Source organism: Brachypodium distachyon, chromosome 4 (genome assembly GCF_000005505.3).
Source record: "Brachypodium distachyon strain Bd21 chromosome 4, Brachypodium_distachyon_v3.0, whole genome shotgun sequence".
NCBI classification, from domain to species: Eukaryota; Viridiplantae; Streptophyta; class Magnoliopsida; order Poales; family Poaceae; genus Brachypodium; species Brachypodium distachyon.
The window spans coordinates 25,084,730-25,152,833 of record NC_016134.3 but is presented as its reverse complement, the minus strand read 5'-3'; the positions used below and the strand labels follow the sequence as shown (position 1 = coordinate 25,152,833).

The 68,104-nt window shown below is 47.5% G+C and overlaps 3 protein-coding genes across 10 annotated transcripts; 2 read left to right on the top strand and 1 right to left on the bottom strand.

Moving 5' to 3' along the window:
- Positions 1-8,951: 8,951 nt before the first annotated feature.
- On the top strand, positions 8,952-19,808 carry LOC112268724. 4 transcript variants are annotated; one of them, XM_024454751.1, is made up of 11 exons: positions 8,952-9,148; positions 9,678-9,817; positions 10,528-10,693; positions 10,785-10,859; positions 11,165-11,662; positions 12,078-12,443; positions 16,073-16,164; positions 16,257-16,300; positions 16,382-16,443; positions 18,618-18,945; positions 19,582-19,808. In XM_024454751.1, exons 3-10 carry the CDS (start codon positions 10,541-10,543, stop codon positions 18,936-18,938), a joined length of 1,611 nt encoding a protein of 536 aa, XP_024310519.1. In that variant the 5' UTR covers positions 8,952-9,148; positions 9,678-9,817; positions 10,528-10,540; the 3' UTR covers positions 18,939-18,945; positions 19,582-19,808. The 4 variants fall into 4 exon arrangements, with proteins under 4 accessions (XP_024310519.1, XP_024310517.1, XP_024310516.1 ...); XM_024454749.1 differs by having other exon boundaries at positions 8,953-9,148; positions 9,683-9,817; positions 10,528-10,699; XM_024454748.1 differs by having other exon boundaries at positions 8,953-9,148; positions 10,528-10,699.
- A 5,613-nt stretch (positions 19,809-25,421) lies between these two features.
- LOC100827929 lies at positions 25,422-32,343 on the top strand. Of its 5 annotated transcripts, none has more exons than XM_024454745.1 (7): positions 25,422-25,723; positions 25,800-28,704; positions 28,805-28,894; positions 28,970-29,029; positions 30,186-31,151; positions 31,409-31,849; positions 31,942-32,343. In XM_024454745.1, exons 2-7 carry the CDS (start codon positions 28,581-28,583, stop codon positions 31,950-31,952), a joined length of 1,692 nt encoding a protein of 563 aa, XP_024310513.1. In that variant the 5' UTR covers positions 25,422-25,723; positions 25,800-28,580; the 3' UTR covers positions 31,953-32,343. The 5 variants fall into 5 exon arrangements, with proteins under 5 accessions (XP_024310513.1, XP_024310511.1, XP_024310512.1 ...); XM_024454743.1 differs by having other exon boundaries at positions 25,423-25,723; positions 31,938-32,343; XM_024454744.1 differs by having other exon boundaries at positions 25,424-25,723; positions 28,808-28,894; positions 31,938-32,343.
- A 20,938-nt stretch (positions 32,344-53,281) lies between these two features.
- On the bottom strand, positions 53,282-54,791 carry LOC100837908 (probable carboxylesterase 18). Its single transcript, XM_003576089.4, has one exon. It carries the CDS (start codon positions 54,654-54,656, stop codon positions 53,610-53,612), a length of 1,047 nt encoding a protein of 348 aa, XP_003576137.1. The 5' UTR covers positions 54,657-54,791; the 3' UTR covers positions 53,282-53,609.
- Positions 54,792-68,104: the final 13,313 nt, after the last annotated feature.

The following is a 68,104-nucleotide window of genomic DNA, read 5'->3' as shown; positions in this document are numbered from 1 at the left end:
AAAAGGAAAACCCACTAATCGGGTCCAGAAGTCCATAACTCGGCAGGTTCATATGGTCGTGAGGTCACCTCCTTCTTTAACGGAGTATCTCGACTGGTCTGAAGTGGAGGTCACATTCTCTAGAGAAGATCACCCACCCTGCATCCCGCAACCTAGGAACGCAGCACTGGTGCTCGACGCACAGATTGGGGGATTCATGTTGAACAAAGTATTCATGGATGGTGGAAGTGGGCTAAATATTATCTACGCCGACACCCTACGGAAGATGAATCGTTCAACAACAAAGCTAGCCCCCACGAAGACAACCTTCCACGAGATCATCCCAGGAAAAGCAGCCACTCCACTTGGCAAAGTTAACCTAGACGTGGTGTTCGGCACTCCCGATAACTTAAGACATGAAAGATTTGACTTCGAAGTGGTCGACTGGCCCTCCCAGTACCACGTGGTCCTGAGTCATGCCGCACTAGCGCGCTTCATGGCAGTCCCGCATTACGCTTACCTTAAGCTTAAAATGTCTGGACCCAACGGCGTGATAACTATACCTGGAAGTTTCCTGCGGTCTGATCACTGCGACCGTGAATTCCATACAATTTCCGAGTCACTCGCCACGCAGGACTAGGCTAGCCTAGCCTACCTCTTAATAGACGACAACCAAAATTCCGTCCTTAAGAAAAGAGCCATTGAGGCCACAGGCGGCACAGACTCGAAGGCAAAGGAAGCGCAGGCCCCTTCATCAAAGGAGACCAACGCTAACTCGGCCAATAGCCTTACCAAGTAAGGAAAACTGGCTCGTTGGGCTCCCCCACTTGCAACATCGGGAGCCCCTCTAGCAGGCGCACTAAAACAACGAGAACGCTAAGCCGGCTTCACAGCCCATGCAGTGTAACTCAAAAAGTCGCCTGACGAAGAGCGAGTTAGTTCAAAAGCACATACCAGCAAGCTCATCCACGCCTTGACATGGCTATTCAGCCAACTCGACTGCGGGATATGAGAACCAAGGATCTCCCCCTCAGACTCCAATTCAGAGCAGGGGACACAAGAAGCAAGATGCGGAACGCCACGCAATCGCGTCGCCAACGCGCCAGGCTTTTGCTTGTATTTTTTATTTTCTCGTTGGTTTCCTTTTTTGTCCGCATTTTGTACCATCGGTAATCAATAAAAGTTATTTATGTTCCTCTACTCAGAGTCCCTTTCTCTTACTTACCCTGATACGGTCGCATCAAGCTCAAAGCTGAGAGATCGACCCTAAAACTAGTTATTGGACGCACCCGACACTCGGGAGCCGCGTCCAATCGACCCTAAACTTGTCATTGGACGCCCCCGACACTCGGGGGCCGCGTCCTCGACCCTAAACTTGTCATTGGACGCCCCCAACACTCGGGGGCCGCGTCCAATCGACCCTAAACTTGTCAATGAACGCACCCGACACTCGGGGGCGTGTCCAATCGACCCTAAACTTGTCATTGGACGCATCCAACACTCAGGGGCCGTGTCCAATCGACCATAAACTTGTCACTGGACGCACCCGACACTCGGGGGCTGCGTCCAATCGACCTGAACTTGTCATTGGACGCACCCGACACTCGGGGGCTGCGTCCAATCGACCTGAACTTGTCATTGGACGCACCCGACACTCGGGGGCTGCCTCCAATCGATCCTAAACTTGTCATTGGACGCACCCGACACCCAAGGGCTGCGTCCAATCGACTCTGAACTTGTCATTGAACGTACCCCACACTCAGGGGCTGCGTCCAGTCGACCCTAAACTTGTCATTGGACGCACCTGACACTCACTGGTTATCTCGCGAAGTGCATCAGCAAAATATTGTTCAACGGTCAGCGATTTCCAAATATATTGGGATCACGCTGTTTCTCAGTTATTTAGATCAAAGAAGTTGCAGAACAGAGGTGCGACCTCCTTCAAGGATGCTAGAAGCTACCAGTTACAAAGGATTTCAAAGTATTTGGGTCTACACATGACTGCAAACCAGTCATGCACAGACCCGGGGGCTACTCCCACCGGGAGCGCTGGTCGCACACCCGGTAAAAATACTACTGAGGCAACTACGCCTATATCTTTAATGGATACAAAAGACTACTCTACTCCAAAGCCATAAGAGTGACCAACTGCGCGCTGTGTGCTCCATCATGTCATAAATCGGTCCAAGCTGAGCATCGTCTAGAACACTGGAGGGAGTCAAATGCAGGGAGTCCAGATTTAATGAGGGGTAGCAGAGTCGAACAAACGAGAGGGCCAGAACAACCCCCTCCACCAATTGTTCATGCGTAGCCCCCCTCACCACTGCTCCTTTGCAAAATCTCTCGATCAATCCCTTCAGGTCCACGAGAACAGGAAGCTCAGGGAACAAGTTGTGGTGCACTTCAGTCAAGCAGTGGCTACAGGACTTCAGGCAGACCACAGCTCTTGCAACTCGATCTTGCAGCAATGCAAGGGTATAAACCTTATCGTGATCTAACCAGAAGGCTAGAGTCATTGAACCAGATCGAGCTATAGCATCAAGACGACTTTTTACGCGTTCAGCTTCAACATATGGTTCGGGCATCATGTCTGCAAAAGAAGGCGCATCTAAGTCAACCAAGATTCAGTTGATCTAACGTTGTTAAACAGAGGGACTAGTCGTTACCTCGCAAGTGAGAACTCAGCTTCACGATTTCTCCAAGAAGGAAATCTTCTCGGCCCGACGCGGCCCGATTCTCGGACTTAAGCAAGGAGATCTCCTCTCGTGCTTTCGCAAGTTGGTATTCAACATGTCCCAAACGGATATGCATAACCTCGAGTGCATCGGAGGAATCCATCTCTTCCCACGGGACTCAAGTGTTAATCAGCAGGACAAATCCTTTGCACTGGTTAGTACGCTAGAGTCCGCACTCGGCTATTTATACTCAATTGCGGGACACTCCCACCGGGAATACTCGAACTCCGACTTAAATTCGACTTCGGCAAGTCAGTATTCGACTCGGGGTCGACAAGCAAGTTATTCCATTTCCAAAAAAAAGTTCGCCAAGAAGTACAAAGATATTAAATTACAACCTTGAGTCCGGTCACCACTACACACAGTCTCAACCGAACTCGAGGGCTACTCCCACCGGGAGCGCTGATCGCGCACCCGGTAGAATATTCTTTACAAAAAGAAGTACATGGCTATCTACGACGAGGTAGGGGTCCTCCTCGGCTGCTTCCCACTGCCGGATCATGTGTAGCGCTGCCGCCTCGCCTGCCTCCAGGAACGACCCTATACTCTGGTTGAGAGCAGCCGGCAAGGTAGCGACTCGCCAAAAATCCAACTCTGGGCAGTTGACTCGCACAAATGCGAGGGCAATCTTGGCACCCTTTATCACGTGGAGGCGCACCAGTTCCTTCATTTTTTTTCCTTGCCATGTAACTTCACCATCAGGTTGCCTAATTCGGGAGCCACCTTCTCCTATGGCCATAATGCCCGATGAGTCGAAGCCAACATGTCATGGCTTGAACGTCGTTGGGAGAGGCTGCCTTTGCAGTTGGAACCAGATGACTTGGTTGTCCTTTTTGCCTCTGCGCGAAAAAGACTCAAGTTACCTCCATTTACCCAAAACCTCCTTCAGGAGTTAGATTTGTTTCCAAAAAACGCTCAGCTAGAGCAGTTCTTTACAAAGCAAAAGAACGGAAGAAGAAGATTCACAAGGGAGAAAGAGAATCGAATATATCTAGTGAAAGTTCGCCCACCTCCGGGCCACCAGATGCAGCTAAGTTTATCTCCTCGACTAATCTGCGAGGCTGCCGCGTCGAGATCGCAGCCAGTTCTTTGCCCTTTCCGATAAAGGGTCCTAGGCTGATCTTGTCGCCTGCCCTCGATCGAGTCGACTGAGAGGCCACTCGGCGCAGCGTGTCTTCTTCGACATCATGCGCAAAGGCAAGCATGAAGAATAACTCAGCATCGGTTGTCGACTGAACTTGGCAGTACCTCTCTACTGGATCTTGACTCGCAGTAAAGAAGTCGATGAGCCCGTTCAGCGACTCCAGCACTGGCCCATCAGGAAACATTTCCCTGATCACATTGGACAGTATCTTTGTCACCTGCCGGAGCTTGCCTTTGGCTTTGGCATTGATAATCTCGACAGTCTCTAAAGCCTCTGTAAAGCTCTGGCTTTTCATCTTAAACTGAACCTTGGCAGAGGCATCAAGAGCTCCTGCAAAAGGACAAAGCAACAGCCAAACTTTGCAAGAAGGTAAAGCTCCCTGAGTGACAGACACAAATGCTCACCAGCGACGGATCGAGTAGCACTTTCGAGTCGCTCAGTCCAAGCTTTTTCTTGCTCTTTCTCTGCGGAAATACGAGAGTCCATACGTTGCTGGAGACGGCACTTCTCGACAGTTGCTTCCTTCAGCTCTTGACGACACTGATCTAGCTCTGCTCGAAGTCGATTGCGCTCTGCTTTCGTCTCCTCAAACTTCATCGATAAGAGTTGTCATGGAGCGGATGATTGGCTAAAACAATCGCAATCTCAAGTTATTTCTTGAGCATCACTCCCACCGAGAGGCAAAAACAACAACAAGAGACAAATTTACTTACATGCTGACTCGGAGCAGGAGCCGTCGCCTGAGGAATAGTCGACTCATTTGGTCGACTCCCTCTGCCCGCTTCTGGAGGGTTAGCTACCGAGGCTCCTTCGGGCTGAGCCGCCCTCTCCTTAGTCGGCTGGTCCGACCCTTTCGAGTCCTGACCAGTCGATTCATTCTCGGGAGCCTCTTTGCTCTCGACTAAGCCACCAGTATGGCTGAACAAGAATTTTCGGAGGTTCAATTCAATCTCTAGAATGGTGAAACAGAATCACCAAATTGCTTACCTGCCACGGTCAAATCGAGCAAGAAGGCCAAAATGACGAGCCACAACGGGCCCGTCGGACTTGGTTCTTTTGAACGCAGGTACAGACACCGACGGCTCGTCATTCGGGTCCCTCGTGCCCGTTGGTCGGATCTGTACCGGCGGGTTATTTTCTTCTCTGCCGCACTTCTTTGCCGGTGGAGAAACACTGCTCGGCTCATTGTCGGGTCCCTGGAGTCAAAAGCATAATCAGAAACAGTTCAGGTCAAGACCGAAAGGTTTGTTAAAGTCTCGATGACTACCTTTTCTCGGGGCCTGTCAGGTCCATAGGGAGCCACTGGAGAGTCAATCTCGCATGGCTCTAACTCATCCAAGTCAGTGAGCCGTCGAACCCGTCGACACACTTCAGTCGAACGAAACTCTATGGTGCTAATCTGGGTCGGGTCACGAATCCCTTGATATGCCCACATGGGATGAGCACGAGCTTGCAAAGGTTGGATTCTCCTCCGGATAAAAGCAGCAATGAGGTGGATTCCTGTCACCTTCAACTGAGGAGTCTCCATGAGAGACAAGACTTGAGCCATTGGAGTTTCAGCCTCTTCGCCCTCTGTTCCACTCAACTTATGACTCCAGGCTGTCGTCTTCTTCACTGAAGATGTCGCGGAGAATTCAAGAAGACTGAAGCCGCGCCCCTCGGCTGGCACGTCCATGACGTAAAACCACCTCAATTTCCATCGAGAAAGAGATTCCCTCGCTCGGAGGTTGAAGAATTTGGCATTTGCATGAATTTGGATGTCCACGCAGCCAATCGCATCCTTGCCTTGGCGCTTGATTATGAACATTTTAGCATGAATTCACACAGCGTCACGGCAAGGCAAGATTATGATTTGCATGAATTCACACAGCGTCACGAAGCACGCAATGTGGAGATAGGAATTTGGGGAAAGATTATGAAGTTGGAGCCCGTAAGCCAAAAGCAAGCTACGAAGGAAATGATGTACTGGGAAAGCTAAGCCGCGGGTGATAAAATCATAAAGCACTACCCGCTCTCCATGCATGGGGCGAGGGATTACCTCCTCGCTGGGAAAACGCACATGTCCAGGCCGCGGGGACAGCAACCATTCTTCTTGCATACCGGCAACCCTCTCACGATCTACGGTGGACAGCAGCCAAGCTTCCGCACTCTTCTTACTCCCCATTTTACTGGGTCAAAAGATGTTCTTGTCAGAGAACACGAAGGTTTTTAGCTATGGAAGCTAAAACCTTGGGCGTCTGAGCTCTGGTCGCAGGGAGAAAGAAGGGTTAAACTAATTTACCCTACCTTCGTTTTTATGCTTACCTTGGCAAAAAATCTGGGACGCACGATCTCGTTCGTGGCCACGTGTTCCACATCCACCGGAATATGAAACGGCAAGGATGGAAATAACTGCTTACTTCGTGGGCACGAGAATCAATGAAATCATCATTGTGTCTTGTTTACTGCGCGAAGTGTGATCGTTTCTCTACTGACGCACGCCAACAGTGCGCCTAGCTGTCAGGCTAGGCTGTGCACAGTCACATCGGCTGACCAAACGGCTCTTCACCTCCAACAGGTACATCATCAATGACGAAATCTGACTCGAATATCATGACTCGAAACTATCTTTCATACAGGATTGTGAATACAAGGACTCTCATTCGAGTCGCCATTTAACCAACTGATGGTTTGTATTGGTTAAAGACTTCATACAGTCAGCTTTGTTTACTTTTTACTTACATTAGTAAAACTAGAACAACAATCCTGATGTAAAACAGTCGATTTCATACAGACGGCACAATTAAGTCGCACCAGCTGCGTCACCTCAGTTGTTTGCGCCACTCACATAACAATAAGTCTCATGGATCACTCCGTCGAGCCTGGAGCCGCACCAGCTGTGTCACTCTAGTTAACCCATGTTCGTTGCATGAAGATAAGCCTCATGGATCATTCCATTGAGCCTGAAATAGCACCAGCTGCGTCATTTCAGCAAATCCATACTCATTGCACGAAGATAAGACCCGAAAGTTCTCTATCGGGCCTGGAACCGTACCAGCTACGTTATTCCAGTCGAATCCATACTCATTGTACAAAGGTAAGCCCTAAAAATTAGGCCTGGATATGCATCAACTGCATCCCTCCAGTAATAATTTTCGTTTAAGGGTCGCTCCCTACAACCATGTTCATTACATGAAGATAAGACCCGTAGGCTTCCTATAGGGCCTGGAAACGTACCAGCTACGTATTTCCAGTATGCACAATCTTGACGAACGAGTCGAGTACTAAAAAAACTGGAATTCGACTCTATAAGACCCCGGCAGGCTAAGTCGAAATTCGCCGATTGCCAGGTTCGAGCCCCGGGACTCGAATACTGAAGAAAGCTAGTGTTGTATTCGCCCTAGAGCGATTAACTGGACTCGACTTCTCGAGTATCTGGGCACATTAAGCATATATCCCTATGATCCCTACTCATTGCATTTGATTTGATCCGCTATCAAAATCATATTATGAAACTATTACTTAACAGTCAAGCCCTGAAGCATCGGCTCAGACATTCTCTAAGTCGAAATACTTCTCATTCAAAGTACAAAGCGATGAAACTCCAAGTCTGCAGCACTATGCAACTGGTTCAATAGCAAAATGAGTTCATTCTTTACGGGAAAAGCCCCTAGTCAAGTCTTCGACTCAACTAGGCACTTGGGGGCTACTGACGTGGTTATGACTAACCACGTACTCGACTCGAGTATACCCGTTACAACCTAGCTGGGGGCCCACAAGGAAGCCTACTACGACTCCAGGAGTATGCATGCCAAATCTTGCGACTCAAGATAAGGAAGATTAATTAGAGTATATTTCTTCAGTGTAACCGACTTGGACTCTACCTTAGACCTGGGTTCCTGCATATATAAAGGACCAGGAGGGGGAGCCAAGAGGACACCCAACTTAGATAGAAGTCGCCTAGACGCACTCATCGACTCTGCGCATCTAGCCTCTGCGGCACCCCATTGTAATCGACTCTGCAATACAGATCAGACAAGCAGGACGTAGGGGTATTACCTCATCGAGGGCCCTGAACCTACGTAAATCGTGTTCCCTGTGTCCTTGTTAGCCGACGAGTTCGCCAAAACACATTCGAAATCTTTCCTAAATACAAGTCCATCAATATGGACATTGTCGAAGTCACCCCTTCGTCAGGGGTCCTTCTTCCTCCCGTCGTCGTGCGCGCAACAGCCGTCCGCTCCGGGGGAGATCAATGGCGGGAGTGGCTGAGCAGTGGTCGGGGATTTTTGTTGTGAAGTGCTTGGCTGCAGCGGCCAGGAGGAGTATTGGAGAAGACGGCAGGGTACATGAGTAGCAGGAGAGAAAGGAAGTGAAGAACAAGAGGAGGAATGGAGGTTGTGGGGGAAGAAGATGAGGAATAGGTGGGAGCAAGAGAAACTCTCGGTGGGAAAAGTGAAATTGAATGGAAAAATAAATAAACGTGGGACTCGTGTTTAGCATTTCTCTTAGCCTATCCCCACATTGGCCTTGCTCTAACTTTTTCGAAAAGCCGGCCCGTTTGTGCCCGTCCCGGCACAGGTTTAATCGGGCCGAGCCGGCCTGAAGCCCCGCCTGTGCTGCGTGTGGGCCTCAACCCCAGGCCCGTCGGGGCACGGCACCTGTAGCAATTATTTTTTTAAATCCGACTACACCCTTCCCATGTGCTCTGAGTACAAATTGGAGGTGAGGGGACTCGAACATAAGATCTCCCTTCCTATTTTCCTAGGAGACCACTAGGCCACACATGCGCTTGTGATAGGATTCGCGACGACCAATTTTTGACCATTTTCTCTTTGGCATGGACAAAAAAAAAAGACCGATTGGCTACCTGGGCTGGTCGGTGCCTACAGGCTTCTCCGAAGCCCTTGGGGCTTGACGGGCCCGGGTCGGCCCGACCGGGCTATGTGCCGCGCCTGGGTCGAGAGGTGGCCGTTTGGGACCGGCCGGCCCGGCCCAGCCCCTGTAATGTCGGGCTTGGGGGGCCGTGCCCAGGCTAGGCCCGTTTATTTGGGGCCGGGCCGGCCCGATAGCCACGTCTATATAACTGAATGTTACTATGGTACTGACACCCTAGTACATAATACACGTAGCTGGGACGGCCCGTTTCCCCATCCGCAGATCCGCCGATCCAGAACCCTAGCGGTGCGGCCCATCCTCCCATCCTCTTCAGCTCCGCTCCTCTCGGCGGCGGCAGCACCAGCGCAGCAAGGGTGAGGAGAGGGCGAGGCGAGAGCAGCGGCTACGCTTCTTCCTCTCTTCAGCAAGCAAGGTCTGACGAGTTCTTCGATCGATGCGTGCGTTCTTGAACGGGGATCGTTTCTTGTATGGAATTCTTTGGGTTTTGAGGGGTCTGATTCGTTTCGTCCGATTTGGTTTTGCGAGCTCTGATTCGGTTGCATGGATGAATTCAGCGGCATAACTAGAACCTGCGATTAATTTCGTCGGGCTCGTCTGGGTAGGATTTCTTTTTCAAGTTTTTTAGGAGGGGCGTCCTTCGATGTTCCGGTAGGATTTTGCTTGCTTGTTTGATCTCTGATTCGATTCAAAATCAAAGTTTTCTGGCTGTTCCTGATGTCCGATGAGATGTTAAGATTTGGAGTTTGATTGCCGAACGGATTGGCAAATTCCAGAATTTAACCGTGGAGCGTGGAATCAATATTTTGAGCCTTTTCTAAAAAGAAGAAGAATTTGAGCCTTTTCTAGAAAAAAAAAGATTTTGAGCCTGGATTTGATCATTTGGTGAATCTGGAGGGTTCCCAAACGGGCCGAGATAGTAGAAACTGATGAATCCTTTGCAGATCAGAAGAAATATATCATCAGATAAGCAGCTAAATTGGAGCCAGGGGTGGTGGAAGTGAAATGGGATGTTTGAGTGGGGTTGCCCTAATTGGAGCCAGGGGTGGTGGAAATATGAGATTTGTTTTGGCAGATAGCCCAGGTCTCTCCCTAGCCAGTACAAAAAATATGAATCTTGTACTGAAAGCTTAATTTTCTTATACCTTGTTTTGTCGGTGCAGTATTTAATCTCAGTTGCTTCATAGCCATCTATACGTGTATGTACTCTGTGCGTTGTATATAAGACCACTAATTCATGAAGTGCTTCTTATATGAGTATAATATGATACTCAAAATGCGGCCACTGTTTTTTGTTTAGTTCCTTTGAGTTGTTCCTTGCATGTGAAGATGTCTCATTGTTCTTCAAGTGGCATCAGCACAGGCAAGTTAGTTATTCGTGAGTCATTAACCAGTGAATATTCGTTGTACTTGTTGAACTTTAACATCAAATTTAGCTTTTGGTTTATAGATTTCCGTAATGTCTATCCACCAGAGTTTCTAGCACCTGATTGAACTTGTATTTTAGAAACTTGTTTGGCCCTGCATTTCGCATTTAGCATTGTGTACATTTCACAATTTTCAGAGTACATACAACGTTTTCTATTTGCAGCATATGTTTATGTCTCAGTGATCTGTGATCTAAGGGTCTCCTGGATCATGTTTGACCGTTGCAAACCTTGTACTACCTCTGTTCCATAAAGATTGGCACGGGTTTGAATTAGCTCTAGTTCAAATTCATGCCAATCTTTATGGAACGGAGGGAGTAGTAACCTTTTTTGGAACGTAATTCGAGATTAAACTTCCTTGTTTCAGAAAAAAAGAAAGGATGGAATTGAAATTTGAGGCACCGCGGAAAAATGAGTTTCTTGCCCTGGACAAATATAACGTTAATGGTAAAGATGAATCAATTCCAGTAAGAAATGATTATCCGCGTAACCCTCTCCCTTGTTTTAGTACTGAGGATTTTGATTTGAAAAAGGTTGAGGTATGATAACTTTCCATCTATGTGATATTCCTCTCCCCTTATTTTTCTCTTTCCCAGTGCTGACTCTTTACATTCTTTCTTTCAGTTTATGCAAAAAAGGGCTGTTATGATCGCCAAGTCCAGAGCAAATGACATAATCATCAAAGACCCTGACCCTCAGGTTTGTGAGTCATTCCATTATGTTAGTTATTTCGTTTAACTGTGCAACATTATAGGGTACTTAAGTCTACTGAAACAATATGTTACTGTTGTTGTATATAAACCTTGGATAGGAACACGTGGATTCACATGCCTGAACCATGCTAGCTCTAGACCCCCTTACTTTCTCTTCCCTCGTTGGTACCTCATGTTTATTGTTGTTGTCATACAAGCACCTCTATAGACCACAAGAAAGTTTAGTTTGTTGCGCTTTTCGTTGGATAACTGATGCCATTCACCTTTTTCTATTGTGATGGATCTATCTAGTGGGTATCTGCGGCCTTACTTGACACATACGACGAATTGGAGCCCATCCTTTTAAAGGATAGTGTCCGGTGCTTCCTCCGATTATTCGAGAACTCTGCAGGCAAGGGCATGTCATCGAATCTTACCGTCACGTCACAAACCTTAACCTTCATTGTCAGCTTGAATGCCATGCGATGTGCAAAAGTTGTATTGGAGGGCGTGGCACCTGAGCTCCGTGGGATGCATGCCAATCCCAACTGCATAAACAGATATGGATACTTCCCGATTCACGAAGCTGCTGAAAGATTCGCTGTTGACATGATCAAGCTGCTTTTACGCCATGGTGCATCAGCCAATGTGCGCACAGTTGGTGGTAATGTCATTGAGAATCTACTTCCGCTCCATGTCGCAGTTGAGAATACTTGCCTGCATAAGTATCTGGAGGACAATCTTTCTCTCAGCCAGAATCCTCTGGATTATATTTACAAGCTTATCCATCTGCTGTGTCTACCTGAAATGGTCTGTTTCACTTCCCTCCATATGCGATTACTACTTTTGAAGCATGACATTAAGATTAACTGTGGTCATACTATCTACCCCAGACAGCTGTTATAATGAAATTAGTGGTACTAAGTACCGGGCATCCTGTCATCTCAACTTGTCAGAGAAAGTAAAGTTTTTGTTTGTTAGTCCTTTTCGTCCCACTTCATGTGTTAGTGCATGTCCTTATCGTAAAGGATAAAAAGTCATCGGTAAAATGTACAAAACATGTTGCTAGTAATTAATTTTATTTTCATTGTCTTGGAGATTGTCCCCAATCCATATTTACTTTGATAGGAGGAAACACAGCAATATATGGAAAGATTATTTCACAGTACTTGCTTGCATATGAATGCTAAATGCACTTATATTTCTGTTCCTTGTCGTTTTACAGAAGATCTTCTTGGATACGACTAGACTGCTTGCAGAAAAAACAAATAATCTACTTCAAGAGCTCTGGAAGTACATTGAGGATGGAAAAATTATCCAGTCTGCAGTTCTACTGCTGGCTGCTCAAGAACAGATCCGTCGGGGCAGTTCGTCCAAGATAAATGGCAGTAGCAAGACAAATGGGTTTGACATTATCAATAAATGTATAATGAGGCTTTCATTTGCCTTGAAGTGGGAGAAAGATTCACATGGAATGGCACAGGAGCTTCTGGAGGAAAGGAAGAAACTTACTGATTGTGCATGGCTGCTTGTTGATGTATTTTCCCATGCCGGTGAAGATCTTTCTGCATACATTAAAGTGCATTCTGAGGTAAGCATTTTCGGTATATTGCGACTGCGGTGCCTCTGATGCCTTTTACCAATGGAAATTTCTGGCGCTCTGCATCCGATTAAAGCACATGATGTTTTGCCTCCTGTCACTAACGACAGCGGTTAATGCAAGAGTTACTTCTGGATGTGAATGACTTCCTTCTATTTATGTGTTACAGATTTCTCCCTTTTAATTATGCAGCCAGCATATATGCGCCTTTAATGCAGACTTAATTACGTTGCCTAATAGGAACTGACAGGCCTAAGCTGCTTGCTGGCCTAATAAACGTTGACAGGTAGTATTTGACAACTTTGTAACAAGTGTTCATTCTGTTTAACAAATCTATACAGAAATGAACTTGGTAAAATCTATCGCTTCCTACAGATCGTTGGTTGTTTCACAACATGTCGAGTCTGGTTGCATTGAGTGGCTGTAGCATGGCCAACATATATTTGTTAAGTGGAGTTTCAACTTCGCACTAAAAAAATCACACGATTATGATTCACAGATTCAGTATAAAAGAGAGCTTATGAGCCCCGTTGTGTTGAGAAGCTAGAGGCCTTCTTACCTCGTGCTTGGGCCATGGGCTTAGCCCTTAGCATCGGTTTGCTCCAATAACAGTCCTAATTGTTAAGATAGATTAGATATATCTTGTCTGGTTGATCTCAGATAGGGTTGGATTAGTTATGTGAGTAGATATAGATACTATCTATTAGGGGCTAGTTGAGAAGAAAGATTCCGGGGCAAACTCAACCTTGAGAAAGAATCAACAACAACAACAACTAAGCCTTTTGTCCCAAGCAAGTTGGGGTAGGCTAACCTTGATAAAGGATGCCCTAAGGTAATTGATATTGTTTATTTACTGATATGTGTTTTAGTATCTGAATTCCAGAGTTGTTATAGTGTACCTGAAAGCCAAGTTTCAAGGAATAATAAGTTCGCAATACATTTATATTCTGCATATATGAGGTTTTCTTTGGTGTTATTTGGAGGATGGAACTGTTATATATCGTTGAACCTTGCATTTGATTTTACGCCAAATTTGTTTTATCCTGTTTTCTGCAATGTTTTGATAGTTGTCTTGCTTAAACCAATGAACTTTTCTTGCAGCAATTATCTATCTCAAAATTATCACTGAACTACTACCTTTTCGAACCCTTATTCCAGATTTGTACTTATTATGCTAATGTCATGGTTTTTAATGCGTCGACTAGTCAACGCTTAGGCGTCGAAGCGCCCAGCAACGTCAAGGCGTTGATGTCGTCTTAGGTTTCGAACTAAAGCGTCCAGGTCGTCGCCTAGGCGTCCAGGGTCGTCACCTAGGCGCTGAAATCGTCGCTTCGTTCGTTTCGGGACGCTCTCGATAGGAGGTCGAGCGGGAAACAGCATTGTGGCGGGAAAGGAAGAGAAATTGGGCACCAATAGAGGGGAAAACAGAGTCGGGAGAGAGAGGGGAACACACCCGTGGTTCCAATCGAGGGGAAAAGAGAGAGAGGAGCTCTCTCCTCTCAGCCGCCAGGAAGCTTCCCTCCAGATCCCATCCTCCTCCGCCGACCTCTCCCTCTCCGGCCAAGCTCCTCCTCCGCTGGTCCTTCCCCTCTCCGGCCAAGATCTTCCTCTGCTGGCCCTCCCTAGGGCTGAGTGCTCATGGATTTGGTGGTCTGTTGTGTGGCGGCTGCAGTTCGTGGGGAGCACGGGAGAGGGAGAAAGAAGAAAACCCTTCGTTCAGTGCACTTAATGGGCCTTGGGCCAGCATGGGGCAACTGTATTCAACAGTTCTCCTAGCGCTTTGCAAAAATTGACTAAGGCGTTACCTCGCTTCGCGCTTTGAGCGCCTAGGCGTTGAGGCGGCCCCCCAACGCCTTAGAGCGCCTGGACGCTTTAAAAACCATGGCTAATGTTATAAAAAAAGCTGCACATTTTACAACTATGAACCACATGTCATATTGTCATGCACGTGTGGCTCTGCTGACCTCAGAGTGGTTGATCTGTTGGCCTGAAGTTGCGGTTCATGGTAAAAAAAAAGGTGTAGTTTCCTGGTAATATGTGCGGAGAATGCGTAGTTTGTGTATTTTTTTTTCAAGAAGCGCATTTAGTTTTTTCTTGCTTGATGCTATATATCAATTTAACATGTTCTCTAATATTTTGTCACTAAGTTCTGTTCTTGTTTACTCCTCTTATCTCTGAACACTTGGGAAAGGTGGTAGAGATACTGAAACAAGAGCAAGTAATTGATGGGAGTAAATCCGTTGTAATAGTTATTCTAATGAAACGTTCTATGTCAAAATTATTAGTAACAACCAGTCCGTTATCAGTTATCCATATACTCAGCCACATCAAATCCCCTGTCTTGCTACTTCTTTCCTTTTATCTTCATCATTGGACAGACAAACGAACTGTAAAAATACTTTTTGTGCTTCTTCTAAGAAATTGCTTGATATTGTTACATTGCGAAGGAGATTCCTATACAAGTTCCTGATAGATACAATTGTTGATGATTTCTGCATTGAACACACTACAACTAGGAGGAGAATGTTAGTTCCTTTTCCGGTACCATTTGCATTTTTGTCATTGAAATGCGAATCTCACAATGAATACTTAATGCATGCATAAATTGTGAAAACATTGTGATAACAATGAATACTTAATGCATGCATGCATAAATTATCTGACATGAGTACAGTGTGGAATGCCAAATTTGTTTGCCTTGGCTTAACATGTGTCTATTTTCTGGTTCTCACTGCCTTGAATCGTGCTTAGCAGTAAAGTTGCCCATATCAACATCAAATGTTTGGTAAATGCTATTGCATGGTGCATGAATAGAGAACATGTGCTTGTGTCATTTTTCTTTGTTTATTTTCTGGGCGCCTGGCAGATACATTATCAAAATTGAGCATTTCCATATTCTTATGGTGGCAGCTGTTTGGCAGGACTCCAGCTCCAAAAATTCTAGGTTCTAGAGATGGGTATATTAAAGGTGTTGACATGAGCTTCTTTATTCATGTTAGACTGAAAACTTATGCTTAAGGTACTTTGTTTAGCCTACAAATCCCAGGTCCTGCAAGAAACGGGGAGCTCAATACCTTAACTTGTCTGTGGCCCCGAAGGACAGTTCAACTTGGTTCAACAAACACTAGGTGTATGCCATTCATGACTAACCTCTTTAAGTTTGTCTGAACTTAATTTGGATCATATAGCCTTCAGAAATTGACTGACACCTTTCTTTTTGGGACAACAAAACAAAACAAAACAATTAAAGTGAGTCGTACCTTTGAAGCGTCTTCATCATAAATTCTGACCACAGAACTTGTGGAAGCTAAGAGATCATGCTTTATGATAGGCAAGATACATCAATCAGATGAATCCTTTTTTTTTGTGACAATCTAGATGAATCTGATTATGTATATCATGTATTTTATAGAACCCAATACTGAATAGAATGTGATGACTGTTTTTGCATGCTGTTCTATTGCCTTCCAACTCATATTGCAAAATTGCAGTTTTCTCCTCCAAACAACTTTTTCCATCATCTTGCCGCTTATGATTGGTTATATAATTGCTACACTGTATATACAGAAGATCTATGTTAGCAATGTATTGCCTTATACAACAGCTTGCATGTTATGTAGGTGCCCCATATGGAGGTCTTTCAACATGTTTCATCTATCCTCAAGGAGTATGGATTTTGCCCTACCGGAGATACCATGGACACTATAAAACTGTACTATTCTTTGTATTGCTTCGCACAATAATTTTCTATGTGAACAAATGGTTGTTTTACTGATTATTTGTTTTGTTTTCCACTTCTTGAAGCCGGCCTTATGACTGCAGAAAGTCGGATGGAGCGCCGTGCAAAGGTGTGTCGGGCTCAAGTCATTCTTTTTAAACTTAACATACTGAATCCTAATCTCTCCCCTTCTTTTTAAATTGGATAATAGGGCCTGTAGATGCAAACATGGCAGTTATGGGAACGGCCAATCTGGATGCTGCTGGGAAAAAGGTAAAGATAATCAAATCTTGGGTTGGTCTAGTTTTGGATGGACTGATGGTGTTTGGCACGGCAGAACACTACACAAACACAAGTAACCCATCATACATTAATACTGTGTTTGGTGCAGCAGCACCAAGCAGCTTTGCCTACATCTTGTGGCAGCACAAATGGGTCACTGACTGGAGCACAAAGTGATGGTTTTGTGCTGCAAAGCTAGAGAGCACAAGTATATTGTGTTTTAAACTTTGAAAGGACTTTGGCTACTAAACCTGGACGGGTTCCAGCTGCTTCTAGTGCTCTCTCAGAGCATCTCCAAGAGATTCTCCAAATCTCATCCCCCAAATCCCTATATGGGGATTCCCTCCCCAAATTTCTACTCTCTTCGGCAGATTCCCGAAATCCCATCCCTTATAATGCATTTGTCTATGTTATATTCATATGTCCAACCGGTTTTCTAAACATACTATTTCAATTGAGTTGATTTGAAATCGTATATTTGAAACCCTTATATTTGAAATCATATTGTTTTGTTTTATTCATAATAAATTATTTAAGTAACCTGTAATATTATATTTGAATTACAGTCTTTCTAAATTACCGACTCTTATATAATGGCTATATTTTCATGGCTTTTTCCAACGGCTATTTTTCCAACGGCTCATTTCCAACGGCTATATTTATGGTGAATCTTTTCCAACGGCTATATTTTCATCGGCTCTTTTCCGGTGGCTATATTTTCGTCAGCTCTTTTCCAGTGGCTATATTTTCGTTAGCTCTTTTCCAGTGGCTATTTTCATCGGCTCTTTTCCAGTGGCTATATTTTCAACAACTCTTTCAAACCGCTATATTTTTTGCATATATATATGAAGTTGTGAAGCCATTGTCCATTCACTCCACCCAATCTATGTGCCTCCTCATCTCACACTTCTCACGCAATGCGTCGCGGCTTATTTTGGCAAAGCGTGAGCTCTTCATCGTTGGAAGAAGACGACGATAACAAGGACAACCACTACTATGATGACGCCAATCGCTACGATGACAATCTAATCGTTGGTATGGCGACCGTAGTTCTTGACCGCAGTTCTTCATTACTATAATGCTCGATGCCATGGCGGTTCCGTGCCAGGCCGTCAGGTAATCCACTGCAATAGGGTAGCCAGGCATGCTAGATTATGTGAAGGCTACTTTGCACAACATGGAACAGCAGGGAGAAGATAGCGATAGGAGAGGGAGACAGGGCGTACCAGGTGGAGAATTAGGCGGGAGCGAGACTTCCGCGTCGGTGGTTGACGGATGGGGAACCTCGAGCTCGATATGCGACATGGCTCGAGATGGGGAAGGAGATAAGGAGTCTTCTGGAGGGCTTTTTTGGGCCATATTCCTGAAATTTAGCTATTGGACGCCTGATTGGGCATCTCTTGGAGATGCTCTTAGTGAGCTACAAAATATCTAATTTCTAGCCTACAATACCTAGTGTGTGATCACATACACATGTATACAAACTAGATTTTTTTTACTAAAACAGCCAAGCAAAAAATAGTGATCAAGACTTGTCTTTACAGATGGAACTCTATTTATCTAGGCAATTGTCACTCGCAGCCACCATGGTTGATTTGCCTTCCTTTAAGAAGAAAGAAATAGCTAGTTTGGCACTGCTTTGAGTTGCCTCCAAAGACATATCACCATGACATAAATATGGCTCATCTCCGCCATCCTAATGTGTTTCACATCAAGCTCTTTACCAAGGAAAGGGGGCTTAATAACATAGCTGAACTGTGTAGATTGCAAATAACATCAATATTGGGACTTCGCTGAGGGGGCTTGCACATTATTGGTTATTCCCAACCAACACCTTACTGTTCTTGAGTGATCTGTTGCAGCTGAAACTTATTTGGTCCCTGTGAGAAAGATTCTGATAGACGAGTGTAATATAATCGTTATAGGCAATAATAGAAGCATGTTTCAGTTGCAATGTTTGTGCCATGCATTGTGCTGGTTCAACAGCTTTTTATGTTGCTTAAGCATGCTACTTAAGTACTACACTGCAGTAACATCTTTCATATCTAATGAAACACCAAGTTGAGTATTTCATCAACATAATGTATCTCAAGTGAGTGGTGCTGGCTGGAATTATGATGTTTCGATTTTTTGTTATGACGTACCTCTATTGAAACATGTGACAGGCTGTGAGAACGAAAGTAGGGGGGGGATGGGACCCCACATATACAAAGAGAAGTTTTTACCCATTTTGGAGATCAGTGTTACAAGCCCGGTTTCCCAAGGTGTATCCAGCCTATGCAAGCGAAGATCCTTGGTCTGGGCGTAAACCTGGACAACTCTGTGTTCCTCTGCAGAAGGCCAATGGATCTGGATCTACTCCAACTCCAAATCATAAATTTGGTCTAGTGCAAAGAGTCTTGCCACGTAGAAGCAATGATCAACCCAGGAGGTGCTTTATCACTGCTGCCACTGGTGCATTCAGGCTCTTGAAGGTTCTGAAGTAGTAGAAAGGTATGCCAGGAGTTCTGTCTCCGTCCCAATTTTTTTGAACATGCCCCACATAAACACGTGGGAAAGATTTTTCGTGATGCACCTATAACTAGTAAGATTATTCGTTGATCGCTCATTAGGGATTGGTGATTTGCTCGGCAGGGTTAGGTATTCAATTACTGTGTCTTTTCCCCACAGCTATTGTAAGTTTAGTCTCCAGGTTCTACTACTTCAAGGGCTACGCCGCGCTTGGTATGGAGTGGATTAGAGTTGAAGTGCCCCTTCAATCTCCTGCACACGTAGACATGCATTTTTCATGTGTTATTTCATCTAACAACCCTCTACTAGCATGTACATCCTCGTCTGGATAGACATTACCTTGGTTGTTTTAGGTGCGGTTAGTTAACATTACATTATATTAGATCGTTGATAATTGGATGTGGAGATGCAATCCTACCTTAAGCTTATGTCCTATGCCAACCTCTTCAGTTTCTACTTCCAGTTGATCGCCAAAGGTGATGTCTGGATTGAGTGAAAAAAGACTGGCCTGAAGTAAATTTCTGGCCTATGATGCGGAACAATGTTCCTGAACCTACCACGTCATTTTCGTTTTCTACCAAAGTGGTTCTGATTTTGTCGGTCTGGTGAACTCTGCAGGGGGGCTCAGCTTGTTGCGAATAATTGGGCTGCATGGCGTCATTCTGTTGTAATCGTCACGGAGCAAGACTGGGTGGAGATGGTTTGTAACTTGGCGGTTTAGCTTTTGAGTCATCAAGTACTTGTATGAATAATTTTTAAACTTAATGTTGTGTCTGGCTCCATGTTAAGCCTCCAGCATGCTGACAGAAACTCGTCGGAAACTAGAAGGAAATCGTTTTCCTCCAGCGCAAAGATTTAATTCTAAAAAAATTACACAAAACCACTACAATTGGTACAACATTCTAAGAAAACCACCTTTTGAAAATAAAATAAAATAAAATCACCACCGTTTTGATAGCCGAGCACTAATACTTCGTTGGATGCGTTTTGACATAAAATATGTAGCGTGGTGCCACGCTGGATGAACCAGACCGCACAAAAATGGTCCGTCCACACTGGCCGGCCTACTCGAGGACGTACTTCTTCCTTCTCTGGCGAGTAGAACCTTGGCCATGTTCTCTACACCTCTTGTGGACCAGGTTCGACCGGAGGAGCAGGTCGCTCTTGCCGGTCAGTAGGTTCTCCTTCTCTCGCGAACACTAGCTTGACCTTTTCTATGATGAGTGTTGTAGAAGCCTAGAAGGCGGAGTATCCTGGAGCCGATGGATTTGGATATGGTGGAGGAGGAGAAACTGACGGCGTCTCAGCGAGCTCGAAGGGCATTGCGAGGACTGCGGAGTCAGCGAGGAGAGCACACTATAGCCGGCGGCGCGCTCGTCTTCCCCAGCTCCGGCTGAATGTCGTGGCTGCCAAAGGCACCGCTGCAGAGCCTCCCCCGCGTCGCCGCGAAGCTCCTCTGCACCGAGATGGCCCTGCACGTCTCCCGCCGTCCTCGCCCTTGTCCACGGCTGCCCGAACCGCTCCCGCATCGGAGCTCCTCCGCCGCTCGAACTCCCCGTCGACGACCTGCTCCCTGTCGCCCCAGTCGGCAGCCCGCTCCGTGCTGCTGCGCCAGCTCCCGGCGGACATCAGCCCGCTCCGGGCGCGCCCTGTCGCCCCTGTCAGCATCCCGTTCCACGCCGCTTCCTATCGTCGAGCACGCGAAGGGCACATGCCCTTCTCGGCCAGGCGCGTCGCTCTGCTATTTAAGCCCGAGATCCACCGTGATGCGCCTCTCCTCCCCATCTTTGTTTCCCCGTGGAACACCGCCGACCTCTGCTTAGTCGTCGTCGTCGCCTGCAAAGGCGGATCTCATGCGGTGCAACGCGGCGGGGCAGGGAGAGGTGAGGAAAGAGCGGCAGGGATTCGTCCGAAAATTAAGCAATTTCGACAATAACAATTTAATGAGCAATTTCAGAATATATATCATGACGACACAATTAACACATGCATCTTAAAAATATTAGAAGTATTTAACAGACCAATAAAAATAATATGAACTCACAGATCATAACTAAACTGTAGATCGGATCACGAATTACGTATTGTTGCGAGAAAGAAGAAGAAACCATGACGACGTTCCTGACGACGAAGAGTTGTATCGTGACGAAAAAAAATAGGATTTTTCTTGGGTTCAACGCTAAGAGTTATATCTAAATTAAGATACCATGTCTCTCTTTTTCTTCATTAAATAGGGTGCCACATCAGATTTTTGCTTAGATGGCATGGTAAGATACGGTGCATTGGGAGTGCCCTAATCAATCGCGCGGTGCATACGCCCATTGGCTGCATGCAGGTCAGGCAGTTAATGCGAGGTAAGTACGCCTTGTTTATAGGAATTTCTAACAAAATTTTGTGCACCTTGTTTAAAGTAGTGATTGAGATATAAACTGTAAAGAGAAAAGTCATTTTTGAACCCTTGAACTAGTAGGATTCGTCGAAATCGAACGCTGAACTCCTAATCCCGGGTTTTGAGAAAAGTCATTTTTGAACCCCTGAACTAGTACGATTCGTCGAAATCGAACGCTGAACTCCTAATCCCGGGTTTTGAGAAAAGTCATTTTTGAACCCCTGAACTAGTACGATTCGTCGAAATCGAACACTGAACTCCTAATCCTGGGTTTTCGGCCCCTGAATTAGTTAATCCCGGTCGATTAACCCCCTAACCCGAGATTAGGTCCCCATTCTCTTCTTGAATCTATTGCAATCACTCTCTGTTCTTGTTCGCTTGCTCTCACTCTGTGTTGTTATGATGGCCGAGGTGATACAGACTGGGGGATGTGGGTTCTTTGAGTGGCATGACAAGCAGACGACACCATTTCTTCGTGGATTGCTCACTGATCTTGGGGATGCTTCCTGGAGGAATCATGCAAGTGAAGGAACAAAAGGTGTGGATGCAGTGAAGATAGAGACACCAAGGGAGAAGAATGCTGAAATTGATGCGCTGATGAAGCTTGTTTTGGAGAAGGATATTGCAATTGATGCATTGTCAAAGAAATTAGAGGAAAAGAGCTTATGTAGCTCACTATTGTATACAATTGCTATATTTGTGGTAGGTTTTGTGTGCGTGTGATGCACTGATGTGAAGTTTTATGCATGGATCAGTGTAGCTGTAATGCACTTCTATCTTTTGGATGCAATATGATTGATAGAAATTGATATCTAAATGTATGCATATGGAGTGATTTGGTTAGTTTGGGCAGAAAATGGGAGGACAAGAGATCCTGGTCATTGACAGAATCTGTTATTTGTTCTGAATTTTGACAGAATTATGGCTGAGTTTTGGCAGAATGTGTGGCACAATTTTGGCAGAGTTCTGTCTAAAATAAGATACAGAATTGGCCAACTTTCAGATAATTTTCACAGAATTATGGCAGAATTGGCCACTTTCACAGAAATTTGAAAAGAGGCATAGATTATGAATATATATAACCATGCAGCACACATGTAACTCAGTTCACAGCACATACAATATATGTTCTTGTATATCTATCCTAACACAAGATCAGTTTCACACAATCCATCTAATTGTTGTGTACATCAAAATATCGTGAGACCGAATGACCAAAATATCATAAGACTACCAGGTCAGTTTCACACACGATCACTTTTTTTTTCCTTCTTCTCCTTCATCACATTTGCACCTTCTTGCTTCTTCCTCTTAGTGCCACTTGCACCAGCAACAGTAGTACTAGCCTGCTTTTCCTTCCCCCTCACCAAGTCCGTCTGGGCCCGGGTTAGCCAAACGGTTAATCTCGGTTTAGGTGGTTAATCGACTGGGGTTAATTAGTTCAGGGAGCGAAAATCCGGAATTAGGGGTTCAGGTTTGATTTTGACGAATCGTACGAGTCTATACCAATATATTAAATTGCAGTTGGTGGTGAGCACCGTGGGCGTTTGCCCGTACGTCCGCCCCTCGCAAATCTTGAACTCTTCGTCTCTTGGTCGCCCCCCTCTGCCTCCTCTTCACGGCCAAACACGAACTCAATTCCGATCTCTCCAATCTCCTCGTCATCCCCCAAAATCCGATCTCTCAATCCCGATCTATCCAATCTCCTCGTCGCCTCCCAAAATCGATCTCTCCAATCTCCTCGTCGCCCCCCTCTGCCTCCTCATCACAGTCCAACGCGAACTCGAGCAATGGCGATCGGGAAGAGATAAGAGCAGGGACAGACCGAGGGAGCACTTGGCCAGAAGAAAGAGGAAGGAAGGCCTCCTCCGTCGAGCTCCACCGCTGCCGGAGCTTGGTGAGGTGAGGTCCCTCGCCGGCGCTGCCGCATCCCCCGGTTCGTCCTTTACCTCTGCATTCCCAATTTCTCCTCTGATCTTCTCACTTGAGACCACCGTGCCACCGCCAGCTCCAGATCGATGGGGAGACGGGAGCCCTTTCTTCTTCGATATGGATCGGGACTCGGGAACTGGATCGATCAGGACGAGAGAAGAGCAAGGGATGGACCGAGGGAGCACTGAGCCAGAAGAAAGAGCAAGGAAAGATGGGCCAAAAAGAGGAAGGAGAGACAGGATGGGCCAGAAGAATACGAGATGGGCTGCTGCTGAGTGGGCTCAAGGTCAAAGGCCCAAGCACGACCCGAGGCTGGTTGTGGGACGGCACGGCCCGTTTATTATCCTACCGGGCTGAGCCCGCAACGGGTCAGGCACGCTGGGCTCACAGGGTTCTTGAGAGAGCCCGCCCCGATGCACTCGCACGACCCGATGCGTCCTGCACTCGCAACGCCTCCTTCCCTGATCCGTCTCCTCCCACACGGCCCGTCCTGCTCGCACACCTCCTCCCCCGATCTCGCACACGGGATGCGTCCTCGCAGCACCTCAAATATACTAACTTACTTTTCATATGGGCTAAAATTTATGAAATTTGAAATGATATCGGAAATAGCGTTTTCGGTAGACTGAATTAACGTTTTTTCGATTAGAAAGTTCGGTAACTGCTATAGTTGCTCTCAATCCGTAGCAACTTACATGCAAAAGACACCACTTTTGAAAAATTAAGCTATCATGTTTTTTATTTATTTTTCTTCCTTAGCAACTCACGAGGCTTGTTGCTAATTTATGGTGCACGCAGGAAAGACTAGGGGGTGGGAACGAGTTGACAGCTGTGTGTTTTGTTCTCGCATAGAAACAATCGATCATCTGTTATTTTCCTGCTCTCTGCCCAGTACATCTGGAGGATTGTACATGTTAGTTTTTGTGTCTTCTCTTTGCCTACTAATATGGAAGATGCTTTGACTAGCTGGGTCTTTCAGTTTAGTAAGCGGGAGCGAGGTGTGGTGCTTGTCGGATTCGCTGCCATCATTTGGGTGCTTTGGAAAACTAGAAACAGGGCCTGTTTTCGTAATGAGTTCCCACATGATCCATCAGCTGTAATGTTTGCCATTTGTTCCTTGCTTGACCGTTGGGCTGGTCTCCATAAGTCTGAGGCCTGGGAGGTGCTTCTGCGATGCTCGCGGCGGCTGTGGCGAGTCACTGCTGAGATCTTTCGCCGCTCGAGAGGATGGGTGCCAATCACAATGCGGCTAAGGGCTGAAGTTTCAGATGACAAATGAAGCTGGTGCTGGTTCTTCAGGAAGTTGTTATGAAAAGCTACAGGACCTTGTCCGTCGTTTTCTTCTGTAGCCCAGTGCAGTGGACAGTCGGTTTTGGGCGTTGGGTGCTGTTCACTTGATAGGGTGACGGGACGCTGCGTGTTTTCTTCTTGTGTTATCCAATTATGTAAGACACTATGATTTCCTTTAATGAAACAGGGAGGCCACCCCTTTGATAATTTTTTTCCCAATTCCTTGCTCCAATACCAACATCCAAACGGTGTGTAAGACTACTAGATAGCCTTCGGGGAGGGAAGCAGAGCATCCCCTCAGCCAAAATCTTGAAGATCAGAAGATTTATATTCAACGCAACACCTCCATTGCCATTGTAATTTGACAAAGGGGAATCACTGCTCGTCGTTTTCTCCCCACAACATGAGACGTTATTGTTGAGAATAATTATTTATGATCAATTAAATTAATTATTAATTAGTTGATGATTAATTAGGCAGTTAGTTATGTAACTGTTCGTGTTTCAAATTTTGGAAAATTTAGGACGCGAAGGCAAAAGTTTGAGACACCAATGCATGTATTGGTGCCTCTTCACCTGTATAAATATCACCATCAATGAAATATGAAATAAAACACAGATTTTATTCTAACACGTTATCAACCACGTTTGCTCTACAATAAAAAAGATAGAATCATTTCAATCAACCATCTTCCTCTGGTCTTTCTTTCCTTCTAGAGTTCTTGGGCCATCATGGTGCACGCAGGAAAGACTAGTCCCAAATTATATGGGTTAGGGGCAGGTTGGGGATTTCGAAGTCCTAGGGCTGGAGCCGCGTCCACGCCTCTTTATAAAGCTACTAGTACTCCGTTTCTCCAGAGTTTTCTCCGTCATACCCGGCGGCGCGTTGTCCCCTCCACTTTTCCTGTCCTCGATCTGCTCGTCTCTGTGTCTCTCTCCTGCGTTGCGTGTACTTGCGTAAGTAAGAGAGGAACCCATCTCTCTCCTGTTCCGGTCTCTCTCTCCTGCGTTGCTTGCGTTAGGTAAGAAAGGAATCTCATGGAGTGGTAAGACTGCATCTCTCTCTCTCTGTTGGGAAAACAGAGAGTACGGAGGGCGCCGGTGAAGGTTACCTCAGGACAGCCCAGTCCTACCAGTCTGCGGTGTTGTGGTATGTTTTTGTACTGATTCTTGGCTCTCCTTTTGCCTATTGGTATTTGGTATTTGATTTTTCCTTCATCCTGCAGGGTGCGATGCATCCCAACCAATACGAGGGCACTGGATCTGTACTCATGCGCTACGCCCTCTTAGCGTGTCAACGAACGGTGGTAGGATAGATTAGATGTGTCAGATGTCTGTTAAATTGTGAGATGCTACCGATTTGTTTTTTTTGGTAAAGAAACATCAATTATTGTAGGATAGAAAAAGAAAGGATAAGTCGTTCATGATTTTTGGATGCTCCTGGCCTGTCAAGGAACGGCTGTAGGATAAATTATATGTCTGTCAAATTGTCAGATGCTACCGATTTGTCTTTTTGGGCCAATATAAAACATCAATTGTTTTTTTGAACCTTTTGGACACAAATAGAAAGGATAAGTCGTTCTTGATTTTTTTGGACGTGGAGACGATTTGGGCTTTATATTTGTATCTTTCTTTTACTCCGGGAAATTATATTGAAGCACAGATCTGGTTGAAGATTACGAAGCGCTTTGAATTTGAATAAGACCACGTTCCTTTTTCATAAAATGGGTGGTTTGGTTGTTGATCCATTAATCAAATAAATTAGGTCGTAAGATTGAATCAAGAATTTCATTATGCGATCTAATAGGTCATGGTATCGAGTGGTTGGATCATAGTCTCTTACCATAAAAATTGCTGCATGTGCAGCAGCACCGACTATCAGAAATCCGCCAATCCACATGTGGTGCGTGAACAAAGGAAAGTTGTGTACCATAGTCAGTAGCTAGGTATGGATAGGGGGGGCAAGTGATTTTGAAAGGTGGGATTTGCAGAAGCTTAACTCTAAATTGGTACCATTGTCAGTAGCTAGGTATGGATAGGGGGGCAAGTGATTTTGAAAGGTGGGATTTGCCCAAGCTTAACTCTAAATTGTAAGTTCTTTCTTTCAACTGATTTTGAAGGGTGGGATTTGCCAAAGCTAAACTCTAAATTGCATTAGTGCCTTGCTACTCTAATGTCATGAATTTCTGGACGATTGGGATTAGTACTCGGCTTGTTTTTCTTAACTTTGACTGTCAATAGTTTTACAGAACAAGATTGTATTACCATCAGATTCATCATGAAAAGCAGTTTCATAATATATATTTTGTCTACTTCATATTGTATATGTCATAAAAGGTCGGTAGTGAATGGTGGTTACGATGTTGTTTAACCAGTAACTTTGTTATGACTCTTTGATCAATAGTATTTTATTTGGATGTACATGACATTCAAGGTGCGACAAGTGAAATCTGGTGAACATTCATGTGATACTTGCAAAGCTTCAATTGGACGATTTTCCGTTACAACCAGATGAGTATACAACTTTTACATGTTTTTTATTTAAAGTCGTTTATTCCATCCTTCTTGTGGAATTTTAATCTAGAAGTTACACTCATGTGTCAGCTCTTAATTCGTCAATGGGTCATTAATAATAAGCTTTACTTCATGTCAACTTTGGTGGTGTTATCTATATTTTGGACTTAGATTCTTTGTCGTAGAACATCGATAAAGAACAAAAAAAATCTGACTATTGGATTTGAACGATGAATCTCGCGTTACAAATTCGATTCTCTAATCTCTAAGCTAAGTGGGCTTACATAGCAGAAATAGCGTAACAAATAGAAATAGGTAATAGTATAGAAATCCGTAAATTTTGAGATCTTAGTTATTAACCTTGCTAGTAACTACTCCCTCCGTCCCATATTAAGTGACGAAATATTACATGTATCTAGACGCGTTTTGGGTATAGATGCATCCATATTTGGACAAATTTGAGTCACTTAATATGGGACGGATGGAGTAATTCTCAATTTGAAGTTCTAATTAAAATAAATACTAGGAGACTCTTTGATTCAAAGTACCAGGGGCCTCTTGATTCACGGGATTTAAAAAATATAGGAATTGGAGAAACGTAGGACTATTTGGAGCAACGTAGGATTTGAATGTCAGGGCATGTTTAATCCTATAGAAATTCAAAATATTGGAATGTATATTAAAAGTTGTTTGATTGCACCACGAGAAAAATGCAGAATTTACTTAAAAAAATTATGTGCTACTCATAGTTGTCATAGAGACACATTTTCCATTAGGTTGGACCTCATGGAAATTTTCCTTTGGAATAGCATGCAAACTAGTCCATAGAAAATATTCCTATGGTTCCAAATCATGCAAATCAAACGAGCTATAATTTTTTTTCCTTAAAATAGAATTAACTAAATTATCTATAAAATTGTTTGAATCAAAGAGGCCCAACTGCGTGATTGGGACGTATTCGCGTGTCTCAATCGGGGTTTTATTCCCTTAGTTGCTTCGGCTTCTCTCACGCCTATTCTTTAGTGGTAGTGCAACGTGCCCGTTGCCAACAGAGTCTGTGTTAGCTCTGGGAATCTAGTGTGCGCGTAATGTATGGTTTGTAGTTCTAACTTGCGTATCGGTATCCACCACAACTATCCGTATTTGTTTTCACATTTGATGGACATCCGGAATTTTTTTCGGCCACAATTATCCGTTTGTTAGTGCGTGAGTTCAAATATACACTTATACTGTAAATCTGTAATCGAGAGCCTTCAAACAAATAAAAATAAAAATAAAAATCGAAGAGGCCCTAGGCCATTTTTTTCCCCTAAAATCAAATGAATTTGCATACCAGCAAACACGTAACTGTACCTGCCTCTAAGAAGTACACGGCGCCCCTCTCTCCCTAGTCCCAACCCTACTAGTCCTGCCTAAGTACCCGGCGGCGTCCCTCTCGGCCTCTCCCTATTCCCCACCCTACTAGCCCGCGGAGAGTGGTGAGCCCCTAACCTATGGCGCCGGCGCGAGGTTTCATGAGAGGCTTCGGGAGGAGGAAGATAGCTTGGGCATGGCTATCCAGTCAACAAAGGCGTCTGGACGGGGAGCAGACGGCCGGTTCCAACGCCCCTACCCAGTGTGAGCTTTCTTCCTACTTCGTTCTGGTTCTGGTTCGATAAGGGCTTGAGTCTTACTCTGGCTTTGAGGCAAACTCATCCGCATATTACTTGCTGCACAGCAGTTTCTTCCTCTGGAGTGCTTCAAGCACCTTTTGGTACATTGGCAAGGCTGAAATCAAGGATTGGGGTGCAAAATATATCAATTGCAGGTAAGGCGTCAACTTTATTGCTGCTCCGGCCTGATGCCTATCCACTGACCCTTTTGAATGCCTAATTTGTTTCAGGTGCTCCTTCACAGGTCCAGCAGATGAAAGAAAAAATTTACACCATGGCCACGAATGCTGGTAAATTGCCATCCTTCTTGCTTAATAGACCTCAGTTGTAGAAATTCTGCTCGATATTTCTGATGGGCTAGACTAGACATGAGTCATCGTGTTTGCGGCGGACTATTTCACTCTCTGAATAGTGTCCAATTGGAGCTACCAAACTACAGACCTAGCCTTGTGATCTAGTAATGCTTTCCTCATGTTGTCCACTAGAGAAATGGTTAGGATCGATGGGCCTTATTGTTTGTAAGTGAATTGTTTGTGTGCTGAAATAGACCAAGTTTATTTTGAGAAAACATTCTAAGAATTGTGTTGTTGTCTCTGTTTATTTGTTTGATTTCTACACTTGTTACACGCATTGCAATTAGTTAAGCTTGTGTTTTCTTATGCAATGCTAAATTGCCATCCTTTTTGCTTAATAGACCTCCCAGTTGTAGAAATTCTGCTAGAGGTTTCTGTTGGGCTGGACTAGCCATGAGTCATCGTGTTTGCGGCGGACTATTTCACTCTCTGAATAGTGTCCAATTGCAGCTACCGAACTATAGAGCTAGTCTTGTGATCTAATAATGCTTTCCTCATGTTGTCCACAGAAATGGAAAGGATCGATCGGCCTTATTGTTTGTAAGTGAATTGTTTGTGTGCTGAAATAGACCCAAGTTTATTTTGAGAAAACATTCTAAGAATTGTGTTGTTGTCTCTGTTTATTTGTTTGATTTCTACACTTGTTGCACGCATTGCAATTAGTTAAGCTTGTGTTTTCTTGTGCAATGCTAAATTGCCATCCTTTTTGCTTAATAGGCCTCCCAGTTGTAGAAATTCTGCTAGATGTTTCTGTTGGGCTGGACTAGCCATGAGTCATCGTGTTTGCGGCGGACTATTTCACTCTCTGAATAGTGTCCAATTGCAGCTACCGAACTATAGAGCTAGTCTTGTGATCTAGTAATGCTTTCCTCATGTTGTCCACAGAAATGGAAAGGATCGATCGGCCTTATTGTTTGTGAGTGAATTGTTTGTGTGCTGTAATAGACCAAGTTTATTTTGAGAAAACATTCTAAGAATTGTGTTGTTGTCTCTGTTTATTTGTTTGATTTCTACACTTGTTACACGCATTGCAATTAGTTAAGCTTGTGTTTTCTTGTGCAATGCTAAATTTGGCTTGCGCAATGTGTTGCAGGCGATGAGAGTGAGCTGAACTTTGCTCATCCTGACATGAAGCTTAACCTTGGTGATTCCAAGGGCTTGCTTCAGAGAATAGCAGCTGAAATCAATGATCTGAAGAAAGAGTTGCACGAATTTGAGGCCAGATACAATAAGCATGTCAGACCATTGCTTGTTTCGGCATGTTTGACTGCCCCATGTGGGATTAATGACCCATGGATGGTGTTCTTACATCGCCAAACATTTGAAATAGCTAACCAGAATCCAAGCTATTTGAGCAGCTTTGATATTATGCAATATGAGTATGTTTGCAAAGATAGTGAGTGGGAGAGGTTCGTTAAGCATTTGATTGACAGGAGGGTTTATCCCATAGATGATATGGGAGCAACCTTTTCCACCATCGAGACACTCATGTACGATCATGGGTTGAAACAACCTGATGATGGGACAGACGATACATTCTTTAAAGGTGAATGCGACGCGTCGTATGATCCCAAAACCCACATAGCAAACCTATCTTATATAATATGGAAGGACAACATGATATTCGCTGCAGGAGTTTATCCAGATATCAAATGCTCTTCTCCTACTGAAGCGGAGATATATGCAGCACTAGCTCTTTTGTATCAGGCAGAAAAACTCCAATGCCGTAAATTGCTAGTTTGTTCAGATTCTCGAACTGTGACTGGAATCCTCACTGGGGAGAGACCCATTGACATGAAGCATGAGCACTGTCATTTGTATCTTAAATTGAGACTTATGAGGAGGCGATTCGACCGCTTGGTTGTCTCGTGGAAGGCAAGGGAGCTGATGGTTTTTGCTGATCAGCTAGCAAAGGAAGAAAAGTCAGTGAAGTTACCACACAGGGATTCCTCTAATGCCATGAAATTAGCTTGGTCAAAATGGGGTGGCCACTTGAAAGGTCTTCCTATCTACAGAATTGAACGCTCGAGCAGTACAACAAAGGCTATAAAGAAATTTGGTATGCCCCTGTTTCTCTCATTTGTACTTTGAACCTTGTCAGATTTGCATCATTAGTGTTCTGAATCTATATTGGAGTGCTCTAATCCTATCATCTTATAGGAGCTTGCTAGGTCTATATAGTAGGTTTAAAACTGGAATTTGAAGTTATGTTTCTTAGGTTTTCAACTTGTTTTAACTTATAAGTAACCTCCTTTTGATATAAATTTGTATGTGACAAATTGTTTTTTCCTCGAACTAAGGCTATTTATGCTATAGGTAAAGTGGTGCTCAATGATGCGTTTGGTGTGGATGGAAAATCTATTCACTGTGTTCATGTTGAGGAGGATTGTAAGCTTCAATGTTTCTGGACTCTTATTCATTCCCTGAAGCCTTCTGAAGTGAAGGTGATATTGAAGAATACCGGTGATAAGTTTGTCTCACTGAAAACTCAATTGTCAGCTGTTATTGGCGAAGATGATGAAGAGGAGTTTGCACGTATAACTAGCACATCAGATGTTGTTTTGAGTATTCCGACTCACAAGCTTTTCAACAGCTCTGTCCAGTCAAAGCTTTTGGTTGTTGTTTTGGATCATGCAGTGCCGAAACATGTGTATTACCAGAAGGGTGCCTTTCATGTGGTCTTCATCTCTTCTACCGATCAAAACCCTGAGGATATACCAGAACTTAATGCGCTCGGATTCGTCTATTTTCATGGAGGTGTGTTTTGCAATTTGTGTTATTTGTTATATGGTGCTTTCTCGTTGATTCTGAACTACTTGTAATGATGTGTTATTCTACTGTGCAGTCAGGTTCCCACTGAACCGTGATGAGGAAGAAGGAAAGAAGCAGGGATAAAATATAAACTGATGATCTGGAAGAAAAGGATTCAGACCTTCAGACATTTACACCTTCTGTTTTCCCTTGCAATCTCTATCTTTCTTCTTTCTTGTGCAATCTCTTAGCACGGTCTTTCTACGTGTACAGTAGTACTAATCTGGGACAAGATGTTCCGAAACCTGAATGATCTGTTGCATCTGAAAGTTAAAGTTATTTGGTGCCTGTGAGAAAGGTTTTGATAGAAGATGCTGTAATATAATCGTCTATGCCATGCATTGTGCTGATTCAACAGCTTTTTATGTTGCTTAAGCATGCTACTTCTGCTGCAAGATCATTCATATATAAAGAAACACCAATGTTGTGTATTTGATCAACATAGTACATCTCAAGCGAGAGGTGCTGGCTGGAAGTATGATGTTTCTGTTTGTTTTATGCTGTACCTCTATTGAAATATGTGCCAGGCTGTGAGAAAGATAATTGGCGGAGGATGGGATCCCACATATAACAGTGAGAAGTTTTTTCCCATATTGGAGATCAGCATTACAAGCCCGGTTCCCTGTGAAGATCTATCCAGCCTATACAAGCAAAGATCCCAAGTCTGCTTAAATCTGGACAACTCTCTGTTTCTCTGCGAAAAAAGCCAACGGCCAATGGATCCACTCCAATTCCGAATCATACGCTTGGTTCAGCGCAAAGAATCTCGCCACCTAGAAGCAATAATCAACCCAGAAGGTGCGTTATCACTGCTGCTGCTGGTGCATTCAGGATCTTGAAGGTGCTAAAATAGAGTAGAAAGGTATGCCAGGAGTTTCGTCTCCATGTCGCCGCTGGTACTCGACCATCAGAAAACATTTGAAGCAACAGTGTATCGTCACTCCAGCCAGAACCATCAGGAACGTTTTTTTTGTTTTTTGCTCTCTGTTTCCCTCTTGTCTTTGCTTAATTGACGAGACAGGACTTGTAGATGACGACCAGTGCAGTAGCTTAATTTGAGTTGATTTGTGGGGTTTGACCCGTGGATGTAATTAATGTTGGAAAATTAAGCAATTTCGAGAACAACAAATTAATGATTAATTTCATAATATAGATCATGACGACAGTAGCAACTAACAGATGCATATCAAAAATACTAGAAGTATTAAACGGTTGTGTTGCGTACCGATCGGAGGGACGGGGCGGCTGTATATATAGTCACGCAGGTATAGGTCGGTTTGGTTTAGGAAACCTGAACCGACTCCACAAAATCTGCACGCGTTTGTAACAGATTCCAAAAATGCCTCGCGCGCGTGACAAAAAGATAAGAAGCCCGGCCCCGCACTGACCTGACCCAGCACGATTTGAACTCGATCCACGAAACATGGCGCGCGCGCGTCGTGACAAGGCGAGGCGAGCGGAGGAGCGCGCGTGGGGATTTCACTTGCTCACTTGCTCAATAGGTGAGAAGCAACATCCCTTATATGTTGATCTCACTCACTCTAAACTAGCAAAGTGGGACTATTCCCATTCCCACTCCCCTCATCACACTTCATGAATGGGCTTTTGAAATTTTCGGAATTTATTAAAACTTGGGCTTAGGCTGATCAGGCCCACCAAATTTTAACAATCCTCCACCAGATCTCAAATAGCATTTAGAGATGGAAAACTATCCAGTGAAAACCTCCGTCCGATGAAAACCTGAAAACTATCGTCCTGAGCCGTTGGATCGAGAATGGGCGGCTCAGATCGAAGGTGGGATTGGAACCAACCACTTAAACGCATTTTTATACAAAACCCCCTGCCTTTTTGTAGAAGCTTGGTAACAAACTAACAAATGTGATCAACTGGAAATCGATTAGTCTTCTGATCGATCGTGAGATCGGATCGCCATGGAACCTCAACCTCCAGTCGACGATGCTGGACCTCCGCCGCACGTCTTCCCTACCTCATAGACGCCCCCCATGATGTTGCGACCTCTTCTTCGCCCTCCATCAGTCCCGTCTAGGAGCGCGCATCCTTCGTCCGTGTTTCCAAACCCTCCTCCGGGTGCTCTGGGCCTTCGCCGGACACCGACGGAGTCACGGAGCGCTCGCCAAACTCTGTCCGCGATCCCTGCCCTACGCCGTTCCTGATTGGGAGCATTGGACCGATCATGTCTGTTAGGTTTCCTAGATTACACTAGGAGTAGATCTAGACGGGATAGGGATAGCTCTACCGTGAATGTTCTTGGTTCGGGATTGAGAGACGGAGATGGGTACCTTCCCCTTGGCTGCTCGAAGATGCCGACGTAGACGACATGACGGAGAGGGAGAGTGACGGCGGCAGGGGTGACGGCGTGGACGGAGCTTCCCATCGCTCTCTGCGCAACCCTAGATCGGTAGGGGTATTTCGGTGGAGTGGTGGCAACGCGACCAACCTCGTAGTGCATGCCCCGGCCCCCCATCTCTTTATAAAGCGCAGCGCGACAGGGGCCCACCAACCATATTGGGTTGGACGCCCCCGATCAGGGCGCGTCAGATCTAGGCCCGATGGGCCGTTGGGCCCACTCGGATTGGAGATCACTCTAACATTCTCCCCCTTGATCTCAACTTTCTTTTAACTATATACCTTTTGCTTTACTCGTTTCACCATCGATTAGTACGTAGAGCATGTTTCATCCTCTCAGCTCAATTGCCGATAGAATCAGACAGCTACAACATACCTTTCAACATACCTGCCAACTAACAAATTCTGTTCTTTTCGGGCCATTCTTTATCAAGGAATCATAGGCTTTCCCTTAAACCCAAGCCGGCTAAGTGTTCCTTGAACACACTGGGTGGTAGGCCTTTCGTAAGCGGATCCGCAAGCATATCCTTTGTCTTTATATGCTCGAGACTTATAGTGTGATTCTGGATTTTATCTTTCACAACATAATACTTTATCTCTATTGGTTCGGTAGCATTACTCTACTTGTTGTTGTGAGTATAAAACACTGCGGGCTGATTGTCGCGGTACATCTTTAGTGGTTTGTCGATACAATCCACTACTTTCAAGTCGGGTATAAATTTCTTTAACCATATCGCCTGCCCCGTGGCCTCATAACATGCTATAAATTCTGCATACATCGTGGATGATGCAACTATTGACTGTTTGGAGCTTCTCCACGAAATAGCACCGCCTGCGAGAGTGAATACATATCCAGACGTGGATTTTCTATCATCTTTATCTCCTGCAAAATCTGCATCTGAATACCCTTTTATCTCTAGGGAATCAGATCTTCTATATGTTAGCATGAGGCCTTTTGTGCCTTGCGCATAACACAATGCTTTCTTTACCATTTTCCAGTGCTCTATGCCTGGATTTTCTTGATATCTGCCGAGTACCCCGGTGATAAAAGCTAAGTCAGGGCGAGTGCACACTTGTGCATACTGTAGGCTTCCAATTGCCGAAGCATATGGAACCGCTTTCATTTGATTGATCTCATATTGACTTTTGGGATATTGAAATTTCCCGAAGCTCTCGCCCTTGACTATAGGAGCAGGTGTGGCATTGCTCGCATGCATATTGTATTTCTTTAGAATCTTTTCTAAATATGCCTTTTGCGATAGTCCTAGCACCCCATTTTTCCTATCTCGGTAAATTTCTATGCCCAAGACATATGACGCTTCACCAAGATCTTTCATATCAAAATTTGAGGACAAAAATTTCTTTGTTTCTAGTAGTAGACTGACATCGCTGCTAGCAAGCAGGATATCATCCACATACAGAATTAGGAAAATGTATTTCCCACTTTTAAACTTTGCATAAACGCAGTTGTCCTCAACATTTTTTTTAAACCCAAATTTCTTAATGGTCTCATTAAACTTTAGATACCACTGTCTTGAGGCTTGCTTTAATCCATAAATGGATTTCTTTAGGCGGCATCCCATGTTTTTCTTACCTTCCATGATAAAACCCTTGGGTTGTTTCATGTAGACCTTTTCTTCTAAATCCCCGTTTAAAAATGCCGTCTTTACATCCATCTGATGTAGCTCTAAGTCAAAATGCGCCACTAGTGCCATTATTATTCTGAAAGGAATCTTTGCATGAGACTGGTGAAAATGTCTTATTGTAATCTATTCCTTCTTTTTGTGTAAATCCTTTTGCCATGAGTCGTGCTTTGTATTTTTATATATTCCCTCTAGAGTCATATTTGATTTTGTAGACCCATTTACAGCCTACCGTTTTGGCTCCTTTAGGAATTTCCTCTAAGTCCCAAACTTTGTTGGAACTCATCGATCTCATCTCATCTTCCATGGCCTCCAGCCACCTCGATGAGTGAGAACTACTCATGACTTCTTCATATGAAGTGGGATCATTCTCCATATGAACTTTTTCTGTATTATAAACTTTATAATATTTTGGAATGGCTTGACTTTTTAACTCTTTGAGACCTTCTAGGGGCCTCATTTTCTGGCACATTCTGTGTCTCTACATGTGGCGCATGTTCGGGCTGCTGCAGCTTCCTTTCATGTGCAACAATGGGTTGAGTCGGCTCCTGAAGGACAGGTTCCGGACCTTCACTCATTGTTGCCATGTGTGGAGTCGCAACAGGTGTCGGCACCACAATCTCAGGGATTGTCGGTGCGGCAACAACAGGTAGTGAAAAGAATGGCTCCTGAGTCATCGGATTAGGTGCATGCACTCTCTTCTCCTCAAGATCAACTTTCCGAGCTACCGTGCTCCCCCTCATCATTTCGTCCTCTAAGAAGACGGCGTGTCTCGTTTCCACAAACTTTGTGTATCTGTCTGAACAGTAGAAACGAAAACCTTTTGATCTTTCAGGGTAGCTAATGAAATGGCAACTTACTGTCTTGGTATCCAAATTTGCAATATTTGGGTTAAACATTTTGGCCTCAGCCGGGCTCCCCCACACCCACAGGTGTTGTAGAGAGGGCACTCTTCTTGTCCACAGCTCGTACGATGTTTTGGGCACCGACTTACTTGGCACTCTATTGAGAATGTGAATGGCGGTTTTTAATGCCTCCATCCACAATCCCAGTGGTAATGTGGAATGACTCATCATACTGCGCACCATATCCATAAGGGTACGGTTACGCCTTTCAGCTACTCCATTTTGCCGAGGCTCGCCCGGCATTGAATACTGGGCAACTATTCCAGTCTCCTGTAGAATCCTTACAAAAGGTCCAGGGACTTGGCTGTATGGGGTGTGCCGACCGTAGTACTCCCCCCCACGGTCGGATCTTACTATCTTTATCTTTTTATCATGCTGATTTTCAACTTCAGCCTTGAATATTTTAAATTTATCGAATGCTTCTGACCTTTCTTTTATTGGATAAATATAACCATAACGGGAGTAGTCGTCTGTGAATGTTATGAACGAATCATAACCATCCACACTTTTCATAGGAAATGGTCCACAAATGTCAGTGTGAATAATTTCGAGTGTGCTAGTGCTACGTATTGCACCCTTTTTAATTTGTTTTACATACTTTCCTTTGATGCAATCTACGCATTGCTCTATTTCTGAGAACTCTAATGGAGGAAGAATTTCTGTTTTAACAAGTCTTTCTATTCTCCCCCTCGAAATATGGCCTAAACGACAGTGCCATAGTTTCGATGATTCATTAGTCCTCTTTCTTTTCTTTTGTACTTTCTCCGGCGCGGCAACATGTTCATTCACTTTACACACAGAATGTACCTTTTCACGTATGGATAACAAATAAAGTTCATTATGAAGGAAGGCAACACCCACACAATCATTGTTAAACCATATGGCACACTTGCCATGTCCAAAATGACATTCATAATCAACTTTGGCCAAACGTGATACACTAATCAAGTTTCTGTGTAATGAAGGAACATAAAACACATCTCTAAGCTGGATCGTAAATCCATCGGGAAGCTCCAAGGAGATGTCACCGACAGCCTCTACGTCCGCTTGGACTCCATTCGCAACTTCAATGCGTCTTTCGTTTCTTTGTGTAGTCCGCGTCGAACGGAATCCCTATAAAGAATTTGCAACATGAACAGTTGCACCAGACTCAATCCACCAAGATTTCGAAAATTGTGTGTACAAGGATTCATTTACAAAGGAAATGGAGTTTATACCATTCTTTGCCATGATTGACTTTAGCCATTCCGAGCAATTTTTCTTGTAATGCCCGGTCTTCTTGCAGTGGAGGCATGTGTCTTTGTCCACTGGAAGAATCCTTTGCTGTTGCTGATGTTGCATGGGAGCTTTACCATGTGGCTTTGAAGGAGAACTTTGATTGCCTTGAGCTAAGTTCTTTTTCTTACTATCCCTCACATAGTTCAGGGAACCACCATATGAGGATTTAATTCCATCCTCCTCTTGCACACACATGGCTATAGTATTTTCAATATCCCACTTCTCTGGTTGGATATTGTAGTTGACAACAAAAGTGTCAAACTCTTTTGGCAATTAGGCCATAACGAGATGAACAATCATTGCTGGCTTAATCTCTAGATCAGCATCCATGGGCTTCAACTTAGAAGCCATGTTGCCCATCCTAAGAATATGCTCTCCTATGCCATGTCCCCCTCCTGTGTACTTTTTTGTCATCAGCTGCTTCAGCAGCTGGGTAGCATATGTCTTTGAAGAACCAGTAAACTGGCTCTTTATCTTTTCAAGATACTCTCCTACGGAAGCACACTCTGCAATTGAGCCCACAACAGTGTGCTCAATTGTGTTCTTTATGAAAGCCATGCACTTTTTATTGGTGGTGAGCCACTTTTTGTTCTCTGAGGGTGTATGACATCTCTAATAGAGCACATACTCTCTCTTCTTTTTCTCCCAAGCATCATCATCATTTTTTGCATCCCTGACTGGCTCTGTAGGCTTTGGTGGCTGTGGAGTGTCAACCACCCAGTCCACCTCGGCAGAAACAAAGGCCAGGTCCACTTTTTTTCTCCACTCAATGTAGTTGTCACCTCCTGAGGGTTGGTACGTCCTTGAGGCATCCCATCAAGTAGTACCCTCCTGAAACCACAATGACGTGAGAAGATAACAACAATTGCATGCATTAATCCAACATTGGTCAAAATTAACTCATACAACTGTTTGTGCAATTTAATCTATATCACCGTTGGGCAGAACATAGAATTAAATGCACACTCTAACCATTAATCATGATCATGCTATTAATGACGTTGGTCAAGAAAAAACTAACAGGATCACAATTAACATAAAACACTTTTAATCATGTTCTTTGCATATTTAAACAACACTTTTAAACTATTTCTAGCGGAAACTATGAACAACAATTATAACTTTATACTTTTCAGAAGCATCATTTTGCACTTTACTATTTCCTAAAACAAACATCTGGTTGGTTCAGTTTGAATAGGACAAAAATTAGACCAAAATTGTGCAAAATCTGAACTAATACTGTTAAATAGATGCTTCTGTAATTTTTTTTAAAACTTTCGGCCCACAGCCATCTTTCGCGTGCCCGCAGCCTGCCAGGCCCGCGCAGCCCACGGCCCGCAGCCTTCTTTCACGCAATCATGCGTCCGCAGCCTGCCAGGCCTACGCAGCCCACGGCCCACGGCCTCTTTTGCTCACGCGGCCCACAGCTCACGCCAGCTTATGCCATGGTCAATCTGGACCGTTGATTTGCATCGGACGGCCACGCGTAACTTTCGGTTCAGTTAAAAGAACTCCGACCGAAACCCTAACCAAGAAAACCCTAAATTTTTCCTCCTTTGTCCGTCTCTTCTCTGGCAGCGGCGGCGCTCGAGCATGGCGACCGCCCGCCCAGCGACGGCGAGGCTGAGCCCCATCCTGCCGCCCTCTCTTTTATCTTCATATTTTCTTTTCCACTCCCCCGGCGTGAGATACCAGGAGGGTGGCAACGGCAGCGAATGGAGGGCTGCGACCGGCGAGTGGCCGACGAGCCGCGGCCCCGTCGGTGACAACGGGCCCGGTCCCTCCTCTCCCCCATGCCTCTTTCTTTGACCTTGACGGCGGCACCGCCCTGGCTTCCACGACGGCCTCACTGGCCTCTTGCCGGCGTGCGCGTGCACCCGAGGGTGCGCGCGTCGCCGTCAAGGGATCAGTGGCGGCCGCCCTTTCCCGGCGACCCATGGAGGTGACCGGCGGCCATCCTCGGGTAAGTCTCCGGCAGCTAGGGTTTCTTTTCTTTTTCTTTTTGCTTTTTCTTTCTTCTTTCCTTTTTTTTTCTATCCCGATCTACAACTCTTAACAAGCTCTGATACCATTGTTAGGTTTCCTAGATTACACTAGGAGTAGATCTAGACGGGATAGGGATAGCTCTACTGTGAATGTTCTTGGTTCGGGATTGAGAGAGAGAGAGACGGAGATGGGTACCTTCCCCTTGGCTGCTCGAAGATGCCGGCGTAGACGACATGACGGAGAGGGAGCGGCGGCGGGGGCGACGGCGTGGACGGAGCTTCCCGTTGCTCTCTACGCAACCCTAGATCGGTAGGGGTATTTTGGTGGAGTGGTGGCAACGCGGTCAACCTCGTAGTGCGTGCCCCGGCCACCCACCTCTTTATATAGCGCAGCGCGACAGGGGCCTGCCAACCATATTTGTCGCACCAGTGGCAACCGGGGTACCACCGTTGCACGACGCGTGGGCCTCGTCATCCCGGGCGGCAACTACAAGCAGCCCGGCAAGCTACCAGCCTTGAAGGGCTAGCGGGGCTTCGGGGAATATTCCTGCCTCGACGCCTCCTGGGAAGTCACTTGCCGGGAGGAGGGGTTCCCGGGCGCAGGCTCCCACCACGAGGGTGGGGCCGAGTGGGTAGAGCAGCGACGCAACGTGGACCCGCGCTGGGCGCACAGTGTGCAGTCTCACCAGGGCGAGGAGTGAGCCGCACGGCGCATTAAATGAGCCGACAGGAGGGGAGTTACCCGTCTAGTCAGGTAAACAGTGGCTGTCCAATACTACTTGTAGGGCTCTAGACCCCTAGCAGCGGAGTTGGCGTTCATGCACGCCCACCAGCACACCGAGGGGGAGTTGCCCTATCTCCTTGCTCGCCACTTGTAAACCATGCACCGTGGCACCTGTGGTATCCCCTTGGCTATAAAGGAGGACCCCCGTCAGCGGTCAAAGGGTTCGATCAACTCACAGTTAGCCTCTAGCATTAGCAGAGAATAGTAAGGAACACTTAGCCAAAGGGAGAGAGTACCCGGGAACTCACCCGGCAACCTGTAAACCTCCTGGGGGTCTTCTACTAGAACCCAGCACCAGTCACCCCGTCACTCCTTCTCGATCTTCTTCCCCGACCGAACGATGAACTCGGACTTCATCTGGTCGCGGGCGCGGAACAGCACCCCCGACGACATCGCTTTCGCGTTGTCAGTCCGGGGGTAGAAGTAATGGCGGAAGAGCGCCACCGATGGCATCACCCCTACGAATGCTTCGCAGAGGAATTGGAAGGTGGCGAGGAGGAAGAGCGATGTGGGGTGAAGCTGTGCCACCCGCAGCTGGTACGACTCCATCAACGCGTGGAGGATTAGCGAGAACGACGGCACCAGCCCGGTGAGGAGGAAGCGCCCGAACACCCGGAAGTCGTTTTCATGGTAGTCGGCGCCCGCGGGGAAGATCAGGGTCTCCCCGTGTTCATTGAACCTGGAGGCGACGGCGTGCCGGATCTTGTCGAGCGCCTCGCCGTTGTAGCCGGGCCGGTAGAAGGCGAGCGTGGCTCTCATGGCCCGCTTCTTCTGATCCTTGGCGGCCGCCTCGCTTTTGCTAGCCGCCGCTTTCTTCGGGACCTACACCTCTTTTCCCTTCCTGGTGGTGGGGGGCGCCATGGGGGGCGGGGGCGGGAGCTAGCAAAAACACTTGGGCGCAGGATGCGAAGGAGGTTGAAGACGAAGGCTGTGGGGAGCAAAGTGTTTTCCCTTGCAGCAGCAGTAAAAACTTTATAGCGCCCGGCCGTTTGGTAACGGCCGGTTCCGCACCGTACGGGTGCGCGGGGATAACTCCTAATCAAAAGGAGTAATGCGGAGAGTGGCCTTAATTTCCTTGTTTAAGGGGGAGGTTATGGCGGAAATCACGCGCCCACTACCCCGTCTATAACGGCGTGGTATTTGGGGCGGCGAAGGGACGCGGGCCCGAGGCGGATCGGGGCCCACGCGTCGGTTGGGGCGTAGCCCGGCAACTGGCCTAGGGAAAACTCGTCCGGGAACAGGTGTTGCCGGCCCACGCCCGGGGTCTACTGTCGCACCAGTGGCACCCGGGGTACCACCGTTGCACGACGCGTGGGCCTCGTCGCCGAGTTCCTGGGAGGATCTCATCCCGGGCGGCAACTACAAGCAGCCCGGCAAGCTACCAGCCTTGAAGGGCTAGGGGGGCTTCGGGGAATATTCCCGCCTGGACGCCTCCCGGGAAGTCATTTGCCGGGAGGAGGGATTCCTGGGCGCAGTCCCACCTGGGCGCCTCCCGGGAAGTCACTTCTCGGGAGGAGGGGTTCCCAGGCGCAGGCTCCAACCACGAGGGTGGGGCCGAGCGGGCAGAGCAGCGACGCCATGTGGACGCGCGCTGGGCGCACAGTGTGCAGTCTCACCAGGGCGAGGAGTGAGCCGCACGGCGCATTAAATGAGCCGACAGGAGGGGAGTTACCCGTCTAGTCAGGTAAACAATGGCTGTCCAATCCTACTTGTAGGTCTCTAGACCCCTAACAGCGGAGTTGGCGTTCATGCACGCCCACCAGCACTCCGAGGGGGAGTTGCCCTATCTCCCTGCTCACCACTTGTAAACCATGCACCGTGGCACCTGTGGTATCCCCTTGGCTATAAAAGGAGGACCCCCGTCAGCGGTCAAAGGGTTCGATCAACTCACAGTTAGCCTCTAGCATTAGCAGAGAATAGTAAAAAACACTTAGCCAAAGGGAGAGAGTACCCGGGAACTCACCCGGCAACCTGTAAACACTTGGTTTTGTGATAATACGAGTTCAGACAAGCAGGACGTAGGGTTTTACACCTCCAGGTGGCTCGAACCTGAGTAAAACGTGCGTGCATATGTTCCTAGCTTGCATGCATTCTGAGTAAAAGCTAGGGGGGTTTGTATAAAAGTGTGTTTTAAGTTGTTTGTTCCAATCCCACCTCCGATCTAACCGCCCATTCTCAATCCAACGGCTCAGGACCATAGTTTTCAGGTTTTCATCGGATGGAGGTTTTCACTAGATATTTTATCTTTAGAGATTTATCTGTTCTCGCTACTTGCTTATATACTAGTGTTTCAACAGAGACTGTTAAGTTGAACTTCTGCCTAGAACTTTAAGTTACATCCATCCGCACTCACAATGGACTAAGCTTTGAATTGCAAGCTGACGTGAAATAGATTTCACTCAAAGTCAACCATTACAGAGCTATCAGTAGTCTACCCCGTGGGTGAGCATATGCGTCGTACTCCATGGTCTCTTCATGAGTTACTAAATATCACCCAAATCTCATAGACTGCGACGTTAGACAGTCCGACTCATGTAGATGTGTTCTTTCAAGAATACTCTGTAGGACAGCATCTTTCGCTACTCATAGCCGCAATGAACACATTAGGGCATGTCGCCAACTTCGCGTACAGCAATTTGAGAGTTGCACATCTTCACATAGAGAGGGTTATAACATATTCTCCTCTATTATACCGATAGTTTCGTTCTTCACAGATCCTACTTCACGGGATCTCCGATCACATAGCTAGGTTGGGTTACCACTACGGCACAACATTCATGGGTCTCAACCCCATCTCTCTCGATGCACTCTCTATCACATTACGTGATAGTCCCTTGGTAAAGGGATCTGCCAGTTATCACTCCAGAGTTTTTCAATTTCCTGACATACTGCACACGTCTCCTTACGTGTTTTGAACTGTTCACTTTTGTAATAACCGTTTGATTATCACAGTTCATCAGAATAGCCGCCACTGGTTTTTCAACCACCGGCAAATCCATCAAAAGATCTCTCAGTCACTCTGCCTCAAAGGTGGATGTATCTAAAGCAGCAAGCTCTGCTTCCATAGTTGACCTCGTCAATATGATTTGTTTGCAAGATCTCCATGATACTACACCACCACCAAGTATGAAGGCATACCCGGTTGTGGCGTAGAGGTCATCTGCTTCAGAGATCCAGTTCGAATCACAATATCCCTCAAGCACAGCTGGATGCCTGAATAATGTATTCCATAACTCATCTTACATTTTAGATAGCGCAATATCCTTTCCAGTGCACGCCAATGATCTATACCCAGGTTTGACGTGAACATACTCTATTTGCTCACAGCAAAAGAGATATCAGGCCTCGTAGCGCTAGCTAAGTATATAAGGGATCTTTCCCTTCTCCATTGTTCTTTCTGAGTATCACGCTGGGGTCATACGGTGTTGGTGAAGGTTTGCTGTCAGTAAAACCGAAGCGACTCAAGCCTTCTCAACATAATCGGATTGCAACAAAATAATTCCACTCTCATCCTTAGCCAGCTTAATGTTAAGAATAACATCAGCCTCTTCCAGATCTTTCATATCAAAGCAATTTGACAGAAACGACTTGACCTTATTTATCACCTTTACGTTTGTACGAAAAGTCAGAATATCATCCACGTACAAACACAAAATAACACCTTCGCCCCCACCATGGCGATAGTACACACATCCATCAACCTCATTAATGACAAAGCCTGCAGAAGTTAAAGTTCTGTCAAACTTCTCGTGCCATTGCTTAGGTGCTTGTTTTACTCCATACAAAGATTTTAGTAACTTGCACACCTTTCTCTCTTCACCCTTTACCACAAATCCATCTGGTTGTTCCATGTATATTTCCTCTTCCAACTATCCGTTAAGAAAAGCTGTCTTTACGTCCAGTTCATGAACGACAAGACCATAGGAGGCAGCCAGGGATAGTAGTACTCGAATGGTAGTAAGTCTAGCAACGGGTGAATAGGTGTCGAAGTAATCTTCGCCTTCTTTCTTGTTGGGGAACACGGTAGGCTACGCGAGCACAAAATAAAATTTTCTACCAATTCCGCCCAGATCAATGCTGTAGATAATGGATCACGAGATTACCACTAGACGCGCAGACCCATAGCGGAAGTAGAGTCGGTGATGCGTGTCGATGCCGAGTAGTCGATCGGCCTATTCCTCCTCGCCGATCCCACGAACAGTTCGTCCAAGCACCGCAAGTGCAGCACCTCCGAGGTATCCACACGTACGGAGTAGCGTTTGGTAATCCCTAAGTAAGCCGATTCACAACCCAAGCTCATGCGATGACCTCAGGTCTAGGACTGGCATAAACATCGTACTTGAGACTAACAAATGACAATCATCTCGTTGGTCTCAGTGCGGGTCTGTCCGACTCGGCAATCTCATTGTCGAGTCCAATGCTATCAGTTGGCAACACCTTGCCCTATGACTTGTCAAGCATAGTCACCATACTGAGTCACATTGCTAGTCTAAGTTGTGTGTCCGCATAACCTCAATGACTAGGGACCATTAGAACAACATCATAAAATATATAGTCTCACAAACAAATCACATATTTATTGATACATATCAGTGATGATGTTCAAGGACAATAACATTAACTCATGAATACATAGGAAATAACATCATCACATGATTGCCTCTAGGGCATATCTCCAACAGTCTCCCACTTGCACTAGAGTCAATCATGCAGGTATCGCATACCCATGGCTCGTACATGCGCTTCATGCTTTGGCTGCGGGAGAGGTTTTGTCAACGGATCAGCAACATTGAGATCCGTGTGTACCTTGCATATCTTAACGTCACCTCTCTCCACGAATTCCCGTATGAGATGATCACGCCTGAGTATGTGTTTGGATTTTTGGTGATGTCGTGGTTCTTTGGCTTGTGCGATAGCACCACTGTTGTCACAGTAGAGGTCCATGGGATTGGATGCGCCCTGAACCACTCCAAGCTCAGAAACAAACTTTCTGATCCAAACGCCTTCTTTCGCAGCTCCCGAGGCCGCGATATACTCAGCTTCTGTTGTACAGTCAGCCACCATTTCTTGCTTAGAGCTCTTCCAGCTCACTACACCTCCGTTCAAGATGAACACGTATCCAGATTGAGACCGATAATTGTCTTTGTCGGTTTGGAAACTAGCATCGGTGTAACCCTTTACAACAAGCTCATCTTCACCGCCATAAACCAGAAACATGTCCTTAGTCCTTCTCAAGTACTTAAGGATATTCTTCACCGCTGTCCAGCGATTTTCACCGGGATCAGCTTGATACCTGCTCGTAACACTTAGAGCATAGGAAACATCCGGTCGAGTACATAACATGGCGTACATGATGGATCCGACTGCCGAAGCATACGGAATCGCACTCATTTGACTTCGCTCATCAGAAGTCGAAGGACTCCGAGTCTTGCTTAGACTTATACCATGCGACATGGGCAAGAACCCTTTCTTTGCCTCATCCATGTTGAATCTCTTCAACACTTTGTCCACATATGTACTCTGACTTAAACCAATAAGCCTCCTTGATCTATCTCTATAACCCCAAAATGACAAGGGAAGATCTGACTGACTCATCATTGACCGAACCATGTCCAACAAGGTTCGGTTCCGCTGTTCCGATACACTGTTTCTCTGTGGTGTACCCGGCGGTGTGAGCTGTGGAACAATTCCACAACTCTTCAGATGTTCGTCGAACTCGCGGCTCAAGTATTCGCCTCCACGATCGTAGAAGCTTTATTCTTGCCACGTTGGTTCTCTACTTCATTGTGGAACTCTTTGAACTTTTCAAAGGTTTTTGACTTATGTTTAATCAAGTAGACATATCCATATCTACTCAAATCATCAGTGAATGTTATGAAGTATTGGTAACCTACTCTAGCTGTCGTACTCATTGGTCCACACACATCAGTATGTATGAGTTCCAACAAGTCGGTCGCCCTCTCGCAACTCTTTGCAAAAGGTGACTTGGTCATCTTGCCTAGTAGACAAGACTCGCATGTCTCGAATGATTCATAATCAAACGAAGTTAAAAGTCCATCTCCATGGAGCTTCTTCATGCGTTTTTCACTTATGTGATGGCTTTCTTCCAATCCACTCCTTGTAGGGAGTCTTCTCTTTATTTTTGTTTGGAACTTTATTCAGGACATGACATGAAGTCAGTAGCGCCTCCCCCCATCATGCCTTCGATAAACCGGCAATGGCTAACATGGAATTCACCAAGTCAGTCAGCGTGTGGTTTTTCCTCTCAGTGACCCCGTTTGATTGGGGAGAATAGGGAGGTGTCCTCTCATGAATAATACCATGTTCCGCACAAAACTCATCAAATACATTGGAAAAATACTCGCCACCACGATCCGACCTAAAACGTTTGAACTTTCTCTCCAATTGATTTTCAACTTCAGTCTTATAGATTTTAAAGTAGTCTAAAGCATCATCTTTAGTTCGCAACAAATAAACATAGCAGAATCTAGTAGCATCATCAATTAACGTCATCAAATATCTCTTTTCACCTATTGTCAACACACCATTCAACTCACAAAGATCAGAATGTATGAGTTCTGGAGGTGCCAGATTTCTCTCCTCGGCCACCGTGTGGGGCTTTCGAGGTTGCTTTGATTGCACACAACTATGGCACTTAGAACCTTTGACAATGGTGAAAGTAGGAATTAAGCTCATAGTGGATAGCCGAGACATTAAACCAAAATAAACATGACATAAACGAGAGTTGCCAAACACTTGCATCATCATTAACACTGCCACAAATATGTTTCACTGACATGTAACTAAAATCAGAAAGGGAAAAACGGAACAAGCCTCCGTACTCATAGCCTTTACCAATAAATTGTCCATGTTTGGACACAACTACTTTATTAGAGTCTAAAACTACCTTAAAACCATCTCTGCATAAAAGGGAACCGCTAATGAGATTCTTGTTCACGGAGGGGACATGCATCACGTTCCTTAGCCACACGATCTTCCCCGAAGTAAACTTCAGATCGACCGTACCAACACCACGAACAGCTGCATGCGACCCGTTCCCTATCAAGACGGTTAAATCCCTTCCATGCTGGTAAGAAGTAAACAAAGATGTCAGAACATACATGAACATTAGCACCCATATCAATCCACCAACATGGAGATTGAAATACTGAAAGAACAATAGGTAAAATACCATACGTGTCAGTGTTGCTAGCGCTCACGACGTTGACAGTTTTCTACCCCTTTTTCCCTCTCCGATCTGCACGATCAGGACAGTCTCTGAAAAAGTGGCCGAGCTCTCCACAGGTGAAACAATTCATCTCGCCTTTGTTTACTTTCTTCTTCTTCTTGAAAGTAGTAGTCTGCGCAGGCTTGTTGTTGTTAACAACAACGAACTTCTTCCCTTTGTTCTTTCCATTGCCACGAAAATTCCTCTGTACCATATTGGCATTAGATGGAAAATCAGCAGCCTTCTCAGTGGTGTCCTTAGCTCGAGCTTTCTCTTCAACGTCAAGGGACGCTATCGGTTGTTCAACTGATATCTCTTGTCTCTTGTTGAAGCGACCGCCCCCGTAAAAGGGTTCGATCTATGTGCTTTAGTGCTAGTCCCTGGATCGACTCACTAGCACACACAGTTTCAAGATGTAATATAATAGAACAAAGGTCTCAATATTACAACGTATCATCCAGAATATAAAAGGGTACTTACAACTCGCATAACCTCACGGGTTAGCTGGAAATAAAACAACTGTTTAGCAGCGGAAAACGGAAGATACAAGGGCACATCAACACCACGGTGAGAGCGTGTTGGAATGTAAGCCCGTAACCCAAACATGGAGAACGTACATCTTACTCGTCGTCGGAGCTTCCTGCATCATTAAACGATGCAGCCACTAGGGTCAATACATTGATTGTATTGGCAAGATTCACTAGGAGTTATACCAGAGCCTACCAAATATATGCATAATGTGGCAAAGTGGGGTTCAGGCTATTTGCATAAAAGCTTAGTTATTGAATCCTATCTTTTATTCAAATAGAATTTTATCACTATTGGACACGGGGTAGACACACCCATGCTCCTATTATCCTAGAGCACATTGATGTGGATTCATCAATTGCTCCTACCCTGTTCAACCATTCATTTTATTTAAGAAGTTAGAATGAGTGAGACTTTCCTTACAGCTCCACATCTAGTCGCTCAAAATGTCCGTTGCCGGGGACACGGCTAAGTACTTAGTTTCGACGCTCTCGAGAGTTTGCACACATTCCCCACAAGAAACCGACGTGTTAATCCCTTGCTGTCCTCAGGGTAGAGTAGCAACGGACTCGATTACGAGATTTTCAGAGGTAATTCCCTAAACCACGAGAGAATCACGCTCCCCCTACACGGCTACCTCAGTACAATTCTTCGGGTCTAGGTTCATACAACTTACTCTTGTCTCGCCAGAGCCCATATAGCATTGTGGTTGTACTAGAAGCTTCTAAATAGGAAACTAGTCCAGTCTCGGTTACCCCAGGTGGCATTCCACATTTGCAACGTAGGCGCTCCCCGAATCCACGGGAGAGACGTCCATGGACGATCCATTCCTGAATCCACAGGAACTCGACTCAGAGCGACCCATAGAAATGGACCTGACGCCGCTAATCCTCAAAATCTTCAAAGCTGCCCAGCCAGGACGGTTCATTGAATTAATTGTTTTTCCTTACATCTAAGAAAACATTTTCATATAGCCAAAGGCAAAACAATATCATAATGTAGTTATTTCCCCCACGATACTACCATAGCCCAGCATTCAACTACAATCCATGGCAATTTTGGTAGCAAGGAAATGGTGAGGGTAAACTAGACTACCTGGGATTTATAGCTAGCATAGAAGTACGAGTAATATTCGTGATGCATCTAATAAAACATCTAGTGCATAATAAAAATATTTAGGAGAATGATCAAAGTGAACTTGCCTTGTTCAAGGTTGTGGTAGTTCTCGCACTCTTCGCAACAATAATGATTACACTCCACACAATCTAAAATAAAAGGAACACACACAATAAACATAACATTCAACACAAAAACCATGCCATGATGATGCACACAAAGGTTACCTCCAAGGTAAAAAGTTTTGTTTCTGATTTGAAAAGTTTTTCAAATGGTTTGGACAGATTATACAACATCAAAGTGGTAATTAATATGCATGAAACATGAATAGGGTTTAAAACAAAAAATTGTGCGGCTTTTGCAACATAGAGCAATATTTAACTTGTATGCCATGATTATACACAAAATAATTTCTTCTCTCGTCCTAATGGACAGAGAACAAGTTTAAATAATTTTATAACAAGCTAACATGCTCAAAACTATTTTGAAACAATTCATTTGAAATTTAAACCATAAACCACCATTCTGTAAATAGCTACTGTCTAAGTTGTTCAAAATTGAATTTAAACAGTGCCAAAATATTCTACACGTTGTGACGATTCCAGAAAGGTGCCGAACACAATTTTTGGACAAACGGTTTGGAAGATATGATGCTTTGAAGTTGTAGGGTCTTTTCTGCAAAAGTGCATTTTCTAATTCGGCCGAATTAAAATAAAACAAAACGCACTGACACGTGGCAGCGCGGGATTGGCCCGGGGCTAGGGTTCTGGCCGGCGGGGTTAGCTCGCCGGACGGCGGCGGCGGGCGGCCGGCGGCGCGCGGGGCGGGGGCGGTGCGGCACGGCGGCGCGGGCAGAGGCGGCGCGGGGGGGCTCGGGGCGCAGCCGAGCGGCACGGGCGCGGGCGGCGCGCGGGTGCGGGCGGAGCGCGGGCGGCGGCCGGCGTTGGGGAAGACGGCGGCGCGGCGACCGGCGGCGCCCAAACACGAATCTGAGCGCATCACAGCGTTCGCGCTGGAGAGAGGAGGAAGGAGATGGGGTCGGCGCGGGCGGAAGCTCACCGGAACGACGGCAAAACACGAAGAACGGCGACGTCCGTGAAGAACTTCGGCGAGAAATTAAATCTTAACCGATGCGAAATTGGACGTGGGGTTTGGGGGAAGTGGTAGAGGAGTTCGGGGGCTTCGATATGACGCGCGAGGTTTCGGGTTTGGTGGTTCGTGCGCGAACAAATCGGAACGGAATCGTGGGTGACTCGGAGTCGTTCGTGGCCGGGCTTCTCGGGCAGTCGGTTGGAGAAGAAGATGAGCGCGGGTCCCACCGGTCAGTGAGAGCGGGCCGGCCGGTTCGGGCCGGGCCGGTTTTTCCTTTTCTTTTAACTATTTTCTGTTTTTGAACCTCAAAATTGATTCGAAACTCCAAATCACTCCAAATAAAATGCAACAAAATTTGTAAAATCATATTTTCATATGATCTAACTTTTGGAACATGAATTTTCTCAAAATAAAATATTTAAAAATACATTTGCCTATAAAATGGCTTTTGGGCCCCTTAGGCTATCGAAACAAATTATTTTTTAAAATACTTTCAAAAGCCAATTTATGAGATAGCTCTATATATGCATTAAATCCCTTTTTACCGCAATTCCCTCATGGGTTAAAATGCAAATACTCAAGAGCAAGATCAAAGCCCAAAATCAAATAAAGGGTTTTGAAAGTGATCAGATGCAAGGGTGACATGATGCTCATGGTATGCAATGCATATGAAGAGTTTTGAAAATTGGGATGTTACACTTGTGCTTCAGAGACGTGGCGAAGCTCCTCCATGCAGGAGGTAACTTTGCAATAATGCATCCAGCCACGTAATTGTCGGGCAATTCACACTTGAGAAGCTTGAGCTCTCTCACAATGATCTGTATCTCATGCGCCTGTTCAACTACAGAACGGTTATCCACCATCTTGTAGTCATTCAGCGACTCCATGGTATACAGTTCACTGCCTACATCGGTTGCACCGAATTTAGCATCCAGTGTATACGACAGCTCCTTCATGTCTTCTATGTGCATATACACATCACAAAGACGGTCAGAAAGAACACTCAGAATGCATCCTCTAAATGCAACATTGGCATCCTGCAAATTTTTCTAAGCTTCCTCAGATAAATCTCCCTCTGGTTTCCCATCTGTCACGCAGAATACTTTCAGAGTCTGCAACCAGAGCATGCCCTTTAATTGCCATCTCTTGAAGTACATCCCGGAAAATTTATCTGACTTCAATGCATCGGCTAAACCCACAGTTAAATCACAAAATTGCCCAATAAGGTTGCGGATTGTTGGAAATTAAGCAATTTCGAGAATAACAAATTAATGATTAATTCCATAATATAGATCATGACGACGGTAGCAACTAACAGATGCATCTCAAAAATACTAGAAGTATTAAACAGCGCAACGAACAACAATATGAACTCGCAGATCATAACTAAACAACAGATCAAATCACAATATACATACTGTTGCGATGGAGAGGAACACGTTGCTGTTGCGTTCGCTTGACGAAGTTGTTGACCAAGAAGACGGCGGCGCCTCGTGCACCCGCCGGTTCGAGGAGGTAGACGACCCGTGGTTGCAAGGAAGGGAGCAGTCGCGCAGAGCGCTTCCCAAAAACCTTATTCGCCCTCTCCCGTACAGGATCGCAAAGGCGAAAGGTTCCGGAGACCTGCTCTCCCGAATCGCTGGTGCACGCCAGCGCTCGGGATGAAGTAGACTACGATGACGGCGCAAAAGCAAAAGACAGGCAAAACCCTACCTCGGTTGTGTTGCGTACCGATCGGAGGGACGGGGCGGCTGTATATATAGTCACGCAGGTATAGGTCGGTTCGGTTTAGGAAACCTGAACCGACTTCACAAAATCTGCACGCGTCCGTAACAGATTCCAAAAATATCTCGCGCGCGTGACAAAAAGATAAAAAACCCGGCTCCGCACCGACCCGACCCGGAACGGCTCGATCCACGATCCACGAAACGCGTTAGCGCGTCGTGACGAGGCGAGCGGAGGAGGAGCGCGCGGGGATTTTCCTTACTCACTTGCTCAATATGTGAGAAACAACATCCCTTATATGTTGGTCTCGCTCGCTCTATACCAAGGTGGGATTATTCCCATTTCCATTCTCCTCATACCACTTCATGAATAGGCTTTTGAGTTTTTCAGAATTTATTAAAATTTGGCTTGGCTCACGAGACCCACCAAATTCTAACAATTAACTGGAAGCCTTTTCAGCCCCGCGGACGTAGGACTGTACGTCCGGCGAAACTCAGTGGGTGATCGATAGCGGATCACCAATCATATAACCGGAGAGAGGGCAATGCTTGAAGAGTTCGCTGATGCAATCAAGTCCATTCCCGGAGAAAAAATCGATATGGCTTAATTAGGTAATGCAAGCAGACCTCGGCGCCGACGATCGAGAAGAGATGCAAAATGAGACTGTCCTAGCCAAAAGAACCAGAAAAGTCGAACCAAAATTTCAGGAATCTTGATGCACAGATCGGACGGTGCAGAATACGACCGATTTATTAAAAAATACCAACCAAACTATGCTATAGCAAGACGAAAATAAATAAGTCTTATGCATGGGTCCCAAAAATAGACGCTAAGAAAATCGCGAACGATGATTCTTTAGCACCTGACCTGTGTACGTATATGCTCGGCACATTGCTGCTGAACCACCACGTACAGAATCACAACACCAACCTAGTCTAGTTTTCAAATTCATCAGCGCCAAGCTTTAACCAAAAGTAAGACTCAAAAAGGCCGCCGCACCACGGGACGAAACTACAAGCAAAACACGCCACCCCAAGCAAACAGGCTGGTCTACGTCACTCGCCGCCACCGCCGCGGCTGCTGCTGCCGGCGACGAACTCGGCGATGCGCAGCATGAGGTCGCGCGCGTGGCTGAACTCGGGGAAGAGGAAGAAGGCGTGGATTCCCTCCGGGTACTCCAGCACCTCCACCTCCTTCCCCTTCCCCCTCAGCGCCTCCCCGTACCGCCTCTGCCAGTCCTGCAGCGGGTCGTAGCCGCCCACCACCAGCAGCACCGGCGGGAACTCCTCCTCCTCCTCCACGGCCGCCGCATCGGGGCACGCTGCCTCGTGGCTCCGGTCGGCGCCCGGCGGCAGGAACGCGCGCCACATCCAGTCGGTCCGTCCCACGGACACGATGGGCGCGCCGTCGAGCCGGAGCTCTGACCCCGTGCGCTCCTCGCCCCCGAAGAAGGGCTGGATCGCGATCAAGCCCTTGATCCGGACGTTACTGAACGTCGAGGACTCGGCGGCGGCGTAGCGGCGGGCGACGTGGTGCGCGATGTTGCCCCCCGCGCTGTCCCCGGCGAGGAAGACCCGGGAGACGTCGAGTTGGACGTCCGAGGGGTGGTTCTCGGGGTCGTCGAGGAAGCGGAGGGCGGAGAAGCCGTCGTCGTAGGGGGCGGGGAACTTGTGCTCGGGGGCGCGGCGGTAGTCAACGGAGAGGACGCTGGCGGAGGCGTAGCGGGCGATGCGGCGGCACGCGGCGTCGTAGGGGAGCGAGCACGCCGAGAGGAACGCGAAGCCTCCGCCGTGGAAGAAGACGATCACGGGGAGAGCCTCGGCCGCGAGCGTCGGGCGGTGGAAGAAGAGGCGGGCGCCGAGGCCGTGGGCGGGGTCGAGGACGAGGTCGCGGCAGGCGATGCCGCGGCAAGGTGTGGAGAAGGCCGGGACGCGCGGGTCTAGCAGGGAGAGCAGGCGGCGGTTCAAGGTGCCGTCGTCGCGGCGGGTGGCGTCGGCCACGTAGTCCACGGCTCGCAGGGCCAGCCGCGTGACGCGCGACATCGGCGGCTTTGGCTTTGGCTTCCGCTCCGGCGGATTTGGCGCTTCCTCCTCCTCTGCCATTACTTGTCGGTCGGCCGGCAGGGTTCTTCTTGCTTGGGGTCGATGTTTGGTCTTGCTCACTGGCTGTTTAATTTGGTTGGATTTATAGTGGCCAATCGCCGGTGGAGTGAGCTCCGGTTCTCCTGCCTACACTGGATCCCCAAATCAACAAGTGACGCCTGACGGCTTGTCGTGTTGGGCATTTCGTGTCTCTATTTTATCCGGGTAGGCAGAAAGGCAACATTGTTGATTTTAATAAATATATAAAGGATTTGCAGCTACCAACTGGCTATTAAACTGGCGAAAAATAATTAGCAGAGGCAACCACTCAAGTTTCTATTGCTTTTCGGATTGTGATATTCAGGTTTGGTTCTTGTGGAGAAAGACTGGGCTATTTGCGCACTTGTTTCTCCATAGCGAACGGTGAACCCGATGCCATCAACCCGTTGTACTACTTCATCATGGTGTCTAAACTGGTTACTCTTTTTTTCGAGTTAAATGCACCATAGGTTCTAAAAATTTCGGGACGTCAAAATTAGTCATTCTATAGAAAGGCAGATTCGACTCAAAGGTACAGTGACTGATTCACCAAGCATGCTATTCACACAACAACACCTCTAACATGCACACATGGCGGGTGACCACCACCACGTAAGCAGTATTTCACGGAAGACCCCTAGAAAATTTCACTTCCGCATTTGTGGTCCTCGAGTCCTCAACCAATTTGTCCCTAGCCTATATATGTGACATACACACAGGAGCCACACAACCTCTTTTGTGCCATGCATCCCAATGTCGTCGACCTACCCACTATCTCCACCTAGGTACCTTGGTCTCAAGTACAACAACCCTTCATCACCGGTGAGGTGCACAAGACCGTTGTTGCCCAGTTCGATACACTCACCGGTTGCTTCCTAGTGTCAAACAACCTCGACGTCGGTTGGTTGAGGACTACAAAATGAGAAAATGAGACTATTTAGGGTATGTCGGCAAAATGCATAAAATCTGAGCATCCATCGGCACGGATGGTAGCAATTTCATGTTTAAAACATCTCTCATCACACATAAGTAGTACTTTAGGTTTTATCCAAGTCAAATCGGTTAACTTTGACCGTCAATAGTTTTAAAATAAGGTTGAATTGACACCAGCGTCATGAGAGCAGTTTCATACTGTATATTTTTTCTACTTCAAATTGTATACATGTCATAAAAATGCTTATATTTGTGAGTAGAGAAGGTTATAGGTCAGTATTGGATGATTATTATCTTGTTTAACCGGTAAATTTTTTATGGCTCTTTGATCAATATTTTTTTGTTTTGATGTACGTGACATTAAAAGTGCAAAAAATGAGATTTAGTGTATTCATCTGAAACTTGCAAAGTTTCATTGGAACGAACTTCTTTTCCAACCAAATAAGTATACAATTTTTAGTTGTTTCTAATTAGAAGTATTTTATTCCGCACTACTTGTGAAATTTTTATCTGAAAATTACAATGTCGTGTGATTCTTTGATAACTCGTCAACGGTCGTGATTAATCTCGTGGGACAAAGTTATTTCAATAATAAGCTTAAATTCAGATAATACGTGGTTAATTTGGTCGGACAAAGTTATTTCAATAATAATCTTAAATTCATGTAATTTTGGTGGTGTTATTTAAATTTTGAACTTGTCATTTTTCGAAAGTCACCGGTCTGGACGCAAAACACATGCTATAAACCCTCTTCCAACCCTAACCCTACAATTGTCTGTCGGTGCGGCCGTACTCCCATTGACCGAAACCCTCTCCTAACCGCTGGCCAGAGTAGCCGGCGGTGGCGATGCTGCGAGAGACTCCTCAAAACTATCCCGATTCGGATAGCGGCGGCGAAAGGCGTAGGGAGAATGATGCGCTTGACCTGGTTAGCCAGTACAGTGGTAGTGATCTAACCGTCAACAGCTTCACAGGGAGCTACCCGTCGGCAGATGGCTTGCTTTTTCTTACAATTTTACCTAAACAACAATTGTCATTTCTGATTTCACTGTATACATAATGCACACTGAAGTGGCTAGCCATTTATATGATACCAACATATCATCCTCAACGATAAGTTATTCTGACTAATCAAAAGGTTACTTGTAGACCTATCATCGGAACCACCATTCACAACAATGAGTGGAGGACATATATTTTTCTATATTTTTTTATGCTGGGCAAACTACCAAAACACCTAATTTTTCATGGTTCCAATTTTTATAATGAATTTAGTTTATTATATATATTTAATAATTCAAGAATTGTAGATAATGAATTATACTTTGCCTATAATGGCAAAACTAGCTATGGATTGAGACCGTAATATTTCTCTTAGAAGTTATGGTTACATTTACTCATATATATAAATCAGTTCTCGATACAACTAGAACATTTATGTTGTATATCTCATGCTTTATCCATCATTGCACTACATTTATATCTAGTATAAAACATGATATATTTTTATATGTTGTAGTAAAATAAAACCCTTATATGGGTCGGGCTGTAAATCCTACGTGGCGACGACCAAGTCGACATTCCGCAAGCACGAGTCAAAGACACCTACGTGGCGCGGTCAGTCTTACGTGGCGCGGTCAATCCTACGTGGCCGAGAAAGACTAGTCAACGAGTCAAGCCTCCCATGCCATGGTCAAAGGGTCAAATGAGCTATAGTGGGGGGCAAGAAAGGTGTGAGGAGGGGGCCCTTAGTACATGGTGGACTATGGACAAAAGTTATGAACCAAAAGAGCTACTTTTACCACTTTGCTCCCATTTTTCTCTCTCCCTCAAGTGTAGCCATGGTCTTTTATCATGTACCCTTAGGCTATAAATATCCCCCATGGGGGCATGTATCATAAACACTCACTTGAATAAACTCAAGGAGAGAGGGCTAGAGCCTCTTGTAAAGAGCTCTAGTTTCGGGATCCGGGAAGACGCGTTCGGCCCGGACTCGAAGGAGAAGGGGTTGGGTTAGAGTTCCGAGGGTAGCCTAACCTCGATACTTGGAAAGACGCATTCGGTCCAAGTACGAGACGGCCCCGATGAACCTCTCGCCGAAAGGTGTCTTGGGAAGATCCGCTCGGCCCAAGCTCTAGGCTAACAACCCCCTCGAAGCCTTTCCTAACATAGGATTAAGTCGTACCCGAAGGATCGACCGAACCTATTCAAAAAATATCGACGGGTCAACTTGTCCAAGTGTACGGCGACTTTCGCTATAAGACCAGCGTACACGCCCTACATTTACTCCCGTACTTGTGCCATCGAGTATTGGCACTCCTTACTCTAACTGTTGTCAAGAACAACAACAGTGGTGCCGACCGTAGGAAACCCTCGCCGCAATTGATGATTTAATGGCCCCAACGAAGCCTACTTCATCGGGTCCCCAACTTGCCGCGAAGTCTACACGGTTGCAAACGAAGAAAGCAAGTGCCTCGGGGGCTCCCGAGGACGCCGCCGCAAGCATGGTCGCCGCGACGGAAGTCGCGGTCGCCCCTTTGCTACCGGCCGTCCCAGAAAGAACCGAGGTGCTCGAAACCTTCGTAGGTGGTCCCTCGACACTCACCAACGTAGTGGCAAGGATCGGCGAGCTGCCTACGGTTGCCGCCCCCGCAGGGGATACGGAACTCGGCATGCCTCGCTCGATGGGCTTCGCGCCACCATCTCAACAACCGATGGTAACCCTGCCCTCGGAACCTACAAGAGGAAACAATGTGGCGTGGGGAGGATCCGCGCCAGAAAACCAAGGAGTCCCGGCCTACGACCCCTCCAACCCGGGATTACCTCCACTGGCGCTCGCCGCGATCGCCCAAGGACCTCCTTGGTATCATCCTTATTGGGGACTTCCGCCGCAAAGCGCTCTCCAAATCGCACACCCTTAACATCAACCTCGCTTTGCGATGGCCCTGCAAGCACTCCTTGTTCCCCCCGCCGGGGTCGAACAAGGCGGCCACCAGGTACCACCTCAAGCTGCGCCTTGCGGAGAATAAGACCCTAATGTGCATGGAAACGAGCAAGTGGCAGAATCCGGAGCCCGTGCCGGCGGCGAAAGGAATTCCCGTCGATGCTCCGACCCTCCAAGAAAACGCCGAGATCATTCTCCAAGCAACCCCTCTAGCGACGAAAGCGACGAGGGAGGACCTCGCCACCAGAGGAACCAAAAGAATCGGCCGACTTGCAATCCGCTCATGTGGGAGATTCAAGACGCACCTTTTCCGCCAAGGTTCAAGCCACCCACAATACGGCCGTACGACGAGGAGTTGAACCCTCTTCATTTTTTGGATGTCTACTCCACTGCCATACAGGCCGCCGGGGGAGGTCCCGTCGAGATGTGCAACCTCTTTCCGCTCGCGCTCACCGGAATGGCGCAAACTTGGTTTTACAACCTGCGGAAAAAACTCCGTGCACTCATGGGAACGCCTCCAAGAGGTCTTCATCGCCAACTTTCAAGGAAACTTTAAGGAGCCCGTGCAGGCTCACGAGCTGTACGCCATGAAACAAAAGCCGGGGGAATCCCTCAGAAGCTTCTTCCATCGCTTTGCGAAGGTGCGAAGCCAAATCGCCACCCCACCATTGACCACCGTGATCGACGCATGCATGCAAGGTCTTCTCCAAATAGAAGTGAATCGGGCCCTAAGTCGTAACCCACCAAAGACGACCGAAGAGGTTTATCGAATCTTGCAAGAATACGCCCGGGGTGAAGACGGGGACATCGCCAAGAAGGACGCGCCACGCGCCGCTCCCGAAGGAACTCCCTCATCCGACAAACCCCCTGCGCCAACTTCGTCGTCCAAGAAGAAGAGGAGGTGGGGGGAAAAGGGCGCCGATGACCAAGCCCGGAAAATCTTCGCCGTCGAAGGACAAGCACCGCCCCAAAAGACTTGGCAACCCAAGAAGCCACCTCGTCCGACCGAGGGAGGAACTGGAAGGTGCCTCATCCACAACTCGGCAAGCCATAACACCGAAGAGTGCAACAAACTCATCGCGGCCCGCGAAGAGTTCCAAGCGCGAATGCAGGCCCGACGCAAGGATGAGAAGAAAGCCGAGGCTCCGCGCCCTGCCAACGTCCTTGTCGTCGACCCAGCACCCAAGGAAGACAACCTCCCGTTCCAGGAACCCGCACATCACGTCGGAGTAATACTCGAGGGCTCCGCAATGGGACGGGGTTCAAAGCGACAACGCAAGGAGTACGCTCGTGAAGTCAATGTCGTGGGAACCTTCACCCCGACACCACCACCCAAGTGGACGAGCGTGCCAATTGCCTTCACCGAAGAAGACGCTAAGGGGATAAGCTTCCAACATGACGACGCCCTCGTCGTGACGGCGATTGTCGCCAATTGTGAGCTCAAGAAGATTCTTGTGGATGGCGGAAGCTCCGCCGACATCCTATATCTGAGCACATTAAAGAAGCTGATGGAGCCACAGGGGGGATACAAGAACGGCTCGCTTCAGCCGTCCCTTTATCCCCTCACCGGTTTCGTGCCAGGAAAGTCCATTCAGCCGCTCGGACAAATTGAGCTCCTCACGACCTTCGGAGACGCCACAAATCATCGAACCGAGCTCGTATGCTTCGACATGGTGGATATGGAGGCCTCCTTCAACGCCATCCTCGGGAGGACGACGCTAAACCGTCTTTGTGCCGCCATGCACCACAATTTCTTGTGCATGAAGATCCCAGGCCCGAAGGGCATGATAACGGTCCGCGGCGAGCAATCTTCCGACAGGAAGACACTTTACCACCACGAGATCAAGTGCGCTGGAAAAGGGAGAATCATCCAAGAGTATTAACTTGCTTCCGAGCATGGGAGCATCCGAAACCAATCCTCAGGAGCGCTACATCCCCGAGGGAGAGCTCAAGGAAGTACGCATCTCCCAAAATGACGCCACACGCACGGTGAAGATTGGGGCCGACCTCCCGAGTAAACTCGAGGAAGAACTTGTCGGCCTGCTCCGGAAGAATTCCGACCTCTTCACTTGGTCACCTTCCGACATGGGAGGAGTCCCGCGTGATGTCATGGAACATCGCCTCGCCGTGAGACCCGACAAAGCTCCCGTGAAGCAGAAGCTTCGGAAACTCTCCACCGAGCGAAGCGAAGTCATCAAACGAGAAATCGCTAAACTCTCCGACGCTGGGCTTATCCGAGAAGTTTGGCATCCCGAGTGGTTAGCCAATCCTGTCTTGGTGAAAAAGGCCAACGGCAAGTGGCGAATGTGTGTCGACTTTACCGACCTGAACAAGGCATGCCCCAAGGACGACTACCCGCTCCCTCGGATCGACCAACTGGTCGACTCCACGGCGGGATGCGAGAGGTTGAGCTTCTTGGACGCTTATTCAGGATATCACCAAGTCCACATGGCCAAGGAAGACGAGGAAAAAACCAGCTTCATCACTCCCGTCGGCACCTTCTGCTATCGCAGAATGCCCTTTGGATTGAGGAACGCTGGCGCAACCTTCCAACGCCTCGCCAGCCTCATCCTCAAAGAACAATTGGGGAGAAACGTCGAAGTATACGTGGATGACGCCGTCATCAAAAGTCAAACTGCAGGAACTCACCCAAAGGACCTGCAGGAAACCTTCGACAACCTCTGCAAGTACAGCGTAAAGCTCAATCCGGAGAAGTGCGCATTCGGAGTTCGAGGAGGAAAGCTCCTAGGCTTCCTCGTCTCTCAACGAGGGATCGAGGCCAACCCGGAGAAAATCCGGGCCATCATGGAAATGGAGCATCCTCGCTCCATCAAAGATGTGCAGCGCCTAGCAGGAAGAATGGCGGCCTTGGGAAGATTCGTCGCCCGGTCAGCCGAGAAGGATCTTCCTTTTTTCAAAGCCTTGAGAAGCCTCGAAAACTTTGAGTGGACTGACGAAGCTCAAAGGGCCTTCGAACAACTCAAGACCTACTTGTCGACCCCTCCGCTCCTCACAAGCCCAAAGCAGGGGGAGCCCTTGCTCCTATACCTTGCCGCGACCCCGGTCGCTGTAAGCGCAGCACTCGTAAAGGAGGAAGACGGGTCACAACGCCCGGTATATTACGTGAGCGAAGCCTTGGAAGGAGCAAAGGGTCGATACACCCAGATCGAGAAGATCGCATACGCCCTCCTCATGGCCTCTCGAAAACTCCGTCATTACTTTATGGGCCACACCATCATGGTGCCAACTACCTTCCCACTCAAGGAAGTCTTCGGCAATAAGAAAGCCACCGGAAGAATCGCCAAATGGGCAACGGAATTGGCCCCTTTTTCGCTGGAACTCACGGCGAGAACGGCCGTAAAATCCCAAGTCTTGGTTGACTTTGTGGCCGAGTGGCATGCTCCACTAGCCCCACCCAAAGAAATCACATCCAAAACCGAGCCCCCCGAACCACATTGGATAATGAGGTTCGATGGCTCCAAGCGCCTCGACAGCGCCGGGGCCGGAGTCATACCCATCAGCCCTAAAGGGAAAACCTTGGAGTACGCCGCCCACCTGGACTTCAACGCCACCAACAATATGGCGGAGTATGAGGCGCTACTTCTCGGACTTTGACTAGCCAAGGCCATGGGAGTCCGACGCCTTCTCATCCAAGGAGACTCCCAACTGGTGATAAACCAAATGGACAAGTCGTATCAATGCCTTGATGAAAGGATGAAGAAATATATCGAAGAAGTTCGCAAGATGGAATGGTATTTCCTGGGTATGGAGGCGCGACGCATTCCCCGAGGAAAAAATCACCTGGCAGACAGGTTAGCCCGAACGGCCGGTTCCAAAGAACCGCTGCCACCCGACGCATTCTTCGAAGTGATTCGCACCCCATCCATAAAGGAAGAAGCCGACGCTCTTGGCGAAACTTCAAAGACCAGCATGGTCATCGACGCTCCACCCTCTTGGATGACACCGATTATCCGCGCCTTGAAAGGCGAGGTGGTCGAAGAAGCAGAAGGCCCAAGCGCCAAAACTCTACTCGCAAAAGCCAAGATGTACGTCCTCCTCGACGGCATCCTGTACAAGAAAGGGGCGGCCGCACTACTCAAGTGCATAACTCCTGATCAGGGAGCCGAGCTCCTCCTAGAAATCCATTCGGGAATATGCGGCCACCATCTCGCGCCAAGAGCCACCGCGGCGAAAGCCTTACGACAGGGATTCTATTGGCCCACCATGGTGCAAGACGCAATCACCATATTGCGGAAATGCGAAGCTTGCCAGAAAATGGCTAAGTAAATCCATGCGCCCCTGACTTCCCTGAAGAACATCCCGATAACATGGCCATTTCCACGCTGGGGAATGGACCTTCTCGGGCCTTTCCCCGCATGCAATGGGTCTACAAGTATCTCGTGGTGACGATTGATTACTTCTCCAAATGGATAGAAGCAGCGCCGCTCGGCAAAATCACGTCACAGGCTGTTCAAAATTTTTTCTGGGAGAATATCATATGCCGATACGGCGTCCCGCGAGAGCTAACCGTGGAGAATGGCAAACAGTTCGACTGTGCGGAATTCATCAAATTCTGCGAATGCCTTGAGATCAAACTGCACTTCGCATCCGTTGCTTACCCAAAGAGCAACGGCGCTTGCGAAAGGGCAAATGGACTAATCCTCCAAGGACTCCGCCGAAGGGTAGAGAACACGGTTAGCAAAGCAAGGGGAGCATGGGGAGATGAACTCGCTAGCGTGGTTTGGGGCATACACACCTCCGTAAGCCGTTCCACGGGCCGAACACCATTCTCTTTGGTGTATGGAGCCAAAGCAGTTCTTCCCGCCGAGGTCGACTTCCGCTCACCTCGGGTCGAAAGGCTCCAAGAAGCCACTCCAATTGCCTTCATCGAAAATGAAGAGCACCACAAAACGGCCATCGATCTTGTGGAAGAAGCTCGCGACAAAGCCCTCATGAGGCATGCCGTCTACGAGCAAAGCGCCGCACGTTTCTACAACACAAGAGTGCGGGAATGAGCCTTCTCCCAAGGAGATCTCGTGCTGAAAAAGAATGTCGACCCAAAGCTCCAGCGCAAACTCGACCCTAAATGGGAAGGACCATACCGCATCACCGCAGTATTGGGAAATGGTGCATACCACCTCGAGAACATGAAAGGGCAAGATCTTGTCCATGCCTCAAACGGCGACAAGCTCCGGCGTTTCTACGCCTAAGGAGAACCTTCAAGGGCAATCCTTGCCGCTTCCAAAGGAGACCATCAGCGCCCAACCGGCCTCTTCCCTGCGAAACTTCGAGGGATCATAAGCGCCAACGAGGCCACGTCTCCATAAGGCTTGTAAGTGCCCATCGGGCCATACCTTAAGACAAGAAAGCAAGGATCAATAAAAAAAAGTCCTTAAGGAAAAATTAAGAGTGACACGAGACACTCACACGACTCATCATCGTGAAAGAGCCGCTGTCCCTGTGCCGGTCGACGAGGAACGCGAAAAGGCCTCCGTTGGCCTAAGCATCCTCTAAAAATGTCCATGGACATAGGTCGCTACTAGCGACTTGTTCCTTGGCGGATCCTAGCGTGCCTCAAGGCCATCCGCCAAGTAGAGCCAAGTCCCCCGAGGGCCGGAAGCTCCTTAAAACGCATTTAAGGAGATCGTAAATAAGCGAGTTATGCATGAGCATACTTACCTCGGAGAACCGTGGTACCTGTATGCGAGACGTCGCGCACGGGCCTGCATGATAGTAACCGGGCTAAGGCTCCATAATAATCGCGGAAAAGCATAGCTTCCTGAAGTCCGAAGAAGGAAAATTCCGCATGAAATTTCCCGAACGGCTGGTCGAAGTGTCCGCATCACTACCGGCATATCGATAGCGACCCTCACAAGGGTACTAGGACCCATGGCTCGTAACCATGGCCTAAGGCGCCGAAGCCAAGTCGTATCCCAACGGCGACAGCAATTGATAGCACAAAAGTGCAATAATAGCGAACGATCGCGAGTTGTATAAACTAAGAAAATATGGTACTTCACAAGAAGGAAATATAGTACTCCAAGAAACACATGTTGAGCCAAGTTAACATTTCCGATAATGTCGACTACATGGTAAAACATGAGAAATACATGCCAAGCTAGCTTAACATTTCCGATAATGTTGACTACATAGTAAAGCATGAAACACAACAAAAAATCTGCCTTACGACCTCTACGACTAAGGGCCTAAGCATGCTAGACATGAGGCTAAGTCAAGTGGGGATATGCAACATCGCATAACTAAGCAGCTGAGGTACATCACCACCTCCAAGAGCGACGAGGCTCACGCCTCACCGTCACCCTCTTGAAGAGCGGGCTCAAGGCAACGCACGACGCATCGAGCCTGAGCACGAAGAGGAGCACCCTGGTCTGCCAGAAACTTCTTCGCCCCGTGAGACATCTCACCCTCAAGCCCGCTCATCCCGGCACCACCGTCAAGGACTGCCACAACCGCCGACGAAACAAGTCGGGCACCCGTACTCAGGAGGCACGTCTTCACGGTAGGCTCAATGAGCTCCACCTGGGAAGTAAGCACCCTACTCGTCTCATCCACCGTGCGACACGGAGGAAGATCCGGCTGAGGAACACTCCTCAGGCAAGTCATCGTCTCCCGAATCTCGATGGCCTGAGCAAGCAAAAGCGAAACCACCTCGGGACGACGATCCCGTGGAGGACGAGGACGAGGAGCAAGCATCAGGCCGTCACCCGCTGCCGCTAGCTCCACCTTGAGGGAAGCTGCCTTCGCGCGGGGGTGCTCCCTATCAAGGTTGGCCACCACCAAGTCCTCCTCAACTCGACGGTCCTCGCGATCTCGTCCCTCTGGCGCTCCTCAGCAAGTCGAGCCCTGGTCTCCGCGGCCGCGAGCTCCGCCGAAACACGGGAGACCTCAGCCTCGCACCGCACCCTCTCCGAAGCCAACTCACTCAAGGCAAGGGTAGACTTGGACATCTCCACATCCAAGGCAGCGGAAAGCGCCCCCACCTGAGTCTTCAGGGCAGGAAGGGCACCCACGGCCTCGACCAAGCCTCTCACCTGCAAAGAAGAGGAAGTTAGCACAAAACTAACCCAGAGGGCAAAGGGAGATATGTCATGGATGCTCACCAGCTCCAGTGTCATGAAAGGGTCTCTCGCTCCGTCCTCGGACGCCGGAAGCACTCCATCCCTCGCTTGAGTCGGGGGCTCGCCCTCAAGAACCCCGGGCTCCACGGCCCTCGCACCTAAAAACAAGCCAAGAAAATCATGTCAAAATCATTCTGAAAAATAATGACGTGAACAAAAGAGAAGGGCACTCACTCGAGGTAGGAGCATCCTCCTCAAGGCGCTCGCGACCAATGGAGAACACCTGGACGCCCGCACCACTGGCTCCGGTCGACAACTCCACCACTGAGTCGCTCCGAAGCTGAAGCCCCGTCTCACGAGTGAAAGCCTCAACCTCGTGATTCGAAGGAGTAAGAACTTGCTCAAGTCCAATCTTCCCCTTCATGTGCAGGTCCAAGGTCACCCTCAGGGGGGACCTCGACTCGCCCACGACAGGATCCGCCGAGTCCGCCGGGGCGTAGTCAAGAGAAGGAGAAGGAGTCAGGGGAGCTTTCCTCTTGCATCCACTCAACAGACGAGGTATCTTGGGGACCGGCGCGACAGGCACCGCCAGGCCCAGCACCGCGTTCCCGCCTTCGCCTTCTCAGCGGAATCCCGCAGCTTGGACCCCACCGCCAACATCGACGGTGTAGCCAAGCGGGAGTAGCGATCGCCCACTCGAAGAAGGCGACCAAGCTTCGGATCCTGTCGCACAGGCACCATCTTCCCGAAGCACCTCGCGATGATGTTGTGACATCCCCCCTCGCTGATCTTGGCCTCGTAGTCACGGTGCTCTGGCCCGCCGTACGGACCTATCAGCTGCGTGGCCCACAACGCCGCCCTCTCCTCTAAAAACGTCGCTGAAAAAGACAAGCCTAAAATTGTTAAGTACCTTCACAAGAGAAAACAATCAAGGCACGAAGGGGAGAGGAGCGCCACAAACGTGCGGTGACAAGCTGTGGGAGACGGAAAGATTGAGGGATCCCAATCTCAGACCTCGGACGACTCCTCATCATGAAGCGTCCCGGCATCACCATCTCCTCCATGAGGTCACGGAAACTCCTCTCGGCAGACACCTCCTTGATCTTGGCCACCTTCCAGAGGTCGGCCGACCGAGGATCGCCGGGGTGGGACACCTCCCTGAGACCTCCGGCCCCAGAGTGCCGGGGGAGATCACCTGTGTGCCGAAGACGGGTCTTCGAAGCCCGAAGAAGAAACCACTGGGACTCCCACTTGACGAACAACTTCTCCGCACTCTTCCCAGGAATGAGAAGGAAGTCGTCCCCAAAGCTGGAGCGAAGCCTCAGGTTCACCGAACCAAAGGCACTCAAGGCACAGCCGTCCGGGGTGAGCAAATCCCTCACCTCCACGGTGAAGTAGAACACCAAAGGCTTCATCGAAGGCTCCTCGTGAAGCGCTGTCTCACACAGCCACCTAAAAACGTTCAACCTCACGATCGTCAACGGGTGAAGCTGGGCCAGCTTGATGCCATACGTCTCCAAGAACTCTAGCAGGAAGGGGTGAACAGGCACGCACAAGCCGGCGTGAAACCATGCCGAGAATGCCACGATGCATCCCGGACGCCGCCGCTGGTCGAGCCTCACCTCCTCACCATCAGGCAGGATACCATCCCCCTTGGGGAAGTACCCCGCCTCCTCCAGATGGGCAAGATCCTCGGGGCTCATCGACAAAGGAAGAAGGTGGTCGTGCGCCCAACCTCCGCCATCCACAGGCGCTGTCGGAACCAAGGGAGGGCCACCGCGAGGGCGGAAGGAAACCTTCTTCTTCCGCGACGGTCGGTTCGCCGCAAGATGCTCGGCAAAATGTCCGCACTCTACCGCCGATACCCGCACGAACACCAAGCCACGCCAAACGCTGCACTACGCGCGCACCTGGCCACGCGCCCCTAAGCCTCGTCGCGCTGCGCAAGGGTTCTACCGCGTGCGTCTGCACCCGCGCTCGGCCGCCCGCGCCCACGTTTTGCCGCCGCTGCCCACGCCCGCGCTCAGTCGCCGCGCCCCGCTTTGCCGCCGCTGCCCGCACGCGCGCCCCGCCGCGCCCCGCGCTGTGCCGTGCCCACGCCCGCGCTTTTCCGCCCGCGCTTGGCCCCCCGCGCCCATGCTCTGCCGCGTGCCCTCGCCCGTTAATTGCCGCCCGCACGCGCGCCCGGCCGCGCCGCGCCTGCGCGCGCACCGTGCCGTGCCGTGCCCACGTCCGCGCTCCCTCGCCCACGCCCGCGCATGCCCCGGGCCGCGCCGTGCCCCGCCTGCGCCGCGTTCTCCCGCCTGTGCCCGTGCGCATCCCACCGCGACAAGGCCGAGCAAGGGCCAAGCCCACGATCACATCGCGCCCCGGCATGCGCGTGGCCAAGCCACTCCCTCACCTCACCAAGCCAAGGCCAACCCGCGCGAAGACACGCCCGCTTCCACGCCCGGAAGCGACGCCCCGGGAGTGCT

Coding starts and splice junctions, on each gene's coding strand:
- LOC112268724 (XM_024454750.1), top strand. CDS start 10,541: ATGGAATTGAAATTTGAGGCACCGCGGAAAAATGAGTTTCTTGCCCTG. Junction 10,860..11,164: donor TCAAAGACCCTGACCCTCAG/GTTTGTGAGTCA, acceptor GGATCTATCTAG/TGGGTATCTGCGGCCTTACT. Junction 11,663..12,077: donor TGCTGTGTCTACCTGAAATG/GTCTGTTTCACT, acceptor GTCGTTTTACAG/AAGATCTTCTTGGATACGAC.
- LOC100827929 (XM_024454743.1), top strand. CDS start 28,581: ATGGCGCCGGCGCGAGGTTTCATGAGAGGCTTCGGGAGGAGGAAGATA. Junction 28,895..28,969: donor GCAAAATATATCAATTGCAG/GTAAGGCGTCAA, acceptor AATTTGTTTCAG/GTGCTCCTTCACAGGTCCAG. Junction 31,850..31,937: donor ATTCGTCTATTTTCATGGAG/GTGTGTTTTGCA, acceptor TCTACTGTGCAG/TCAGGTTCCCACTGAACCGT.
- LOC100837908 (XM_003576089.4), bottom strand. CDS start 54,656: ATGGCAGAGGAGGAGGAAGCGCCAAATCCGCCGGAGCGGAAGCCAAAG.